General features: G+C 45.3%; 2 protein-coding genes, 2 long non-coding RNA genes and 1 other non-coding gene across 10 annotated transcripts in view; 2 read left to right on the top strand and 3 right to left on the bottom strand.

Annotated features, from left to right (window-relative positions):
- LOC128104318 (NUT family member 2-like) overlaps positions 1 to 4,192 on the bottom strand; it is a 7,316-nt gene extending 3,124 nt beyond the window's left edge. The window contains exons 1-3 of the mRNA XM_052729195.1: positions 4,135 to 4,192; positions 1,551 to 2,259; positions 501 to 629 (exon numbers count right to left, since the gene is read on the bottom strand). Coding sequence (XP_052585155.1) covers positions 501 to 629; positions 1,551 to 2,259; positions 4,135 to 4,192 — 896 coding nt within the window. The remainder of the gene's footprint in view (positions 1 to 500; positions 630 to 1,550; positions 2,260 to 4,134) is intronic.
- A 6,831-nt stretch (positions 4,193 to 11,023) lies between these two features.
- Positions 11,024 to 17,284, top strand: LOC128103844 (uncharacterized). The gene is made up of 3 exons (XR_008215785.1): positions 11,024 to 15,022; positions 16,183 to 16,280; positions 16,812 to 17,284. It is a non-coding gene; the product is annotated as an uncharacterized LOC128103844 (long non-coding RNA).
- Positions 17,285 to 28,760: 11,476 nt separating this feature from the next.
- Positions 28,761 to 28,848, bottom strand: LOC128104850 (small nucleolar RNA SNORA51). Its single transcript, XR_008216145.1, has one exon. It is a non-coding gene; the product is annotated as a small nucleolar RNA SNORA51 (small nucleolar RNA).
- Positions 28,849 to 39,925: 11,077 nt separating this feature from the next.
- Positions 39,926 to 56,056, bottom strand: LOC128104165 (F-box/WD repeat-containing protein 12-like). Of its 6 annotated transcripts, none has more exons than XM_052728951.1 (11): positions 55,665 to 56,054; positions 52,600 to 52,637; positions 50,115 to 50,275; positions 49,602 to 49,720; positions 47,524 to 47,661; positions 45,897 to 46,055; positions 44,346 to 44,556; positions 43,760 to 43,935; positions 43,551 to 43,678; positions 42,658 to 42,735; positions 39,926 to 41,812 (listed from the first exon to the last, which is right to left on the bottom strand). In XM_052728951.1, the coding sequence occupies exons 1-11, from the start codon at positions 55,752 to 55,754 to the stop codon at positions 41,740 to 41,742; spliced, it is 1,371 nt and encodes a 456-aa protein (XP_052584911.1). In that variant the 5' UTR covers positions 55,755 to 56,054; the 3' UTR covers positions 39,926 to 41,739. The 6 variants fall into 6 exon arrangements, with proteins under 6 accessions (XP_052584911.1, XP_052584909.1, XP_052584912.1 ...); XM_052728949.1 differs by having other exon boundaries at positions 39,927 to 41,812; positions 47,524 to 47,733; positions 55,665 to 56,051; XM_052728952.1 differs by lacking the exon at positions 39,926 to 41,812 and having other exon boundaries at positions 42,294 to 42,767; positions 47,524 to 47,733; positions 55,665 to 56,052.
- Positions 56,057 to 59,602: 3,546 nt separating this feature from the next.
- LOC128104049 (uncharacterized) lies at positions 59,603 to 63,444 on the top strand. The gene is made up of 3 exons (XR_008215849.1): positions 59,603 to 60,041; positions 60,528 to 60,961; positions 63,017 to 63,444. It is a non-coding gene; the product is annotated as an uncharacterized LOC128104049 (long non-coding RNA).
- Positions 63,445 to 70,902: the final 7,458 nt, after the last annotated feature.

Genomic DNA, 70,902 nt, shown 5'->3' with positions numbered 1-70,902 from the left:
AAGAGGCTTCTCTCCTCATGCTTCCGTTCATATCCACTCTAGGTACATAAGGATACAACTGAGGCCACTCTCTTGAGATGCAGTGGGTTCTACTGTCGAAAAGCAGGGGCTCCATGCCAGGTAGTTGGCCTAAGACTTGTGGAGCATGTTTGCTTTGCACAACCCCCAGTGTTGGAGGAGACCCCATGGGGCTGGGATGGGCCACTTCTCCCACTCTGACCCTGCTAGACTCATGACTAATGAGGTCAGAGCTTCTGGGACCATAGGACAGATAGCCCAGCACTCCAGGAAGTGAAAACAGCATCCTAGACACCAAGATTGCCACCAGGGGCCCAAGTGTTAGGTAATCCTCTCAGCAGAGTGTGGGTAACAACTCACTAGACCTAGCTCCAACTGAGCAGTACCCACAACACATACCCTCCTTAAAACTCCTGCCTCAATAGACCCATCCATGTTTAACAGCTCCCCACACACCCTACTTCAAGACTCCCTTGACTCACTTTTCCGCCATCTCAAAGAAGATCATCCGGTCATAATTGCTTGTGCACTGCCATTCCTGCAGACCTCTCCACAGGCCCTCCTCCACATTCATGGTGGGCTTCCTCCGGGCCAGGGACCGAAGCACTGGACTGTAATTCATTAGAACCACTCAATTCCAGACCCAGCAGACCCAACCCAAGATGCATCTGTATCCTGTGCCAGTGTAAAGTCAGCCTCTAGGAGGAATGCCTAACCATGCAGCAAACATCAATACAAAGATCTATGTCTGTTTCCCTGGCTGCCACGTGAATTCTCCTCCTACCACTCTGTGTGGAAGAATGAGTGAGGTTTAGGCTCCCAACATGGAAGTGTGGGTGACAAAGTCAAAGTGAAAGTCACTGGAAATGGGACCTAGTGTGGTAACCAGGCTTAGGTCATGATGTGAGGCTCCCAGGATGGGGTAGTTCTCTTCTTGGAAGGAAGACGAGACCCCCCAAATTTTCTTTAAGTCCCATGAGACAGCCAAGGACACTTCATCAAAACTGACCCTTCAAAGTCCTGTTGGAGTCTCCAGTGTCCAGAACTGTGAAAATACAGTGTCTGTGGTTTGAGTCTTCTTAGTCTACCTGGTCAGGAGGCTGAGCTGACTGACAAAATGCACAGAATGATCTGGAACCCGGGGTTAATGACTGGGGCAACAGTGCAAAGAGACCAAAGCTTTCCCCAGTGCAGGTCTGGAGCCTGCTGGCCTAAGGGACATTCCCCAGAACAATGGGGTGGGGACAAATGTGCAGGTCTTTCTGGAGTCTGGCCCTCTTCCCCATCCCCAACACCAAACACTAATGTCAATGCTAGAAGGTAAAACGTTAAGGAGAAGAAACACCAAATGGAGTGAAAGGCCTAAATCCAAATCCTAGCTCCCGGGACTCCAGAACCCCTAGTGTGACATTGCTGTTCCTCAGCGTGTGACCCTCTGGAGTGGCCCCATCACCTTCAGCTCCTTCCTTGTCTACCTCACACTCATCATGTTGAAGCCCCAGACGGACCTTCCAGGCACGGGTGACACTCACATGAGGAAGCAGGAGAAAGCTGGCACGTCAGGAGTCTGGGACAGGTGCCGCTGGACCAGAGTCGTGATGTGCTGCCAGCGCCGGAAGTTCCCGTAGACGCTGTCTGGTTTGGACAAGTAGTTTTCTGGGGAGTTGCTTTGGACACTGGCTGGACCACTCTCCCCATATGCTCCTTTTGTGGGTGGTGCTGAGTTCACTGGGGACCTGACAGGAATCAGCGGGATGACTGGCTGTGTGGTCGGGGGATGAGGGCCCAGGACCCACGTTCCTTCTTGAGGCTGGACGGCTGAAGCAATCCGAGCATTTATGAAGGTGTTTGCGGCAGGTGTTGTCATGATGAGTGAAGCAGGGTGCCCCATACCACCACCCTGGGTCCCGGGGACATTACAGTTGAGGGGCACCTGAGTGAGGACAATGTTGGCATTGTGCACAGGCTGGACAGGCCTGCCTGGTGTCCCAACCTGTACAATGTTCAGAGGTACAGCTGTCCCCAGGGCAGTGCTTCCATTTTCTGCCACCAAAGACATCCCAGGCAAGGCAGACAGCACTAGAGGATTCCTGGGAGAGATGCCTGAAGTCATGAGGGGTGCTGGAGGCTCCCAGAATAACTGGGGTGCTGGTTGGGGGGCAGGTGGGAGAACAGGCAGGGCAGCAAATGTAGGTATGGATGCACCGGGGTTCACAGCCATGTTCTGTCCCAATGAAGAAGCTGTGAAGATAAAGGAGAGAGTGGATGGAAGAGGGAAAGGGCACAGGAAGGTGACTCTGTGGTCCTGGTGGTGGAAATTGGGAGGGGGCCATGGGGAAGAGGAGACTGTACTGTTTGCAGATTTCCCTGAGGGAATTCCGTGCTGGGTTCATCTGGCTGAGCACTGTTCCGGCAGGGATCTTCCTCTCCATCCACCAGGATTCCCTGATCCCTGTCTGTGCAGAGGAGCCCTCAGCTTTCCCACCCCTGAGAAGCTCTTTCTGGAATCCCTACCAGAAAACTCATCAGTGTTCTAGCTCTCTTTCCAGAGATGGATCACTTCGACTTGGTCTGGACCACCATCCCAGTGATTATGCTCATAGGAGGCAAGGCACCATCAATGAGGGCCAGTTTCTAGAAGGGCCTCTGTGAAGATGGCAGATTTCAGATATTGACCTCATCCCCTTCTGAGTGTTCCTCCCACACTCAAACCTCCCTCCCTTTCTAGTCCAGCACAACAAACCAAAACACCTCTATGCAATCCTCCAAGTCAGCACCCCGGAATCCTGGAGGTGACCCTGTAGCATGCTCCTGCTCCCTCTCCGAATGCCTCCCACAGGAAACAGCAATGGGATAGATTCTGGCATCCCCACACTGCCCTAGTGCCATGGTCACTGGTCCCCACCATGGTTGGGAGCTGTTCCCACAGCACTAATGTGTGTAAGACAGCCATGCAGTTCCCTGACACCCTGTCCTTGCAAGCCTGGTAGTGGCTGTGGAAGGCTGTGAAGGGCCAGGGAATGGTGAGTGGAGGGACTGTCTAGAGGTTTCTGGGGATTACCACAGCTACTGGCATTGTCACAATTAGCCATGAAATGAAAACCACATGTGGTCCTTTTCTTGCGAGCTCCCACCAATATAAGGGAATGATTAGGTGCCAAGTGAGACATAATTCCCTGGAGCTCATTGCTGTTCAAGCAGGAACTCATGAGGGCCCCCTCAAAGAGAGCCAAGTCCAAAAACCCAGAACAACCATTCTAGCTCTGCTTAACAGTAACACAGAACCTGTTCCAAGACACACGCTTCTCTCTAAAGCCCCTGGAAAAGGACCCAGCCACCTCAGAACCCACCCAAACCAACAGCACTCCACGTCAGGGAAGAGAGGCTTCCCATTACAGCTACATGATGGGCTAAGGGAAGTAAGGCACAGATAGTCCCAAGACAATACCTCTAAACTCATATTTTAAAAAGTAGGTCTAAAAATTAAGAACAGGCACCCATTCCTTTGTTAGTTGATATTTCCTAACTGCTCTGCTTCAGAAGAATCAAAAACATCAACTACCTGGGGAAGGAGAAGCCTTCCCTCAGTCGTAAGGCGTGAGGGACTCTGGGCTGCCAGTTGATGAAATAACCTCCATCCTCGCAGAGAAGACCCCGCTGAGCTGTTTCCTGCCTAGTCTGCACTGTCTTCCCAAGATCTAAGGTGGTCCAGTTAAATTCCTGGGATCCATAATTTCATAGCACAAGTTCCAGCAGCCTAGAGAAATGACCCAGAGCTCAGCTGTTGCCCATGAGCCTTTCCTGGGCCACCACAATGAACCATCCCACCACACCTATGACCTATGCTCAGGAGACCTGCCTGCCACACAGGAGGAGCCAGTCTGGGGCCTCTCATTGTATCTCCTGATCCAGTGTGTTTCCTTGTGGCAACTCAGGTCCACCATGGACTCTGTTCACCCTGCCGTAAGCTTTGTCCGTCTCCGAGGTGAGATGTCCTTGCCGAAGTCCAGAGCTGTCTCCTATCCCTTCCCTTGGTCCAGTCAGTTATTGATAGCATCAGATTTAAATTGCCCGTGGCAGGGAGTCAGGTCCCATACCCTGATACTCCAGGCTTACCTTCTGAAGCTATCCCTACAGGCTTGGACAGTAACCATGCCTGTCTGCTAGGATCCATGGTGAGAAAACTCAGATAAATCACACCGAGAGTCGCCAATATGTGACAGATGCTCAAGAGAGCCAGCCACAGCTGAGAAAAGTTTGAAAGTAAACAGCTCCAGAATGTGGCATTTAACATTCTGAAGCGGGGGAGGGGCAGGAGTAAAGCAGGGCTGGGGAACATTCCGTAAGGGCTGTGGCAGGTGCGTAAGAACCTCAAAGGATGCATCCTTGTCGGAGGTTCTTGCACATGCTTGGTGTTTGCCTCTAGGAAAATTTTAGATGGCTTCTTATAGACACAGCACACTGGGGTTGCTGGTGCCTCTTCCTTATTTCTTCAGTAGACCTTGTTTTATTCCCTTTGTCCTGCATTCTGCATCCCTCCTACAGAGGGCAGGCTCTTGAACATTTTTACATTGTTTACACTTATTCAACAAATTAGAACATATATGCAGACAAATATAGACGGTCTAAGTAACAGAGTCGGATGTATTTGAAAATATGATCTCAGGAGATCCATGGATCTTCTTGCCATGTGCATGCCATTCTTTACGAAGCAGTTCTTGTGTGTCCAACTGGGACACGCAGTGCTGGGATGTCTGCATCCTGTAGCATGATAGTCCATTCACCAACCCTTTTTGCTAGAGGTGCCAGCCCATCAAGGCTTCACTCAGGATATGTAGTCCACAGGACTCAAAACTGAAATCACTTCTCTGGATCAGTAGTACTGAGTCCTTTTATTTCAAACAGACATTTGATGATTAAAAATCTGTTCTCTACCACAAAAAATAATGTGTGGGCTTATTTGACAAATTGGCCCTCCTGAGCTTCTCAATGGAAACAAGGTTAAATGAGAGGGACAAGAAAAGAGAAAACATTCTTTTACTCCAAGACAAAGAGGCTTAACATTCTTAGGGCCCTGATTTTCTAGGCATAGAAACCCATTACCTGTGTACATTTTGAAAAAGCCAGGATTCCATTTACCATCGCCCAGTACTGATTTCTGTGTGTGCATGTGCCCATTTTATGCTCCAATATGATCCTGGATTCACTAGCTGTAGACTTCCATCTTGTTTTTTTATATGCTGGTGTTGTTAGAATCATGTTCTCTGGTTGCAGGAAAAGGCTATCTCTGACTTAACTGCCTTAGAAATTGTTAATGTTCGGATGCTAAAGCAAAAGGCATTCACAACAAACAATATTTGAATCTGTAGTCTGATCGTTGCACAGACTGGAGAGAGCATCACAATGCATGTTGGGTAAAAGATCCAAATGTTCTACACTGTGGTGAGTTGTTTGCATTTTGCATATTGAAGAGTTTTTGACGCCACTTGCAAAGACACCAGATGCAAGTTTTTAGTAGCATGAAATATTTGATAGTCCATTATAAAAAGAATTTGCAGTAGATGATTTTGCTCCATTATAGGATAGTGTCTATTCTGAGCATGAATAAGGTGGATCATGCTAGGTACAATGCTTGGATGTTTGGTAAATTAAATATGTATTTGACTTGTGATATTTTCTGATGATGATACAGCATCATAACTGAAGGAGCAGGTGCCTTTCTGTGTGAGGGGATAGTTGTAGCCCCTTAAAGAAAGCTTGTCTGATTCCTAATTTGATATGTGTGTCTCATTTTATCAGTGTCATAAGGTTGTGAGACAGTAGTCTCATTTTGCCTTGTGACAAGAAGAGTTGCTAGGAACTGCTTGAGGGGGGGTGTGGACTGAGACTCCAGAGAGCTGCCGCAGAAGCTGCTGGGTACAAGCCCCACTTCCCTGGCAGGAGTCAGTAGTGTTCCTGCTGTGGCAGAGGTTTGGGACAGGAAGGGAGGTTTAGAGGGACCCAGACTATCAAGTCTCAATTAAAGGTAGAATGACACCAATTTCACAGGAAACGTTTGCGAACTGACACTTACTGGCAGAAGCTCCCCCTGTGAAGTAGATTTTAACACACTGGATGTCATAGGAAGGATCCTAGAGGCAGGTAAGTCATGTCTCAGAGTGTTTCCTGGGTCTGATTTTTTTTTTTTTTTTTTTAATTTTGGCTAAAAGTGTTCCTTAATGGAGTTTCAGCAAGTATGGGAGAGAACATACTGTTCTTTGAAAGGTGCAAAGGAGACAAATGCCATCCAAATCGTTGGGTGCAGAAGGAGCCAGACTTCTTCAACAGTTTTCGGTGAGGATGCTAAGTGCATGAGTGGAAGGTCTGTAATCCGTGGTTTTAAGGAGGGATGAGCGCCCAGGTTCTGTGAGGAGGCGGGGCGCAGGGGCGTGGGGCGATGCTCCACACGCATTCTTTCCTCTCCCGCAAAGCTCCATGCTTCACCTGAGCGCTCCTGTTTGTGCATGCTATTGGAGTTCCAGCGCGAGCTGCTTGCCTCCGTGGGCTCCCTGCATCCGTCTGTCCGTTGTGCACCCGCTCAAACAGAAGCGTGGAAGAGGGCACGAGCACGCCAGCGCGAGCATGCAGGATGCTGGAGCGAGCCTGCCTCCTAACGTTCGGTGAATATGGCGGTGTCCAGAGTCCGTTACAGAGAAAAAGGTAACTGAAACTCAAGTCTAACTTCCTGAGCATGCAGTCACCACTGTCACTATCCTTGGCTTTAGTTTCTTGTATCTTGTAGGCACTGTGGCCTTGAAAGACTGAGTGCCCTCCCTAGGCCAGCCTGAAGCCTGGGAGTTTTTACACTGGCAAGTTTTTACATTGGCAAGTGCCCAGACCAGGGCTTCTTTCCATCATTCTGTAGGCTGTCTGGCTTTTGATGTGTGTGCTGGGGTGGATGGGCGGAGTTAATAAAGGAGGTGTGAACTTTGAAAGCGTGCCTCCCGTGTCCCCTATACTCTCAGGAAGCTTTCTAAGTGTTGGAAAGCCTTGTTTAGTTGAGCAAACAAATTTCTCATGTTGTTGAAAAATGGGTGAACTTTTGACATGCAAGCATAAATATCAGCAAGAAATACAGCCTTCATGTTGTAGCTCCATCAATTGTCATTGATGTTAGTGACTTTTCACAATTGAATAACTGGCCTTTTAAATTCAGCCTTGCATCTCCTTTTGGACCTTAAGGGTGGCAATAATCAAGAAAAGCATTATGTGAAAATCAGATGAGTAAAAGGAATTTACAACAAAGACTATTTTATTATTAAATTGTGTGTGACTATTATGTAATCACGTGTGTGTGTGTGTGTGTGTGTGTGTGTGTGTGTATGTGTGTATGTGTGTGTGTGTAGGATTTTGAGACCAAGAAGGTGAAAAGTGTTTTAATTTCGGAAATGAGAATTGTGGGGTGAGTATTCTCATGTATAATGTGGTGCTGTGCTTGCTGACCTTATGGGGAGTAACTCAGTATGTATAATTTGCTGTATAATTTTTAGGACATAAATTGGGCACTATGTATGAATTTGTAGTTTTGGATTATGAGTGGTGAGAATCTGATGTGTGTATTCTCATGTAGGTGATGGTGTTTGTTTAGATATTTGGAATTAAGGGATTTTGATAGTGTGTAGAGCTTATTGTATTTAGACAATGTGTAACCTTGGACTTGGGGTTAGGTATTGTAATATGGGTTTGGAAATATTTTATCTCTTTTTTCCCTTGAAAATTGGGATCTTTTTGTTTGTCATGGAGTTTGGAAGAAATATATTTGCCTTGGGCAAGAAATAAGTGCATGTGGACAATGTTAAAGAAATCATGCATATTTCTGTGGCAATACAAAAGGGAGAATATTGTTGAGAAAATGCAGGATTATTTGTATGTTTGGAATGCCGTGGATAGTTACAGGATTTGTCTACTGTGTTTATAGCATGTGAAGACAGGTGTGTGACAAGTTTTTTTTGGGGGGGTGGCTTGTAGAGTGGATATGTACTCCTGTAGTGTCAAGTTCATATGATTCTACATTTGAAAGATGAAGGAGTTATTTCATTGTGGATATTCAAAGTGTGTCATCTCATTTATGCAAGTGGTGAGATTGTACATATGGCGGCAGATATATTTGCACATTTGAAGTGTTATATAAATGTTTGATGTTGGTGGAGAAATACATGGGTATGGAATTTGTATTTTCTTGTATGGCTTGTGAATGTTTATATTTTCTATATATGACCAGAATTTTGTGTGGAGAATATTTAGGTGACAGAATGTTTATTAAAGTGTCATGGCAGTTTGAATGAATGTTCTCTATTGCTCTATATATGGTAAATAGGGAGTAGTGAGTATACATATAGCAAATAAGCAAGGATGTGTGTATTTGATGGATAGATGAGATTATGCATTTGCACAGGCAAGTGTAGCAACTATTTGCTGCATTGAGGTTTATAATATAGTCACGTGTTAGTATTGATGATGTAGGAAGTGTTTTCTAGCAGCTAGAGATAATTCTGGATCAATGAGTGGTTTGTATTTGTAATTTAAATGTTATAGGTAATACTTCTCTATGTCTTGGGCATTTACACTGGTGGTATATATCTATCTCTGAGTACATAAAATATGTATATTTGTTCATTGAAAAAGAGGTCATTTGTTCAATATATTATTACTTTTACATTGCTGTTATAAAACATCATGATCAAGGCAATTTATACAAGAAAGGGTTTATTTGGGCTTTCAGTTCCAGAGGGTAAGAGTTCATCATGGAGGGGAAGCATGCAGGTATGGCAGCAGGACCAAGAAGCTGAGCAGTCAAATCTTGAACCATAAGCACAATTCATAAGAGACTGAACTGGGAATGGCATAGAGTATCTAAACTCTTAAAGTCCACCTCCAGTGACATGCTTCCTGCATCAGAGCTGTACCTCCCAAGCCTCCCAAAATAGCGCCACCAACTGGGGGCTAAGTGTTCAAACATCTGAGCTGGAATATTCTCATTCAAACCACAGTGTATAAATGTGCATTAGGTTTGTTAATGATGCTGTGTTTCTAGTGCTCATGGGAATGTTTGGAGGATGAGCTCAAAAGTTTGTGTTTTATAGATATAGAATATTGAATAGTATGTTATAGTAATATTCATTCAGGTACTGAAAATGTTTTTGTCTGTGTGGTCTATGTGTGTGAGAGTTGTATGTATATAAGTTATTGTACAGAAATTAGTCAAAATACAAATTGTGTGTGTGTGTGTGTGTGTGTGTGTGTGTGTGTGTGTGTGTGTGTGTGTGTGTGTTTATGTCTGCTTTTGGTGCATGGCATAAGTTTCCACATAAGTGAGATTAATATATTAATATATTGCATTCAATCCATGTGTTTGGGGAATGTGTATATGTACAGTGTCTGAGTATATTGATGGCTCAGAGATCCTCTTTGTGCTTTTTTAGGACTGAGTTCTTGAAGACTTTGCTTGAATGTGTGACCCAATGTTTGCATTTGGTCTTTTGTTTTAGAGAAGTATATGTTGTTTGTAGTTGTTGTATGTATTTGAGTTCTTGGGGTTTATGAAGGTGTTTTCTGGTGGATACGGGCAGTTTGTCAATGGAAGTGGAGAAGCTGTGTAGATTGTATGTGCATTCAGGAATTGTGGAATATTTCTTTTGGGACCGTGAAATTTTTACATTGGTCTATTTGGGGGTGAAACATAAGAAAATTATTGTTTACATGGTAATTTTCTAGACGGTGTGCCTCCTGGATGTCTATTGTATAGGCAATGTTGAGTGTCCTTCTGACTAGGAATTAGAGACATAGCCTGAAGCAGTCTTAGCCCTTGATGGAGGAAGTAAAGGGGTCAGATCATGAGCTATGACTCTTATGCTAAGTGTCTCCCAAACTCTTGTGTTGTGGGATTTTTTTTTTAAATTCATCAATGTATGATATATGTATGTGTTTGGTGGCACACAGGTGTGTGTGTGTGTGCGTGTGTGTGCGCACGCACACATGCGTTATAAAATCTTTCTGATATTTTTCTGCTGACTGGATCACAAGCTTCTTCACATTTCCCCATCTCTGCCTCCCACCTCCACATAGGAGAGCTGGGATTACAGGCATGTACCCTACTGCATACAGGGTTATGTGGTGTCCTTGGGCCCAGACTAAGTTCATCAGGCTTGCATAGCAAGAGCTATACTCATGGAGCCATCTCTTCAGCCCATGGTCAAGGTTTTCTTCATACCCAGAGGACTACTAGGAAGGATTTCTTCTGGAAGTAGGCATAGTCAAAGAAATTAGGTCATCCTGAGTGTGCTGTCAAGGTGGTGTGAGAACCAGAAAGTGTCGTATTTAAAGTTGCAATCAAGGGAGTTATGCTTGCTAAAGAGATTGGTGCAATGAAAAATGTCCTTTGCTTTGCCCTGGGTAGAAAATACCTTGAGGGACTCTTAGAGATCAGCAACAGCCTCCCATTTGAGGCTCAGAAGCTCGTGTTTGAGAAGAGAGCCCATACCTCTCCCACCCTAGTGAACTCTGCTTTCCCAGAGCCACCCCAGGAATTGTCCCCAGAATCTGTCCAGCTCCTGAGGCATTCGGAGGCTTCTTTAGTTATGGACCATGTTTTTCTGGCTCCAGCTCACACTGGTATCAGAGCTTATGGTCCTGGTTCTATATGAATTATAGAAGAAATCCTGTAAGGCCAAGCAGTGTCAGAATCCAGGGGAGCAATTCCCATGAGAAAGTGAAGCTGCAATAAAACCCCCAGGAATACAGGGGACCCCAGGGGCTTAGAATGCCTGTTGAAAGAATCAGTAAGCAGAGCCAGCCCCAAGCACAGGTGTATGGGTTGAAGTGGACACGTTTATCACAGAAGTGCTGTTCACGGCCTTGGTTATCTATATGATGTCCCAGGTGCTTGATATGAAGGTACAGACTCTAATGTTTGCCCCACTGCATTTTTATCTTGTTCTGATCCGATTCCTTCTTTTTTTTTTTTTAATCTCATTCTTCCCCTTTGAAATCAGAGCTTTTACCAAATGCCTTTGCATCTTTTAGCATGCATACCTTTCTTTTTTAAGGGGCTCACAGATAGTGCAACGGGGGAAGCTTAGATTCTGCAGCCATCTAAAAGTTTGAGAGAGGGCATGGTGGGAAGAAAAATTATTTCATTTAAGTAAAACTTGCTGTCACAAGATGAAAGACTAGTCAGTGTTATCACAAGGACATCTATGTAGCATCTTTTGTGGGAATATTCTCACAGTCTCAATTGGTTGGTGTCTTAGTTAGGAGTTTGCCTTGAATCTCAAAGGAGACTTTGGACTTGGACTTAAGCAATGCAGGAACCATTGAGAATTTGAGAGACTCTGGAGATAGATCAAACACATTTTGTATTTTGGAATGAATGTGAGCCTTCGGGGCTTTTGGTGGGGTCTTGTGTATTGGATCTTAAGTATCTCTCAGGGCTCATGATTGTTAACAGACTTGGTCCCTGGCTAGTGGCTCTATTGGGAGGTGGTGGGAGCTTTTTAGGTGGAGCCCAGTGGAAGGAAATTAGGTCATTAGAGGCATGGCCTTGAAGGGCATATTGGGACCCATCCTTTTCTCTCTTTCCTGGCTGCCTCTGCTATACACTCTTCCTCAGGATACCCTGCCACGCCACTGTCACAGATGCCACAGGGACAAGTGGCCATGGACCCTGACCTTCAAAACTGTGAGCCAAAAGCAATGTTTTCTGCTATTAGGTTGTTTATCTTAGGCCAGAGATAGAAGGCTGACTGACAGTTTCCAACCATCACACAGGAAGTTCCTCCCCTTCTCTCCCTCCAAAATCTCCTCTTGTGAATTCATTTGATCTTAGTTTAAAAGACAAGAAGTGATCCCACTCTCAGGTGACAGAGGACACTGAGAGATCTCAGTTTAGGGTCTGGTGGTCCACATCCTTCCCACAAACCAAGACTTCATTCAACCATCTTTTCAGATACAAATACCTCCATGGTACCCCAAGACTAGAACTGAGGAATGCAAGGATGCTCTAATTCGAGAACATCCCAGAAGCCACTCAGCTGTAGATATAGGTTTAGGTAAAGGGAACCCAGACAATCCCTGGCTCAGCTCAGAAACAGGAAGTGGACAGTGGAGCATCTTCTCAGCAAGAAGATAGTTGCCTGTGTAGGCAGTTACATAGTAAATGTCCTATGTGGGGTCCTCCTGTCTTTGGGGTATCCTTCAGTGTCCCACAGTAACTTCGTCCCCAGAGCACATATATCTAAAGTGTTTGTTTTCAGCATTGGCTGGCAAATGCCTTAAAGTGCATCCTGGGACAGAAGACAGACTGAGGGGCTTGTCCACATCCCAGAGACCTGTGTCCTTGAGTAAGCATTTTAACCTCTCAGCCCAGCTTCGTTTTCTGCAAAACAGAGTACTAGTGATATCAACTGTCCGGGCTTGTGAAGATTAAAGTCAGTGCGTGTAAAGTGCCTGGAGCAGTGAATGGCATCCCATATGTACTTGTTATAAATTCTGTAGCTAACTGCTCATCCACTCAGAACATGCTGTCCATTTTCCTGATTTGGTCCTCTTTCCCATCCGCACCCAGTCAGCTGGCCTCATCTCATGCCTCCTTGCTTCTGCTCCTCAGTTCCCAGCCTCATCGTCTTACGGCAACAAAGGCTTGAAACCCGTGTCCTCCTCAGGATTGAGACCACAGGGATGGGAGCAGACCAGTTCACTTTCAAATCCTGCAGAGCGCCCATCATGGTGTCTCCATATGGGGAGCAGAGATGAAGAATGTTTACAGGGGTATGAGTTTCTGACTGTTCCACAAATGCAGTCACCTGCTCCCCAGAGTCTACACCCCATTGGAGGTGTGACAGAAGTGACTTCAGTTCCTCACTTGCCACATCCCTGCCTAGCCTGTGTGATTCAGTGTAGGCTCCGTCCACTATGGCTGTCGCCCTATGACCTACTTTGCCTAAGGCCTTCCTCCTTTACCTCTGTCTTTGAGGCTGGCTGCTGAAGGCTGTAGTACAGGACAGTGGTGTCCCCGTCAATGTTAGTAAGCTCAGAGCTGGGCCGAAGCACTTTTCAGAGAGGCCCCTGTAGTCACTGATGGAAGTAAATGCCTATTGCATGTTTGTCCACAGCATTGCTGCAGTAGAGAGTTGGTATACCCCAAAATGAGTACACACTTCATGCCAAGACTTTAGAACCCTCTTTGGGAGAAATCTAAAGCAATGGAAACAGTTTTACTCAAGACAGTTTACTCTGTTCTCTGGAGTTTCTCCCAAATTTCTGTTTGTAGCCATTCTTGTGCCTAGGCCATATGTCTTAGTTGCTGATAAACATCTTAAAAATTATGTGTGCATGCTATATAGACATAGTACACATGCTCTTCATTTATTGACTCCTGTAAGATGTAAAATGTGTATGAAAAGCCAGTGATGTGGGCAGTAAGTGAAATCACCAAGGGATGGACAGACATACAGACAGGATTTATTGAAATATAGTACAAGAAAGCTGTAGGTAAGCCTCAAAGAGGGGATCATGCAGCTGAGAAAGGAGTGGGAGTCTTGTCTAGTTCTGACTGAGAAGGAAGTCACTTGGTGTTACCTTTTGGGCTGTTTGTTTGAGTCCACAGCTGGATAGATAGGGTGCCATCTCACTTTCTTATTAAGCAGCAGATTCTACAGTGTGAGTTGTTTATATTGGATAGTTGACTGTCTATCCCTGTAAGGTGCCATTAGTCATATGAGATAGTGCTGTGGGATGTTCTGTATGGCAAATGTGTTGATAATTAGTCAATAAATAAAACACTGATTGGCCATTGGCTAGGCAGGAAGTGTAGGCGGGACAAGGAGGAGAATAAAGCTGGGAAGTGGAAGGCTGAGTCAGAGAGAAACTGCCAGCCGCCATGATGACAAACAGCATGTGAAGATGTCAGTAAGCCACGAGCCATGTGGCAAGGTATAGATTAATGGAAATGGATTAATTTAAGCTGTAAGAACAGTTAGCAAGAAGCCTGCCATGGCCATACAGTTTGTAACCAATATAAGTCTCTGTGTTTACTTGGTCGGGTCTAAGCAGCTGTGGGACTGGCAGGTGAGAGAGATTTGTCCCGACTGTGGGCCAGGCAGGAAAACTCTAGCTACAAATGGCGTCCAACGTGGTGGCAAGAGTTTCCACCTAAAAACTGAGAAAAAAGATTCTAAAACGGAGCTAAAAACAGCTTCCTAATTGTCTCTCTCAAATGAGCGGCAGCTGCCGGTTTGAGCTACTTGTGGGTTCCTAGCGAGGTGCTCGACCTGCAGTATGGCCGGAATGAGTCCTCTGCAAGTGGCACATTAAGCTGCGTGGTGGATTTAGCCTTTGCAGGTACAAAACAAAAAAAGAGGTTTCTGGACTACACGCTGCTTGGATAAAAGCATAGACCCACGATAGCTCCCAGAGCTGGTGGTAAACGTAGCCATGTTGGGAAGCTGAGGTGGGCGGAGCCAGCAGCCACAGCTGCTGCAGCTTAAAGCAATAGATTCACAATAAGACAGATTCAGATGTAATAGTTTACAAAGTGTGTAAAATATACGCAGGCTTGAAAGAGACAAAAAAGGTGATATATACAGTTATAGAAACAAATACATAGTTTTAAAAAATAAAGTCTTTAAAGAGACAGTAAAATTAATATAAAAGAGTAAGCCACGTAAAGATGAATATTACACAGAGAATCTGGATTGTGTTGTCTTTGGGATTCTTAACTGCAGAGAGATATTTGATTGTAAAGGAAGCTGAGTTAAACCAAAATGTATATTTTAAAGGTACCTTGACTTCAAAATTTGGATATAAGGATATGTTGCTTTGGAAAAGAGTCTCTTTTGTTCCCACAGAAATCCAGAGGCTATGGATTTGTTCCAGATTAAGATACATCAGGTTTGACCAGCCAAGACCCCCTGAAAGGTCTCCGATGACACCATGGCCCAGATGATCCAACATCCAGAATGGTTTCAAGGTAACTGGCTCAGACGATACAGCCTCACGGACTATTCCATAATCCTAAAATTTTCTTTGTGTCCCCATAAGATACAGCGCCCCCCTCCAGCAGGAAGTAGTAAGAGAAGCTACGCCCAAATTCCCAAATTATATGTAATTTTACTTTGTTAAGGTTAAAGCCTTCCTTTTTGAAAAAAAAAAAAAAGGAGAAGTGCTGTGGGATGTTCTGTATGGCAAATGTGTTGCTAATTAGTCAATAAATAAAACACTGATTGGCCATTGGCTAGGCAGGAAGTGTAGGTGGGACAAGGAGGAGAATAAAGCTGGGAAGTGGAAGGCTGAGTCAGAGAGACACTGCCAGCTGCCATGATGACAAACAGCATGTGAAGATGCCAGTAAGCCACGAGCCATGTGGCAAGGTATAGATTAATGGAAATGGATTAATTTAAGCTGTAAGAACAGTTAGCAAGAAGCCTGCCACGGCCATACAGTTTGTAACCAATATAAGTCTCTGTGTTTACTTGGTCGGGTCTGAGCGTCTGTGGGACTGGCAGGTGAGAGAGATTTGTCCTGACTGTGGGCCAGGCAGGAAAACTCTAGCTACAAGATAGACTTTAGTTATTTGTGTGATATATCTTAGGTCACCAGGGAGCCGTGCTCCAAGTGGTCATGACCTCGTGGTTAAAATAAAGAGAATTTCCTTTTCTTTTTCTTTCTTTTAACCTCCTTTGTCTGTATAATACCCAGAAGAGGCTGGTCTTTGCAGAATATGAATAACCCAAGAGGCTAAAATTCATTGTTTGAGACGGATTAAATATCATTAAATGAAGAAATCAAAGACTGTGATCTTATATTGAATTCCTTATAGTTAAGTCTCTGGAACAGTTTTGCATGAATGATTTTAAAGGTAAAATGAGGAGCATAATTTATCTGGGAAGAAGTCATAATATGGGAGGATGTCTCAGTCAGCAAAGTGTTTGATGTGCAAACACAATGTGGTGGTTTGAAAAAGGATGGCCCCCAGAGGCTCACTGTTTGAATGCATAGTCATCAGGGAATGGCACTATTGGAAAGGATTAGGAGGTGTGGCATTGTTGGAGGAAGTGTGTCACTGGGAGTGGGTTTTGAGGTTTCAAAAGTCCCAAGCCCAGAGTCTCTCTGTCTCTGCCTATCTATCAGGATGTAGCTCTCAACTACTGCTCCAGCTTCTACCTGTGTGCCACCATGCTCCCGCCATCCTCCCTTCCATGATGATAATGGACTAAACCTCCGAAACTGTAAGCAAGCCCAATTAAATGTTTTATTTTATAAGAGTTGCCTTGGCCATGGTGCCTCACACAGCAAAAGAATAGTGACTGGGACACATGGGGACCTGAGCTGGATGCTAACTACTCATATAAAATGTTGTGCATGGCAGCATGCACCTGTAATTGCAGCACTGAGGACCCTGTGGAGACAGGAAGCTCTCTGGAGCTTATGGCTAGCTGGCCCAGCCAGCTCAGTCAACTCCAGGGTCAGTAAGACCCTGCCTTAGAACTAAGAGCAATGCAGGAAGACATGTGACACCAGCCATTGGCCTCCACACGCGCATGTGCATACACACACACACACACACACACACACACACACACACACACACACATGCCCCCACAATCCTCCCTACACACATGAAAAGACTAGGCCCCCAAACACCCTCACCTGATGCTGTGTGTCACCTGAAGTGTCTCATTAGGGCTGTCTTGACACAGGTCGCTTGTCACCTTACCTGTTACTGCTCTTGTGCTCTGTCCTCTGCCCTTCATATCCAGATGCTGTCTGTCACTGACACCGAGTGCTAAAATGGCTGGTGGATGAGAGTGTCTTCTTGTAGTGTCCTCCTCAAAAATTCTTAAAGCACTCACTTCCTTTGGGATGAAATCTAAGTGGCCGATCCACTCCTGCTGCTCCTGCTCACCTTAATTCCATTTCTTCACGTGCACCCTGAAGGTAGAAGGAAGACATTTTTACATTTGGGGCTGTGGCAGCGGTGTGTGTTCAGGGTAGTGTGTCTTTCGTGTAAAACGTTAGGATTGCTATGTATGAACTGGATTGAGGAACTGTATGAGGGAGCTTAAAAGCCATCCTATGTGATTGTGGTGGGGCGTGGTTTATATGTGTGACTGCTCTTTTGTAGTTTATGTGAATATTCAGTGTTTCTGGGGAGTTGTATGTGTGTATCTGGGCTATGTGATGCATATGTTGAACTCTAGATGTGTGTGAATTCATAGCTTGTGTGGATTTTATGCACATGTCTGAGGAGACTGGAGTGTCTTGTATGTCTTGCCAGGAATGACAAGCCAAAGGCACAGGGTAAAAGTATTTACTAGACTAAAATTGATATAAAAATTTTAATGAAGAATCTGTTCCACGGACAGACACACATGGGCAAACCACACCCATGAGAGAGTAGGCTCTTTTTTTTTTTTGTTTTTTTTTGTTTTGTTTTTCGAGACAGGGCTTTTCTGTGTAGCTTTGGCACCTTTCCTGGAACTCACTCTGTAGCCCAGGCTGGCCTTGAACTCACTGAAGAGATTAGGCTCTTTTATAACAGCTGGGAGAAGTTGCTTTGTCTAGTTAGGGCAATTTGGTTTTGTTTTTTGAGTTGATGTGAAATTAGAGAGTTCAGATTCTGTGACCTCTGAGGCTCAGTACTGAATACCCTGAATGCGTCCTGCATCATGGCACTGCTCTGTTTGTGAGCCAGGCGCCTCCAGGCTGGGAAAGTGGGGAATCTTGTAATGTGCTCTAGTCCTGCAGGGAAGGCCAAGTGTTTGCACAGGTGTGAAATCTAAAGTTTGGGAAGAGAGGAGCAGGGAGACAGTCCAGTCAGTAAAGTGCTTGCTTCACAAGGGCGACAACCCGAGTTTCATTCCTGGCACCCACTGAAAAGCCAGGTGTGGTGCTGCATGCCTATAATCCCAGCAGGGGGATCGCTGGACTGGATGGCCAGGCATCCCAGCCTAATCAGCATGCCCCAGTGAGAGATCCCTGTCTGAAAAGCCAGGAAGGTAGTTCCTAAAGAATGGCACCCAAGGTTGATTTATGGCCTACACACACATACACACACACACACACACACACACACACACACACACACACACACACACACACACACTGGAATTAACTTCGTTTTGTAAGGACTGGCTGAGGTGCCTTAAACGTTGTTTTTAGGGACTCTGGAGAAGCCCCTAGGCTCTAGCAATTGCATCATACGCCCGTATGGATCAAGCTGTTGTGACCACATGGCTTCACCTGGACGTATTAAGGACGCCCTGTAATGGTGCTCCTCTTTGTAGAATGTACAACCTCTGAAGTTTCTGATTTTCTGATCAGGAAGACGAGTGACTAGAGCTTTAGAACCCTATTAGGGGTGTCCCATCGTCTCCTGTTCCCTGGGACCTAGCTGACTTAGAGGGACAGGGCTGAAACCTTGGCTGTCCTCTTTACCCCATATCCTGTTGGATTTGCCGTAAACATGACTGTTCATGCTTAAGGAAGGTCAGTGAACGAATAGTGGCAAGATTGAATTGTATGCACATTTAGATAAACCTAACAGACTAAAGTCCTGATTTTGTTATAACTTGGTCTTTCTAAGACACCCAAGCCTGACAACTCAGTAGAAACCGAAAGGAACTATCCTGATAAAATATAAAGTCCTGTTCTGTTAAAATGTTATATCTGTCACCTTTTAGCTCTGTCTCAGCTTCTGGCTCCTCTTTGTCCACTTTACAAACTTCATGAAGTAGTTTGCATGTTTGTAAAGGCGTAAAAGCAGGGACACAGGACATTCTGGGCACTTTTGTCTTTTGCAATACAGCTGTAGCAGGAGGGTGATATTAAACTGTCAGTTACTGGTCATATCACCAGCATTTTAAATGGATTTAAAAACGATTTTTGTGTGTGTGTGTTCATTTGTGTGTCCATGTGTGTGCATGTATGAGCACCTGCATATAAAGGCCAGAGGTTGCTGTTAGATGCCTTCCTCTGTTGCTCTTGATCTCTTTTCTGAACTAGGTTCTCTCATTGTGCTTGGAACTTGCCAGTTTGCTGGATTTGCTGTCCAGCAATTCCGTGGGATCCTCCTGTTTCTGGAGGCCTCCGGGGTGCTGGGATTATTGCACATGCTGCTGCATCATGCTTTTCACATTGGGTACTGGTGGCCAAACTTAGGTCCTCGTGTTTGCTCAGGAAGTACCTTACTCATTTAACTATGTCCCTACCCCCCCAACATCTAACTCTGCCTAGTGACATTGCCTGCATAGGCAGAGTTAACCTCTGTGTTACCATTTTAACTTCCTTGGGCTCTCACTGTGTAGGCCAGGTTAGCCTCCAAATCATGATCCTCCTGCCTCAAAGCTGGCTATGAAAAAATAGAGACCACTTTTCTGTGTCAGATCTCCATCTCTGAGGGCTCCAGGGCACAAGGGGCCTTTCCAGGACACCAGTGCTTACCGGGAGAAGGTGACTGTGAATTCCCAGGCTGAGCAGGGACTGTCTCTTCACAGTGCTGTCTTATTTTCTTGTTGAAAGCGAGTCAACCACCTGGGACCAGTGTCTCCACTTTCTTATTTAAAAATTAGTTCAGGGAGTTGGAGAGATGGCCCAGAGCTTAAGAGGACTGGCTGCTCTTCCAGAGGTCTTGAGTTCAATTCCCAGCACCCACATGGTGGCTCACAACCATCTATAATGGAATCTGGTGCCCTCTTCTGGCCTGCAGGGACACATGCAGACAGAACACTGTATACATAATAAATAAATAAATCTTTAAAAAAATAATTAGTCCGTAAGGTGAGGAGCCATTGCAGAGAATGTCCCGTGACAATGATAACTCTTAGGTAAAGAACCAGGGGAAAAGCAAAGCAAACGACTCATTCTGCTTCCCAGTCTTTCCCCTAATGTCCCTAGTTATTCCCCTCACATTCCAGAAAACAATCAACAAGAGTTTTCTGTTCCGGACATCTTTCTGACTTGCGGTATGGACATGGTTTCCACCTACACAGCTACATCCCTACTGTCAATCCTTCAGTTCTGTGTGGTGTGGATTACTCACTGGCTTGTGTTGAGTGGGCACAAATCCTAGGGATTTGGGAATGGAAGGTCTTAACATGCCAGGATATGTGCGGGAACAGTCAGGATTAGCACAGCAGAATTTCACTCCTGCAGCTAGTTAACTGAAACCCGAGGAACTGCTTTTCTTCACTAAAAATGATCCTGAAAAGACAGAAAGCAAAACAGAGGAAGAGGCACAGAGGAGTTAGTTCCAAATGGACATTGCTGTGCTTGTTCTTTGCATGTGTGTGCAGGTGTGTGCGCACAAGTGGTGACCAGAAGATGACTTTGGGTGTTGCCCTTGGAAAGGCTCTCTCCCTTCTTTGCAGTACAGTCTCTCACTGGCCTGAGCTCACCCGTTAGGGTGGACTGGCTGGCCTGCAAGCCCCCCCCCCCCCCCCCCCCCCCCCCCCCCCCCCCCCCCGTCCCTGTCTCTTAATTCTACCTTCCTAGTGTTGGGGTCCCAAGTACTTATCGCTAGGCCCAGAATTCTCACGTGGTTGCTAGGGATGGAATGCAGGTCCTCACATATGCAAGACAAGTGCTTACCGACTAGGCCGCCCTACCAAGACCAGTTTTAACATTTCTTTTTTCTTTTTTTTTTTTTTCGAGACAGGGTTTCTCTGTGTAGCTTTGCGCCTTTCCTGGAACTCGCTTTGGAGACCAGGCTGGCCTCGAACTCACAGAGATCCGCCTGGCTCTGCCTCCCGAGTGCTGGGATTAAAGGCGTGCGCCACCACCGCCCGGCCAGTTTTAACATTTCTTACAAGCCTAGTCGAGTGGTAATGAATGCCTTTGGCTTTTGTTTATCTGGAATGCCTATCACTTCTGGATGACAGTTTGGTTAGATACAGATTTTGGTTGACTTTTAAAGCATTTTAATTCTGTCATTCTACCTTCTAGATTATAAGACTTTTGTTAAGTAATATGTGGGACACTTGTATGTTATTTTTTATCATCTGTATTGGATATGCATAGACCTTTTGGTGTGTGCATGTGTGTGTGTGTGTGCGTGTGTGCGCGCTCGCTTGAGTGTGTGCAAGACAGCTCCCAGCATGGGCTAACATCATTACACACATCCTCTCCATCACTCATTGCTGCTCGTTTTCTTCTTTATTTACTTATTTGATATTTTCATTTGGATGTATAATGCATTTAGCCACTTCCAGCCTCCTTATTCTCCCTCCCTCCTTCCGCTCTCCCTGAATCCCTTTTCCTCAGCAGGTCCCCTCCTACTTTCTGTGACTTTTTATTGTTGTTTTGCTTTTTTTTGCGGCTCACTAAGTTTAATTAGGGTTGCGTGCATGAACATGGATGGGTTTATTTCCTGGAACGTGAGCAGGTTACCAGTGGCTACATCACTGAAGAAAATTACTTCCACTCCCCTAGCAACCATTAATTGCTAGTACCTGGGCGGGGGCGGGGTGGAGCCTCATAAGCCCGTCTCCCATCCATGAAGAAATGTTAATGAGCCCATCTTGTTCAAGTCTGTACAGGTAACACAGCTGCTGTAATCATGAATCTTGTTTTCTTGATAATAGATAGTCTGACTCGAATGAAATGGAATCTTAAAGCATATTTAATCCACATTTCCTTGATTGCTAAGATGATGTTGTTGTTTTAATAAGCTTTTGGCCATATGTATTCATTTATTATTGTTTTTATTTATTCTTTGAGAATTTCATATATTTTGATCATATTCTTTCTCCTCCTTCAACTCTTCCTAGATCCTCCTCCACTTCCCTACCCATCCAACTTTGTGTTTTTTTCTCTTAAAAAATAAAAACAAAGCCGGGTGGTGGTGGCACACGCCTTTAATCCCAGCACTCGGGAGGCAGAGGCAGGCAGATCTTTGTGAGTTCGAGGCCAGCCTGGTCTACAGAGCGAGATCCAGGAAAGGCGCAAAGCTACACAGAGAAACCCTGTCTCGAAAAACCAAAATAAATAAATAAATAAATAAATAAATAAAAATAAAAATAAAAATAAAAACAAAACCTACAAAAAAATGTGGAGTCCATTTTGTGTTGGTCAACTAATCCTGATGAACTACACCAGGGGTCTGTCCTTGAGTGTGGTTAATATACCCAGTGTCACTCCGTTGGAAAAGAAAACTGATTTTCCCTGCTCCCAGCAGCTACCAATTTTGGTTAGGGGTGGAACTTTGTACCACTACTTCCCCACCTCTGTGCCAGCTTGAGCCTGTGTAGATGTTTGCATTCCGTCAGAGTCTCTGGGAATTCATGTGTGCACCTGCCCTGTTGTGTGTGGGAAACAGTTTCCCTGAAATCATCCACCACCTCTGGCTCTTACAATCTTTCCACCCCCTTCTTTCACATAGATCCTGAGGCCTGAGGGGAAGGGAGTGATAAAGACACCCCATTAGGGACAGAGTGTTCCATGAGCTCTCCCTTTGCACATTGTCTAGTCATAGGTCTCTGTGTTAATGGCCATCTGCTGCAAGAAGAGGCCTCTTTGGTGGGTATAGTACTATGGCATTAGGAACCATTTTATTGCTATGTTCATTTAGCAGATTAATATTAGTAGGTTTCACCCTAGGTCTATGACCTATCTAGTCTCAGGTTCTTGGCCTCATTAACAGTGTCAAGGTCCATCTCATGGATCAGGCTTTAGTCTAATAGAAAAGTGGTTGGTTACTCTCCCAACATCCACGCCACTGTTAAATCAAGGAGCATATTTTGCAGATAAGTCATTGTTGTAACTTGCAGGATCTTTGGATTCAACTTTCTTTTTTAATTTAACTGCTTGTTCAATTAATTTATTTATATATTGATTGGATTACTTGATTATTTTTAGTATTTAGTTTTGAAATTTCTTATAAATTCTAGATCAAAATCTTAGAGGGGAAATTAAAGATGGATAGAAAGACAGGGAGGCTGGGAAGGTGTGGATCAGTTAGCAAAGGGCTTTCCTTAAAATCATGACGACATGAGTATGATGCTCAGAACTCATGTAAAAAAGCTGAATGCGGCAGTACAGGCTTGTAATTCTAGCACTTGGAAGGCAGAGACAAGAGACCCCTGAGACTTGCTACCCAGCCTCCTTGGCAAAGTCCAGGTGATCGAGGGACTCTGCCTCAAAACTGAAGTGCTCCTTTGGCTTCCATCCATGTGTGTCTTCATAAGCATGTACACACAGACACATACACACGCATGCACACACACACACACACACACACACACACACACACACACACACACACACGAAGGGACAAATTATGGGGACACAGAAGGGGAAGGAATCTGTCACTCAGGGCCTGGTTGAAGCTGACCCTTGTCAGCTGAGAATCAGGAATCCCAGAACAACTAACATTTAGTTAAGCCCTTTCTATGTTCCCATTTACAGACTGTAATCCTCTGGGAATCTCAACCAGAAAGCCTCCTTTACATTAAAGGAACATATCCTGCCCACCCTCAGCCCCACCCTCATCCCCACCCTCACCCCTACCTTCATCCCCACCCTCATCCCCACTCCACAACCCTAATGACTTCCAGTTTTATCTCCCGTCCAGAGCACCCTCCCTGGTGACTTGCAGAGGGGACTTGCCCATCTTTTCTTTATTACAGCTTCCTGTTTCTCCAGTCCTCCAGTGCCTGTTCTCTATCCTCTCCAGAAACTCTATTCCTCTGCCACTGTATGCAAAACTGACCTCTGCACCCTGATCAAATCAAGTTTCCTCGAAGAGCCAACCTCATGACTATCCGCTGCCAGGCAGCCAATGTATTAAAATAGCCTCTCGTTCTTTTAAGCCATTTTTAAAGTGTGTGGAGACTTCCTAGCAACCCTTTCAGATGTCAGTTGAGGCCCACCAAAACAGCATGTGTGTTCACTGTCAAGACATTTCAATGTGTTTCTTCTTTGAAAAGCACATTCATGGTCTCTAGTGTGGCTTACTTTCTTTTACTCATTGATAAAAATCTGTGTTTCAAATGTCTTTTAATAAACTGCAGTTGCTCACACTGGTTGATTCTGAGATTGGTCACACTGAGATTAGTCACACTCGGTTGGTCACACTGAGATTCTGCTCGGTAGTGAAGGACTTGGCTCTGCCGAAATTGAAGTCTCTAAGAGGTTAGAAAGCCCCTTGGGCTGCCGTGAGTGACCGTGGGTGACAGTCTTAGAGTGGTGATCCGTCCCTGCGGCTGCTGACAGTAGAACTATGGTTTTGTACTGACTGACAGATACAACCATGAATTCATACTGATTCAGAAAAATCACAGGTTCGTATCATCTCTCCAATCCCAGTCCCGTGTATCAACGTACATATACTTTTACTACTGTCTTCATTTTAGTTCTTTCTGTAACAGAAATATATATTGTAATAAAGATATATTTCCGTTTTGGAGTATATATATATTGTACATATAAATATCATAATATAATATGTAAAATAATATATTAAACATAAATATATAGTATGATTATAGATATTATATATATGTATTAAATATAAATGTGTATGTATAAATACACACACATATGAGAATGAATCACTTTTGAAACTAACCCAGTTATTGAATCAGTCTTCTAATTTTTCTCCCCATGAACTTAAACATTCTGGTCCTGATTATGACCGCCTAAGGCACTTACCATGTGGCATCAAGTCCAAACACAAGTGGCAGTAGGCATTTGACTGCCAGTCTGGCACTCAGATATACTCATCTATGTTCCTAGAGTAAGAATGGTGACTCTCTTAGCTCAAAACCGTCTCCTGAGCACTGAACCTTAGAGTCTGGGGCTAGGGGTGTCCCTGATGTCACTCAGCTCCAGGATTCCGTGAGGCTCTGTTTCCATGCCACTCTGGTTCTTTATTCCAAACCCCAGAAGAATCACTTTACAGAGACATTTACAGGCAGCTGCCCTGCCCTGCCTCGAGCCTCCTCGAGCCTCCTTGGCCACAGTCACAAACTGGGTGGAATGGGTGGCATAGTGAGAAAAACGAACATCAAAACTGGAGGCGACCCCTCGAACCTGCGGAAGGCCCTTGTGAACAACCTCGGAGAGGAAAAGAGAACCAAGCTTCACATTCAGAAACTCCAGAAAGCTCTAACAGTTCGCTTCAGGGAGATTGACAAAGAGAAAGCGGCGCTGAAGAAGTTTCTGGTGAAGCTCCAGAAGACGACTGGTTATTTTCCTCAGAGGCAATTGTGGTGACGGTTGCCGCTGCAGGTGAAGGATTCATCTGAAAGCTTCAAATCCAGAACCATCGAGTCTCCATTGTCTCCATATAACCAAAGAAAGCAGTAAAAAAGAAACAAGAAGCCAAAAATAAGACTTGAACTGAGGATGTGAATGGGACGTCTTCAAAAGAACCCCTGATCTCTCCCACAAAAGAGAACACGCGTTGACTTTTCCAGGTGATTCCGTGTCTTTACAGCTCAGAGTGATGACATACAATGCGCACCTTATTTTTTTTTTACAAGCTTTCCTTGAGACAAAAATAAAGCTGAGCTGTTTTTAGTTCTTTCTGATGCTTATCATAAAATACATGTTACATTTGCCGGGTTCTTGTTCTCTTCTCATTTGACATCATTTTAATGACGTGTCTATAGCTTCAGTAATGTGCATAAGTATCAGTTGATGCCGAAATTAAGATGGAAATAATGCAATAGTGGGAAAAGATGTAACTACGGGTCTGTAAGAGGAATCAATTCAAATACAGATGTGGCGTATGTTGCCCGTGTGACACCGCTCGGAAACTGCTTTATTCAGGACGGCGACGACAGCAGCTGTCGCAATGATCAAGAGTCCATGTGTAAGTCACACTGCAGACATTCCTCTCCTATGGCCACAGCCCTTACTGGGGTCCTTGCTCTCTTCACAGTTACTCCTGTCAGTGTAGCGGAGCCGGGTCCCTTCCTACCTCTCTTGCTAATCTCATTATTTCAGCATGTTCTTATCCAGTTTGTTTTTCCAAGGCTGTGATGTGAGACTGGACCAAATAACTTCCAAGCTCTAAGTTCTCTGGCACTAAGGCTCCATGGCTCTGTTTTGAAATGTTTTTGTAGAGTACCAGAGAAAAGACACAACAGTCTGTAACATGAATTGCTAAATGATCTTACTAATAAAAAACCTGGAGCCAGATATTGGGGTGAAAGCTGAAAGATCAGAGGAATGGAACAAGCCACAGCCACAAATTCTTACCCCAGCCCAAGAGAGCTATTTCCTGTATACTCACACCTTATATACCTTTCTGTGCCCTGCCATCTTACTTTCTCTCTCTGCCCAGCTACATCACTTCCTGTCTGTACAGACCTCCGGACCTCTATGGTTAACTAGTGCTGGGGTTAAAGGCATGTGCCACCACACCTGGCTCTGTTTTCAGTGTGGCCTTGAACTCACGAGATCTGAATGAATCTGTGCCTCCCGAATGCTAGGATTAAAGGCATGCTACCACTGCCTGGCCTCTATGTTTAATATAGTGGCTGGCTTTTTCCTTTGATCCTCAGGCAAGCTTTATTTGTTAGAGCACAAATGAAATATCACAATAGTCAGAATCCATACAAGGTAAATGTTCAGGGCTTGGACATATGTTTGCATGTAGCATGGCTATCTCCCACCTTCTTGTTTAGAGAGACTCTGAAAACGTGTCAGCTTCTCATTACGTGGTTTGCCAAGCAAACATAATCCAGCTTTCAAAAGCCCAAACTGAACTACATGTCTTACTTGTTTAGCTTCTGCTGTCAAATAGATCTGGAGTCCCAATCAAATTGTGCTAAACATTTCCATTTGATAAGAGGCAAGTTGCCTAATGTTTATTTAACAAATATTTATAGATAGTAACTTAGATTTTCCAACTATGAACTGGGAGTAACTGTGTGTGTGTGTGTGTGTGTGTGTGTGTGTGTGTGTGTGTGAGAGAGAGAGAGAGAGAGAGAGAGAGAGAGAGAGAGAGAGAGAGAGAGAGAGAGAGAAAGAGAAGGAATGAAAATGTGTGTGTGTGCGTGTGGGCATGTTTTTGGGTGTGTGTGTGTGAGAGTGTGTGCCTGTGAGTAGAGGCAGAGGTCCACCTTGAGTGTCTTCCTGATTGTTCCTCCTTTTATTTTTCAGAATTTCATATATGAGTACTATATTTTCATCATTTCCCCTTCCCTCTCCTTCCTCCAGTACCTCGAGGTCCCACCCACTCCTTCTCACTGTCCCACTTGATAAACCTACAACACTGTCTCTTCACTGAAGCCTCGGGGAACATGGCAGAAAAAATATATATTGAGGCAGGGTCTCTCTATGTAACACTGGCTCTGTCCTGGAACTCACTATGCAGACCAGGCTGGCTTCGAGTTCACAAAGACCCAGAAGCCTCTGAATTCTCCTGAGTGCTGAGACTTAAGGTTTGTGCCATCACACTCAGTGGCATGGCTTCTTTTTCTTTAATTATACATATGCACATATATTTTATGTTTACATATGTATGTATAAAGTTTATAATGACAGTCTGCTGAGATATTTAATATTACTCATATGTGTTTAGGGCTGACCTCTTGGGACTGGCTAACCTCTCAGTGGGCTGGCCCATGGAGAAGACTGATTCTCCCTCTCAAAGCAACCATCAGTTTCCTGTAGCTCTTCTAGGGGTGAAGAGCCATGAGAAGTCACCCATGCCATGAATGTTGGCATGTATATTGGTATTGTCATTGTTAAGGCCTTATTTCAGCAACCATTTTATTAGACTTCTTGGGTGCAGCTTCCTTGTCATATGTAGAAAGCATTGTCCAGCCACAGAGACCCCATCCTGGCTCTCTGGCTCTTCACATCACTGCATCCACCCCCACTTTGCATGTTCCTTGAGGCTTAGGTGTAGCGATTGGGTTGTAGATGTATCAGTGGTCAACCCATTCAGTCGGTCTGGCATTCTGGCCATTTGTAGCTTTCTGTAATGGTCTCCATCTGCTGCAGAAACACACTTATTTGGTGAGGAGTAAGTGCCACACGTACCTGTGGGTATAGGGTAAATATTTGGAATGCAGTTAGAAATTATACTGGCTTAGTGAGGTGGCAGCAGTTGGTTCTCTTTCGGGCCTATGGCCTCACCAGCATGGGTAATGGACATGAATTCCCTCCATTGACTGGGCCTTCAGTCCAATTGGATGGCTGTTGATTACCTCAGGGTGTAAGTACAACTGTTTCATCTTTGGAGATGTCTTGCCGTTCTGGTCACTGGTTCAGTAACAGGTGTTACAGACAGCAGGATACTGTTGCTTCTCTCCCGTTGGCTGCTTACATAGCTCCTTCTGGTACTGTAAGAGCTGGTCCTTGGGAAGAAGAGGCTTTCAGGTTGGTTCCAGCTTGGTTCCTCCAAGTCCTGTGTCTAACATGTGTGGTGTCTTCAGCAATAGAGACTTACCTTTAATTTCTAGGGGGCAACCAACGGCAATGGAAATAGCTTCTATTGTTTGGGGATTCTCTTGGACTCCAGTAACTCCACAGGAGGTTTCTCATGCCTGGTTGTAGTCTGTGGCTCTTAGAAAACATTGTCATCCCAACTGGTGTAACTTCATTTAAATTACAAGCACACACACACACACACACACACACACACACACAGTCACTTACAAACACTAATGTGCACATACACGCCCACCCATACATACTCATACATACACACTCATACACTTACACACACACTCACACAGACATACACTCACACGCATACTTGTATATACTCTCACACACCTCCTCTTTCTACCTCCTCTTTCTATACAGTGTAAGAACATAGCCTGTGGTAAGCACAAGGAGGCCTATGTGTGTGTAATTTTTATTTTATTTTTTTATTTTTTCAAGACAGGGTTCTCAGTGTACTTTTGGTGCCTGTCTTGAATCTCGCTCTGTAAACCAGGCTGGCCTTGAACTCACAGAGCTCCTCCTGGCTCTGCCTCCCAAGTGCTGGGATTAAAGGTGTGTGCCACCACTGCCCTGGCATGTGTGTGTGTAATTTTAAGTAGACATGAAACAATATGATTCCTTACCGCTTTTCAGACATCCTTGGTATTATTTATCCCACCTTCCTCCCTCTCCCTCTGTGTCTCTCTCCCCTCCCAGGTAAGTCCCTCCTGTGGTCTCCCCTTCATTGTGCCATGCCCCACTCTTCCCCTTGCTAGAGCCCCACCAAGGTCCCTTTGCTTTTCTGATGTTCACTGTTACTCCAGGTGATAGACTCCAAAGGTTTGAAGCTAGGATCCACATTGAGAACACACGGAGATTGTCTTTTTGGGTCAGGGTCACCTCAGAATTGTATGTTCTGGTTCCATTCATTTACCTGAAAATATCTAGAGGTGTTCAGTATACTTAGCAATTAGGAAAATGTAAATTAAGATCCCTTTGACATTTCATTTCACCCCAGTCAGCAGGGCTAATGTCAAGAAAACGGCTGACAACCAACGCTGGCGAGGATGTGGGAAAAGGGGGAGCCTCACTCACTGTTGGGGACTGCAAACTGGGCAGCCACTAGGGAAGTTAGCGTTGGAAATGAACAGAAAGCTAAAAATAAATCTACCATATGACCCAACTCTACCACTCCTTCCCAGGTGCCTGAAGACTCAACATCCTACTCCACAGATACCTGCTCAGCCATGTTCATTGATACTGTTTACAATAGCTAGAAAATACAACCTTTATGTCCTTAAAATGATGAATGGACAATGAAAATGTTGTGCATATACATGATGGAATTCTCTTCAGGTGTAAAGCAAAATTAATTCATCTTAATTTTTGTGGGCCTCTCGCTGAACCTGGAGTTCACTCTTTCGACTAGACTGCCTGGCTAGCAAGCCTCAGTGATACCCCACCTGCACCTCCCCAACTCTGGATTACAGGTGTGTGCTCCCACACACAACCAAAGCTGTCTGCTGGGGATAAAACTCAATTCCACATGCTCGCATGGCAAGCAGTTTACTGGTCAAGCTCCTTCCCAGCTCCTTGAAATAGTAGTTTATTAATTCAGAAGGTTGTTGTAATATCTTCCTGTGATATCTATGTAAATCTATCAGTACAGCCTATAACCCTGCAGGCTTTCATGTGTAATGACATGCTTGTCACAAACTTAGATGCTCACAACTTGTCTGTTCTTGAATCTGTGGCTTTGTGAAGAGCCTCAGCATACAGCCATCATTACTTTTAGTTTTCAGCTATGATGCCTGCTGCCATATGTCTCAATCGCCGGCAATGACAATGTGTCAGTCATCCAAAACATGGTTGAATATGATATAGGTGTATGTAACTATAAACATAAATGTAATGTGAGTGTGAGGGTTTTGAGGTAGATCGAGGAAAAGATAGGAACAGATGTGATAGAATACAACATGTAAGTGTCACTTTGATAGGTTGCCAAGGAGAGAATTCCCTCAAAGTGGGGGTCTGTAGCTAAAGTTTTCCTGCCTGGCCCACAGTCGGGACAAATCTCTGACACCCGCCACTCCCACAGCCACTCAGACCCAACCAAATAAACACAGAGACTTATATTGATTACAAACTGTATGGCTGTGGCAGGCTTCTTGCTAGCTGTTCTTATAGCTTAAATTAATCCATTTCCATTAATCTATACCTTGCCACATGGCTCGTGGCTTACCGGCATCTTCACATGCTGTTTGTCATCATGGCAGCTGACAGTGTCTCTCTGACTTAGCCTTCTACTTCCCAGCTTTATTCTCCTCCTTGTCCCGCCTACACTTCCTGCCTAGCCAATGGCCAATCAGTGTTTTATTTATTGACCAATCAGCAACACATTTGCCATACAGAACATCCCACAGCAGGGGTCCACATCCCAGATGAGAACTAGGCCAGAAACTGGAGGAAAGTGGCAGCAGGGATACTGTGGGATGGTCTGTATGTCAAATGTGTTGCTGATTGGTCAATAAATAAATCATTGATTGGCCATTGGCTAGGCAGGAAGTATAGGCGGGACAAGGAGGAGAATAGAGCTGGGAAGTGGAAGGCTGAGTCAGAGAGACACTGCCAGCCGCCATCAGGATAAGGAAGATGTAAAGTACCGGTAAGCCACAAGCCACGTGGCAAGGTATAGATTAATAGAAATGGATTAATTTAAGCTGTAAGAACAGTTAGCAAGAAGCCTGCCACGGCCATACAGTTGGAAACCAATATAAGTGTCTGTGTTTATTTGATCGGGTTTGAGCGGCTTGGGACTGGCGGGTGAGAGAGATTTGTCCTGACTCTGGGCCAGGTAGGAAAACTCTAGCTACAAATGGCGCCCAACGTGGGGCAAGAGTTTCCACCTAAAACCTGAGAAAAAAGATTCTAAAACGGAGCTAAAAACAGCTTCCTAATTGTCTCTCTCAAATGAGCGGCAGCTGCCGGTTTGAGCTACTGGCGGGTTGCTGGCGTGCACGCTCGACCTGCCGTATGGCGGGAATGAGGCCTCTGCAAATGGCACATTAAGCTACATTATGGATTTAGCCTTTGCTAGTACAAAACAAAAAAAGAGGTTTCTGGGCTACACGCTGCTTGGATAAAAGCATAGACCCACAATAGCTCCCAGAGCTGGTGGTAAGCATACTGCCGCCATGTGGGAAAGCTGAGGTGGGCGGAGCCAGCAGCCACAGCTGCTACAGCTTAAAGCAATAGATTCACAATAAGACAGATTCAGATGTAATAGTTTAAAATATGTGTAAAATATACGTAGGCTTGAAAGAGACAAAAAAAGGTGATATATACAGTATAGAAACAAATACATGGTTTTAAAAAATAAAGTCTTTAAAGAGACAGTAAAATTAATATAAAAAATAAGCCACGTAGAGATGACTATTACACAGAGAGTCTGGATTGTGTTGTCTTTGGGATTCTTAACTACAGAGAGATATTTGATTATAAAGGAAGCTGAGTTAAACCAGTATGTATATTTTAAAGATACTTTGACTTCAAAATTTGGATGTAAGGATATGTTGCTTTGGAAAAGAGTCTCTTTTGTTTCCACAGAAAGCAAGAGGCTATGGATTTGTTCCAGAGTAAGATACATCAGGTTTGACCAGCCAAGACCCCCTGAAAGGTCTCCGATGACACCATGGCCCAGATGATCCAACATCCAGAACCGTTTCAAGACAACTGGCTCAGATGATACAGCCTCACGGACTACTCCATGATCCTAAAATTTTCTTTGTTTCCCCAGAAGATACAGCGCCCCCCTCCAGCAGAAAGTAGTAAGAGAAGCTACGCCCAAATTCCCAAATATACCAAGCTGACTTTAGAGATATGTAAAGGTTAAAACCTTCCTTTTTAAGAAAAGAAAAGGGGAAGTACTGTGGGATGGTCTGTATGTCAAATGTGTTGCTGATTGGTCAATAAATAAATCACTGATTGGCCATTGGCTAGGCAGGAAGTATAGGCGGGACAAGGAGGAGAATAGAGCTGGGAAGTGGAAGGCTGAGTCAGAGAGACACTGCCAGCCGCCATCAGGATAAGGAAGATGTAAAGTACCGGTAAGCCACAAGCCACGTGGCAAGGTATAGATTAATAGAAATGGATTAATTTAAGCTGTAAGAACAGTTAGCAAGAAGCCTGCCACGGCCATACAGTTGGAAACCAATATAAGTGTCTGTGTTTATTTGATCGGGTTTGAGCGGCTTGGGACTGGCGGGTGAGAGAGATTTGTCCTGACTCTGGGCCAGGCAGGAAAACTCTAGCTACACAGGGAGAGTCATGTTCTTATGGAATGCTTTTCTGCAGCAGGACTGGAGCACACATTAACTCAGGGTACTATAACAAAGTCACAGGCCAAGGAGCTTAATAACTGTATCCCTTCACTGTAGTGGGGGACGGAGGCTTAAGGTCAAGGTGTGGGTGTGGTGGGTTTCTCCTAAGGCCTCTCTCCTCCCAGTGTCCTTATAGCTTCACGTGTGTGTGTGTGTGTGTGTGTGTGTGTGTGTGTGTGTGTGTGTGTGTGTGTGTGTGTATCTCAATTTCCTCTTAAAGGGACCCAGGCCATACTGAATTAGAGTCCACACTTAAAACTTTATTTCAGCCAGGCGGCAGTGGAGCATGCCTTTAATCCCAGCACTCGGGAAGCAGAGCCAGGTGGATCTCTGTGAGTTCAAAGCCAGCTTGGTCTACAGCGCAAGATCCAGGACAGGCACCAAAACTATGCAGAGAAACCCTGTCTCAAAAAACCAAAAAACCAAAAACCAACCAAACAAAAAACCTTATTTCAATTTAATTACTTTCTTAATGACTCTTTTTGAAAACATATTCTGAGATCCTGACGTTTGGGATGGTCACATAGGAAACCACAGTTCAGCCAGGCACATGAGTCCCCAGATCAGAGAGTTTGGAAGAGCAGCAGCAGCTTGGCTTGTTATAGCCCAAGGTTTATCTGTTGTATGGTGATATTTTATTTGTGCTGAAATGTGATTTTATTTGTATGTTAATAAATAAAGTTGCCTGGGGGTCAGAGGTCAAAGCGAGCCATAGGCAGAGTCAAGTGGTGGTAGTACACACTTAATCCAATCACATGGCAGGCAGAGTCTCTGTGTGGTCAAGGACACAGCCAAACGTGGTAACAGGAGCCTTTAATCCCAGTACCAACCATAGAGACCTGGAGGTCTGTATAGACAGGCAGTGACAAGGAAGTCATGTGGCTGGGTTTAGAGCCAATGAGAAGGCAGATCAGGAAAGCAATAAAAGTGCAGGTTAGGCAGGAAGAGGTCTCTCTCTGGGGAAGCTACTGCTGGTGGTAAGCTAAGGCTAGTCATGGCTATCGCTCTGATCTCTTTGGCTATTAACCCTGTATTTGGATCTGTGTTTCTTATTTAATAAGACTGTTTAGAAATTCATCTACACTGTTGCTAGCAGATTAGCATACACTAAATAAATAGAAAATATGTTTGTTTGGGCTGTAGTTAATTTAAAAGGTTGTGTGAACATTTTGGTTTGTAGCAACTGATTTTAAGCTAAGAGCCTCAGCATTTTAAGAAATACATAACATCAGGGCCAATATTCAGGGGCCATTATAGACTTATTTATGTATTAACCTACTTCCATGTTACATTACAATATACATTGTAGGTTATTCTGATGTCCGAGTTTAAAGCCAGTGCTAAAACATTTTGGAGACTTCTAATTGTATAGGTCACAAGCCGGGATCTGTGTTCAGTGGTGATGGTGGTGGTGAATTTTTTTGTTGGGGTGGGGGTTGAGATAGGGTCTCACCTTGTAACCAGGCTGGCTTGCAACTCATTATATAGCCCAGGCTGGTCCCTAATTTATGACATTCCTTCTGACTCTATCTCCTGGTTTTATAGATGTAAGCCACCATCTGCAACAGAAGGCAGAATTTCAAAGACTGTTCTTAACTATTTTGCTTACTCAGTAGGGAAGAGCCAGAAGAACATGATAAAAGGTTCTTATTTGAGTCTGAGGCCCTTCAAAACACATTCCTAGCTATTGGTAAAACTTAGAGTTGAGACTGGATGGTTCAGTGGTTAAGAGCATCTGTTGCTCTTCTGGAGAACCCAAGTTCCCACCCATGTCAGGCAGCTCACAACTATCTGTAACTTTAGCTCCACAATATGATGCCTCCCATCTACAAAAGCACCTACACTTGTGTATATATACTTATATGTAGATACACACACACACACACACACACACACACACACACACACACACACCTACATATAATTAAAATAGCAATATCAACAATAAATCTTTTTTTAAAATCTTAGGGCAAAATATAGTAAGCTGTGTCAACTGGTATGCAGCTAATTAGCAAATGGCAGCACTCATCCTTGGAAACCATGCTCCCTGAAGTGCACAAAGGTTCTGTGCAAAGTCCCAGCCCTTGCATGTGGCTATTTACATGGACATGGTATCTGTTCACCATTGTGTGGTGAACCTCATACACACTGTGCTGCTGCTCTACAAATGAATGACCCCGGGGGGCACGAAAGCAAGGTTTTGTTGTAGAAACTGTATACTGTGGTGGGTTGACTCTAATGGAGTTTATGAGGGTGAATTGTTAGAGTGGCGTTCTTCTGCTCAATAAAATCCCACTGGAATTTCCAACCAAAATTGAATACAGCAAATACTGTCTGGGGTTAGATGGATGAAACCTTGAGCTAAGTGAGGCTGTTGGATTCTCTCTCAGGACCCTGGGGCTGCCCTTGCCCCCTGTATTCTCTGTGTTCCCGTCAAGGTAAAGTCATGGGGCTGTGCATTTCTAAGTGGTAGTAATCAGAGCCTGTGATAGTACAGTGAAACAAGCCTATGGTTTATCTACCATCATGGCATCTGGGGCAACTCAGTTGGTTATGGGCTCAGCCTCCTGCTGCCCACATATTTGTGTGAGGTGTGTCTTACATTTGATGGATATTAGTATCACTGTTGAATGTCTAGGCTTCTCTTGGTAAGGGAAGGATGGCCAGTGGAAAGCTATGCTGTAGGCTAAGACTGGCTTGTCATGATATGCTGAACATTGGTATGGTCCTTGTTTATACTGGGATGCATTGGTGATTGAGTCTCTATTGCCTGCCAGTGGCTGGAAGCATTGGTGTGTTTTTATGGGTATGGGATAGGATTTTGTGGATGTCGTCTGCATTTGCAAAAAAAGTTAATTTAGTTGTATACCAAATTGGATCCTTGACTATAAGGCATTCACACATGGGCACCCCATATGGAGGACAAGTCATTTCAAAAAAATGGAAATTGCCAAATATGTATCATAATAATGGCTGGCTGTGCTGGGCAGCGGTGGTGCATGCCTTTAATCCCAGCACTCAGGAGGCAGAGGCAGGCAGATATCTGTGACTTTGAGGCCAGCCTGGTCTACACAGCGAGATCCAGGACAGGCACCAAAACTACACAGAGAAACCCTGTCTCAAACCCCCTCCCCTAATAATAATAATAATAATAATAATAATGGATGTTAGAGTATAACACAGCTGTTGTCTTATGAGGCCATCTATTCTCACAGTCACACATACAGCTGTAGTGCTCCAGGGATAGCTCCTCAGAGGGTGCTGTTAGCAGTATACCAATACATTCCTCTCTAGGTCAGCTTTGCTGCTGGCCTTTTGATTACTGTCTATCTTCTGTGAGATGTGTGGGTTTTTTTTTTTGTTTGTTTGTTTGTTTGTTTTTTTTTTCAGCTGTAGTGCTCCAGGGATAGCTCCTCAGAGGGTGCTGTTAGCAGTATACCAATACATTCCTCTCTAGGTCAGCTTTGCTGCTGGCCTTTTGATTACTGTCTATCTTCTGTGAGATGTGTGGGGTTTTTTTGTTTGTTTGTTTGTTTTTTTTTTTTTTTTTTTTGATTTTTCAAGACAGGGTTTCTCTGTGTAGCTTTGCGCCTTTCCTGGAACTCACTCTGTAGACCAGGCTGGCTTCGAACTCACAGAGATCCGCCTGGCTCTGCCTCCCAAGTGCTGGGATTAAAGGCATGTGCCACCACCGCCCGAGATGTGTGGTTTTTAAAAGAAGATGCTATAAGGGGCAATTTCCCACGGGTAAGAAAGGGCAGAGTAACTAGAGTTGTAGGAGTAGACTAAAGTTGCAGGTCCTGTGTGACCAGCAGAGGGCAACTGGCTACTCCCTGATAGGGTCGGGGTACCGTCCAGCTGGACTTTGGTTTTTTGTACATCTGTAATGGAGCCAGCATGAGGGTAGCAGCTGAGGATACCACTCCACATAGCATTGGTCTGAGAGCTGCTGGTCCTACATGATGAGCTGACACAGGGCGTCCAAAGAGCCGGGAACTATTCTGTGAGGAAGGAGGGAAAGGTGGAAATGCCAGGGAGGCATTTGGGAGGCAACATCAGAGCTTTCTGTCCCTGAAAATTGTATGTTGTTTCCAGCATGAATATTAGAAATTACAACATCGATGGTGGAGGTCCCCTTATTTATTGTGAATTTAAATATGCTGCAGCCAAACTGTGGTTGCACCATATATTTGCATTATCTAGACAGTAGCCAGACTCAATACTTTTTAAAATCCCATTCCATTTGCCTTTGATATTCTTCCATTATTTTGTAGTAGTGTCTGGTAGTACTTGCTATATCTGCTTGTGGCTAACCATGAGCCTTGCGCGGGCTCTGAACGTTGCGAGGGCTATGCCATGCTTTTGGTGTGGTTCCAGGACACCTCCCCAAGGCACATGTGCTAGAATCTTGACCTCCTGTGTAGCCTGTTGAGGTGGTGATGACTTGGTGGGGCCTAGAAGAAGCGGGGGAGGGTGTAGTTAGAGGCCTGACCCTCCTGAATGAGTTAATGGTCTCAAGGGAGTGGAGCAGATCTTAGGAGACTAGATTACATCCCAAGAGAGCAGACGGTTCTAAACTGAATTCAGTGCTCTTGCGCACTCTTATTTCTTCCCCCCAACACATCTGCCATTCTTCACAAGTTCACCTCCCGCCACCAGAATCATCAAGCCAAATAAACTATTAGGTTTTGTCCTGTTGCTGTGACAAAACACTCCGGCAAAAGCAACCTAAAGGAGAAAAGATGGTTTTTTTTTGGGGGGGGGGGCTCACAATGTCAGTATACAGTTCATCACTGCAGGGCAGTCAGGGTGGCAGGAACTGATTGTATTATGTTCTGAGTCAGGAAGAATGAGGAAGCTGGTTGTATTATGTCCAGCGAGCAATGGATTAATGCATGCATGCTTGCTGTATTCAGCTTGCCTTCTTTCCTCTTCTACATTGAGGGGATGAGTTTGCTATCCCTGTCCATGAGTTTTCTCGTACCACCACCCAAAGCCCGGCCAAATGCCTTCTCCATCAGCTTGATATTACACACAGTCCTTTAGAACACAAGACACCGAGATCAGGACAATGGAATCCACTGATGTTTAGAATAAATGGTGGTGATGGGGTGGTGCACTGAGGTGGTGGCTCCAGAACATTGAGGTGTAGATTCCATCTTCTCGGCTAGAATGTTCTGTATACTAACAACTCATACTGCCGTGCCTCACCAGCCCATGAGGCTGAGATCCAGCAAGTACAGGAGTGACCCTTTCCACTGCATCCAGTGAGTGGCCCTCCGTATACCTTCTGTTTACATTTGTGCAGCTTTGCACTCTTGGTGGTTAAAGGTCCTAATTACTGGATGTGGGAATGGTGACAATTCTTTTAAAGCTCATAGCAAATGTCCTCATTTGAATGGAACCTGTAATTACCGAGAGAGAGAGAGAGAGAGAGAGAGAGAGAGAGAGAGAGAGAGAGAGAGAGTTTCTTGAACGCAGTGGCTCAACAGGAAAGGTGGGGGTTACAACTATAAACAGAAGGATGAGGACTGCTTGTTCATGGTGGGAATAGGCTGGAGGGTGCTTGGAAACAGGTACTTCAACAGGGTGTCTCTAAAGTTTTATACCCAGCAGTGGCTTTTAAGGAACAAGGAACATAACCTCAATTCAGAGATCAGACTGAGGAAGGTCTGAGTTACCCCACCAAGCAACCACCCCAGATGGCTAGATTCTAATTGTCCACACTAATACTTGGAGCAAAGGGCCTCCTCATTGTACCCCTAATTCATGTCTGTTAACTTCTTTGGTGATTGAGTTGACAGCATGCTTTTTAACTTTCTGGTGCCTTTTGGTATATAAAAGATTGACATTTTGGTCAGGCTGTGTAAGCTGCCCACATCTGTGACCCCACACCCAGGCAGTGGAAGTGAGAAGGTCCGGGAGGATGGATAGTTCTAGGTAAACCTGCGTAGTGAGAGTCCCATCTCAGATATAAAAAATGGGGACCTAGGGAGAACTTTAATGCTCTGCATGGCATCTAACAAAATAAAGACAGAGCCCAGACACTTGGGAACTCAAGTTCTTCTTTGTTTAACCAGTTGTTTGTGTTGACTGGTCTCTGGAGATTTAAAGGGGGAACATTTCTAGCTTGCAGCATATGTGGTGGAGAAACAGGAGCTCTGCGTGGGGTGATGTCACACTATGCTCCATACTACTTTACTCTATGTCACTTTTTATTGAAAATCAGGAATTTAATTTGGCTCTGTTTTCCAGTTTGTTGTTCATGTGAGCACTCAGAAATTCCTGTCCTCACAAGTTTTTTGTTCATTCCATAATAGTTCTAAAAGCATGCATTCTTAAACAAAACATGAAACCCAGTAAATTAAAGTACGCTTTCTTTATAAGATAAAAAGAATGGGGGGGGCACAAACTAGGAATTCTGTCATGGTTTATCTGTAGCCCCGCTTTGAGGCCCCTGTTGTAATTTGTCTGTAATTTCCTTTTGGCTTTTTCCATTTGAGGAATGATAATGTGCATAGCATAGTAGCCTGTGCGGGGGGGGGGGGGGGGGGGGGGGGGGGGGGGATGGGGATGGGGTAGTGGCGGGTGGGGCAGGGCGGTCTGACTTCACTCACTGGGAAAGCATCTCTTCAGCTTTGTTCCCCCACATACCACTTGAAACCTCACCTACAGTGTTTAAGACCCCTTTTATTCTGCTATAGGCAATGATATGAATCTTTAGTTAATTATCCAAGTTTACTTTTCCTTTATAACTCACAGGGCAGGTCTATTCCATTCTCTAACTCTTGTTTCTATAAGAGTGCCTTGACTAGTCTTAGCTCAGTATTCTACCTGGGAACCTGAAATGATGACTCTGTTCTTACAGAAAGCCTTTGCTTTTCTTCTGCAGCCTCGACTGTTCTGTGACTAGGAGACCGACTTCCATATGTGGGTTGCTTCTGCCAGTGCTGCTGAGTTTGACTTAGTAATTCTAATAATTCGCTTAGGTTTCTAAAACACAGAAGAGTTCAACATTTTTATAACATATATATTTTTGAAAAATGCTGTATATATTATCACCTCCAGGTAATACTTAGGCTTATATAGTTCTTTATTTATATAGTACCAGGGCCTGAAACCAGGGCCTCACACATTAGTCAAGTGCAGTACCCAGTGACATCCGTCTCCAGCCCTCATTTTACTTTGTATTTTGAGACAGTCTGAGTGTTGCTCGGGCTGACCTTCAACTCACTCAGTAGAATAGGCTGAACTTTCAAAGTGGCAGAGGTCATGAGCCTGCCCTACCAGGCTTGGCTCCTTGGTTTGTGTCTAACTTGGTTTGCAGAAGGAAGGCTCACACGGCTGTCCATGCTTGTCTGTCTGGGGGCCTATTGCCCCATCAGATGCACCTGTGCCCACTGCTGGCCATGGAAGGAAAGCATCAGAACTTGGACCTGGAGGACTTGAGAGTGCCATATATTTTCCAGGGCTCCTCCTCCTGGGGAGCACCACACCCAAGACAAGTGTTCACATACCTTCAGCAAGATTTAACTCTTAACCTTGGAACCTGAGCTTCCTGTCTCCACGAAGACTTCCCTTACCATGCTGGCTCACTACTCCAGAGCAGGACTCCTAGAGCCACCAGGCCCACCCTTGCATCATCCCAATGTCAGAGCTGACACTTCCCCAAGGAGGGAACTTAACAGGACTTCTGTGTCCCGAGGATGATGCCCTTAAGAGGACCTGTAAGTGGAGCATGCCTGAGAGGTCTCCAGCAGAAATGCCAGCATCTTGGCTGACCTGAACTTACCCATCTTCTTCGGGACATGACAGTTATCTTTCTTGCTGGGCTGTGGTATTTGTATCTGCTGGTTTCTGTTTCTCTCTGGTCTCCATCCCGTTCCCCACTGCCATCTAGGGATGGCTCAGTCCTGCTTATCCTCCTCATCAGGCCATGAGCCTTAGAACATCATGTAGTCCATAGTGGAGCTCGGTGAGGACTCTTCCACTGACGGCTTCCAGGACAGGCACTTTTCTTTAACATCATTTTTTAATTGAATCTTTGGGAATTTCACATCTTGTACCCCAATACCACTCACTTCCAGTTCCTCCATATCCTCCCCTCCCCCTGCAGCGGTCCACCAAACAAAAATTAAAAAATCAAACCAAACCAGAACAAAGAGAAACACAACAAACAAAAATAAAACAGTAGCAGCAACAACAACAAAATCTCTCTGTTCCTCCATCTTTCCCCCGTCTCTTCATTTGTCCTGGTGGCGTCGGGAGCTGCAGTGTGTCCCACAGTGTATCCCTTTGTCCAATCAGCTTTACTTGCAAATGTTCATTGCAATGAGTCCTGGTCTGATTCAAGGCCTCTGGTTTCTGGTACACCATCATCATTGGATCCTCACCAAAACTCCTCATGGATCTCCTGCAGTCACCCCGAGTCATGGAGATCCCGTGGTTATTATTCCACAGGACCAGTCCCTTCACGGGCTCCAGCAGGTCCTAGATAGGGTAGATGTTAGTCAGCTGTGGGCCTGGGTGGTAGTTGAGCTGGTCAGTCCAGGCCACTGGGGCTGCCCCCTCAGGCAAGGGGAGAGCCAGCTCCCCATGCCCATGCCAACAGGGTCAGCTCTCCCCTGCCCATGGTGAGGGATGGGGCCATCTCTCCCAAGTGCAGGGGAAGGGAGGCAGCTCTCAAGGGTCAGGGCCAGCTATCTTAGGGCCATCAAAAGGCAGGGCCGGCTCAGCATGGAAAAGCAGGCACTCTTATGGCATTATCATCATCTATGTCCTACATGGACCATGGTCATCTCTGGTGTCTAGACATTGTTGCTAAAGGTTTAATGTAATAAACAGGGTGCATTCCGATATTAGGCAAAGCAGTCTGAAATTCCTGTCTTTACTCTTCAAACATAAGAAAAAATTCAAGATAGAAAAATCCTCATTGTGTGAGTCTTAGTTGGAGGTACTTCCTGCAGCTGAAGGAATCAGGCTCTTCCTTTCTACGTGTGGACCTGTGACCCAAAGACAGCATATTACAAAAGCATGGACATACATATGTGCACACACACAACACTCTGAATCTCCCTCAGGAGCAGCTGGGAAGTGATTTCCATGGAGGCGGCTGGTACCTGTTCAGTGGTAGCAGAGGACAGAGCCTGAGGGAACAGAGAGCCAGAACTGAGCAGGCCTGGCTGTCTCCTGCTGCCTTTCTACTTTGCTCCATCATAGTTTTCCAGCCTTCTCTTTGAAAGTGAGATGCTCTATTGACTTCCACCAAGTTCCATTTTTGATTTTGGTAGGTGGCTGTCAGCACATACTACTTGTAATTCACTAACTAACCCAGCCAGGGCCCCCATGCTGACCAACTCTAAAGCTCTCATCTTCATTCTGCCTTGTTGGTACCCTTGAGTTTTTGAGATGGTCTCACAGAATTCATTCAATGACAGCAAAGTCTATGTATGAATGTGTGTCTATAGTCCGTAACACAGCACAGGCAGATAAAAATATTTTAATGGCATTCTGGATAACAAGAACAACTCTGTTGCAATCCTGACACTGTAGGTAAGCAGGTTCTCTAGCTCTGTCACAGTCTACGCCGTCTGTGACCAGCAATCTGAGAAGCCTCAGGCACGTTGCTTAGCATCTGGAAGACTGGTTGAAGATGGCTACTTATCCTCCTTTGTTTTTCTGAGCAAGACAAACAAGACAATAGAATATACTCCACTGGCTCACTGTGATCAGGCAGTAGTCATCCTACCAGTTCGTTTCCCCAAGTTGACAACATCTTTGGTAAGGTGTTTGCATGCACACACACAAAGCAAGAGTCTAGCTAAGCTGGACTTTGTAGCAATATGACCTCAGAATACTTGTTCCATTGCTTCTGGCTTCAACCCCAGCGATGCTCATGCTGTCACTTTTCACGTGGGTAAATCCACTGCAGAGAAGAAGGACATGCCAGGCGTTAACCTTGGGATAAAGGCAAATGTTTAAGTAGAAAAGCTTTTACCTGAGGATGGAACCCAGCCTCATCTTTACATCCATCCCTATCCAGCCCACTGCCACCCGTTTCCTCTGGGCATGGAAGGGAAATGCTATCACATCCTTTAGTGGGAAGACTGTGTCAGGTCCCTCCTGGTGGTGCTGCCTGCATCACAATGATTCTAGCGTGGTGAGAAACATGAGGGGAAATGGCCTACACCAGAATTTACAATGAACCCATTGGTGGTCAAAGGCAGTGTGCCCATAAGAGCTCCCAGGACCGACTTTTTTTCACAAGGCCTTTTCAAGGTCTAACCCTGGTTTGGACACATGTTCTCTGTGGACTATGCACAAAACCTCTAAATCTTTCAGCGATTTCATTTATAAAGTAATAGGCAGTTGGGTAATACCAACGGTTTCATACAATATAGGAGACAATGTACAGTGCACAGTGAGAACTGAAAATCTGGTTTCAGGCTTTTTGTTTGCTACCAGAAAAAGAAACAGGATGTTCACAGTGGCTCATCCCGAGACCCAGCTAACGAGGCTGGACTTTCTCATACTCTCTCCAACATTTCCTTTAGAATCGTTCCTTTGAGCAGATGTGATATGCACATCTGTTTTCAGCTATTCAAGATAATGAGGTGGGAGGACCACTTGATGCTGGAAGTTCAAGGCCAGCCTGGGCACCATGACAAGACTTGGTCCAGAAGAAAGAAAACCAATTGGTTTACCACTTTCCAGACACAGGGCAGGGGAACAGCCAGTTACCTGGCCCATCTGTGAGATCCCCCAAGCAACTGACAGCAGCTCTTGAGGACAGGACATGTCTTCTTCTTATTCCACACATAGACACGCAGGGACAGGTCCAAGGAAGAGGTGATGACACAGGTTGGATCCTTGAAATGAAGTCAAATGAGGTAGGGCTGTGGATTCTCAAGAGTGGAAAGCATGCCTCGGGCAGGAGATGCTCCACTCACCACCCACATTGACGTGATGGGCCTCTGGTGGTCCTGGAAGGCCATCAGCTGCAGGCCGTGGATGGTGAATAGCACCAGCTCTGACCTGGAGGCCAGCAGGATCACTTGGGAGCCGTGGCCCTGCATGAGGTGAGGAGTCATAGTGTCCGGCAGGGGGAAGCTAGCCAGCTGTTGTTCTTGGGAGAATAAAAATACACTGGTTGCTTTTCAGGCATGGATATGTGCCCCACCCAATGATGTAATGCAGGGAAAAGTGCATGGCTTTGCAGTTAGGAGAGCTCTGCTCCTGCTCCTGAGTGAGCTATTCAGACCTCAAATCCTAGTTCAGCAGCAGCAAAATGCTGGGATGCTGCCACCCACACAGGAGGGGACCATGGACATGGGATTTACATCTGAAGCCCAGGACCACACTGGGACCAACATGTCATAAGCACTCCACCACTCAGTATGTGAAATCACACAGTAAAACTTCTAGGACACTCTGCTTCTATTTCCCTGACAGGGAAGGGAAAATGTCCTAGAGGAACTGTGAGAAGCCTGTCCTGAAGCACCAAACTGCAGGCTGTGGCCAGCACAGGGACCTTACCCAGGATGCTCACTCTGTCCCTGGACTTGCTGGCCTTTAAATCGAAGGTAGTGATGACCAGATGCATGCCTCTGACATCTCTGTGCATCACCATCAGCCTGGCTGCCTCCTCAGGAGCCCAGCAGGCTCTGGAACTCAGCCTGACAGGGAGGCTGGTGGAGACAGGAAGCCCGTCTTCGGATGGGTAGAGCAAGGACTGAGTATAGAACACCTGGGGAAACACCCCTGTATGATCACAGAGTGGTGAGGGACCCAAGAGCTCCCAAAGCCCTCCGGCCCCAAGCTGACTCCAGCCTCTGGCAGGACTGTCTTCGACAGCTGGCTGCCCACAGACCCACATCCTCTATATTGGGCCTCACAGGGTGGTCCAGTCATTATTATGGCCCCTTTCTAGGCATCCCATGTCCTCTATACCCAACTGCGATTCTCTAATGACTTGCTTCCCTGGCTACCAGATCTCTTGCGGTGCCCCGCTAGCTCTTATTTCTGTGGTCTGACTTCCCGTTTAGGTCCTGGCATTCAGCAAGGGTTGCATCTCTGACAAATGACTGGGCATCTCTGTGCCTATGACCCAGGTCATGGTCAGGACTCTCTGACTTGCAGGGCATTCCTCCTGGCCACAGTGCAGGAGGCAGAGCAAACCGCCCCTCCCACTCCCCTCCACACACACACACGTCGTATGCTCTCTTCTCCTGTACTGGGCCTCACTGCTCACCATTGTCTTCACACCATCCTCAGCAACACCAGACAGCTCTTTAGGAGCATACTGGTGGAGATGTCCAAACTTGTTCAGAACTGACTTTGCCCTCCCCAGCAGAGAACTGGCCCTTCCAGATCATAGCACAGCAGATAGGAAAGAGCAGAGACTGAGAGGGCTGAGCTTCCAGTAAGAGAGAGGTATACTCCTGTTTGCAGGGCTTATCCCTGTAGTGACGGCCTGAGAACCTATGTCTTGCAGTCTCAGGATCCAGGCTCTCTACCCACCACTTGTTGTTGTTGTTGTTTTTACTCTTTTGGGGGCCCACCAGCCAGCTCTCAAAATAAATCACATGAGGCTTATTCTTACTTATGAATGCCCGGCCTTAGCTTGGCTTGTTTCTTGCCAGCTTTTCTTAACTTAAACTATCCCATTTACCTTTTGCCTCTAGGCTTTTGCCTTTCTCTATTTCTGTATATATTTTCTTTCCTTCTTATTCCATGTCTGGCTGTGTGGCTGGGTGACTGACCCCTTCCTTTCTCACTCCTCAATTTCCTTTCTTCCCAGATGTCTCCTCCTATTTATTCTCTCTGCCTGCTAGCTCTGCCAATCCTTTCTCCTGCCTTGCTATTGGCCATTCAGCTCTTTATTAAACCAACCAGGTGTTTTAGACCGGTAAAGTAACACAGTTTCACAGAGTTAAACACATTCAACATAAAAGAATGCAACACATCTTTGCATCATAAAACAAATGTTCTACAGCATAAACAAATGTAACACATCTTAAAATAATATTCCACAACAACCTCCCACTGCAGTAGGTTTACCAGGGACAGGGTTCCCCAGGCACTGACCTTTGGACCTAAGTCTGATCCTTGTGCAAACACAAACACCCACTGTTGGTCAGGTGAGCACGTGAGGCTCACAGAGGTATGAGAAAATGTGGCCACTTTGGAGACCACTTGCAGCTGAGGTACTGTCAGAGTGTAGAGGGTCCCTTCAGCACAGGCTACCTGGAACAGAGAGCAACTAACAATGGGGGGAGGTACCCCCATCTTCTGAAGGAGCTGCGCCCCTCCCCCCACTGAAGGGTGGGCACAGGCCACAGCAATGTCTTCAGAGCAGAGCCGTGTCTCCTGCATGAGCTTGGCATGTGACCCTCCACTGCTCTTCCAGGCAAGGACAGAGGCAGCTTGCCTATGTGTTTTTACATTTAAAATGTTTCCTCTCACACTGATGGCAATTTTAAAAGTCAAAAGAAAATGTTCACTAATTTGGGAAGATCTACCAGGGGTGCAAATGTCACTACAACCACTGCTGCGCGGAGTGCTCCTGCCTAGACCCCCATACACACATGCGGGCATACATCTGGGGGATGCCTAGAATTAGAATTATTAGGTCAAAGGGTAAGCATATTTAAAATGTTTCACAAAATTAAAATGACCAGCAAACTCTGGAAACTAGTTCTGAGCACATTCCCACCCTCACATGTAGAAAAATAAATATTTTAAGCCTTCTGGGTAAGGTACCTACCTGTCCAGACTGGGCCACCTGCATGTGCCCTGGTGAAGGATGAGAGTCAGGAAGACACAATTCCAAACTCACAAAGGTACTGACATAAGCTGAGAATATGGAGGAAGAAGAAGAGCTGACACCAGAAGGACAAACAGCTCCAACCATGGGTGTGTGTGTGTGTGTGTGTGTGTGTGTGTGTGTGTGGCCAAAGCTTCATCAAAAAGTAAGCCAGTCCTCATCTCAAGACAAGTCCACAACCCTCAGACCCAGCCGCAGGTTTGGGTGACTTCGTGATTTCCCCAGTGGATAAGTCAATACTGGCAAAGACTCCCATCAAGTCACGGTGTGATGTAGCGGGCATTATCCAGGAACTGTGGTTTGAGGAAGCCTATTTAAAATGGTGCTGCCCTGGGGTCCTGGGAGCAGAGAGGAAACCCAAGGGATTTAGCCCGCTGCAACCCCAGGGTGAGAGCCCTCGAAAGCACTGTAGAGGCAACAGGAAAGGCAGACACTGCCAAGCTGAGAACTAGGAGTGTGAGGAAGCTCAGTGTAGGCACTAAAGTACACAGTGAAAGGCAGCCCCACCCTTGACGAGCAGGAGCCAAGTTCCTCATAAACATCTGGAAAGGATGAAGGAATGAAGAACATAAACATCTGGAAAGGATGAAGGAATGAAGAAAAAGCACAGGTAGAAGAAAGACCTCAGCACACAGGAAAGTAAGGCCACGTGCTGCAAACCACAAGAACTCCACACAGCAGGTTCCATCACCACAGGGGAGGCTACAGAGAGAGGCTGATGCCACACACAAGTCTGAAGGACAGAGGGCCTGTATTCCACATGGTGAACAAGGTGGAACCAGAGAGGCAGGATCTGCTCTGAAGAGGGATCCAGACTCCTCCCACCATAGTGGCTTAGACCAAGAGGTGGTTAGGCCCTGTAGGGCTCCTGAGAGCAAGGTCACTCACCATCAGGAAGGGGCCCTCTGAGTGGCCGCAGGCCTCCATGGAAGAACAGAAGGTTGGAAGGCAGAATGAGGCCCACAGAGACCCAGTCTCCGCTTTCCACCCGATGATCAGGCCCTGTGTGTCCACTGTGACCACCAGCTGCAGCAGAGGATAGGCCACCAAACTCATCAGAGGAGCAGGCTGCACAGGGCTGGACCAGACCTCTGTGCCCTGGCAACAACAAAATTCACATAACTGACCGACACAGGGGCACCGTCTCTTTCATAGATACATATGATTTTCATCAGTCAGCATAGGTTCACCAGGGCCTACTCTACCAAGCTCCAGAGCGCACATGGAGCACAGGTGAAAAGGGTGTGATGTACCGGTGAATGGCCTAGGATCACCTAGGAAACAAACCTCGGTGGTGTGTGAGAGCGAGTTTCTAGATTAGGTTGACTGAGCTGATGCCATTTGCTGAGCTGGGGTCCTGGGCTGCTTTTGGGGATCTGACACCCTCTTCTGACCTCCATGACCTCACAGACACAGAGCAGACCTTCGAAAAATGCGTAAGGACTCCTGTATCTGGAGGTGGAAGGATGTGAATGATGAAAGCAAGCAAAATAAACCAGGCATGGTATCTCGGGCCTGCAATCCCAGTGACAGGGAGGAAGGGGCATGGGGATTGCCCTAAGTTCGAGACCAGCAAGAGCTACAGGGCAAAATTCAACCTGGTATCAAAAAGCCAAAGAAAAAGGCCAAATTGTTAACACTTGATTTGAAGGATCAGAGACAGGGATAGGGACTGCTAATTTGAATCAACTAGGTTTTTGTTGTTGTTGTTGTTTATTTAAAGGAAAATGACTTTAACCCCCGCTCTAATACTAGGAATTGAACCCCAGCCTCATATATGCCGGGCAAGTGCTGTCCACTGAGCTCAAGTCCCAGCTTTCAAGGCACAAAAACACACAAAAAAGCCAGCTGTGGGTCACACACCCTCAATCGTCTCCAAAAAGCACCCACAAATACTGTGCTCCTGGGAAGCAAGTTTCAATGCGACACTGTTAACAGCTGATCTTTAAGGAAGAAACTACAGCTGAAGATCTGCTCATGAACAGTATTAAGGTTGGGAAGCCTGGCCAGTTGGCTGGAAGGGCTGCTGGCAGTCTGAGGTGTCCCATACTGGAAACAATGGAGTGCTAATTCAAGGTCTGGTACACCATGGCCACCTGCAGCCACACGGGCCATTGAGTACTTTTGTATTTGGTTTAAGAGAAGAATATTTAATGAAATAATGTATTACTGGAGTATGCTACTCTTACTTGTTTACACACTGTCTATGGCTCCTTTTGTGTCTCAGCAGCAGAGTTAAGTAGTTAGTTATGACAGACATTCTGGTCTAAGAAGGGTAAAATATTTACGGTCTAGTTGTTTAAAGAAAACACTGCTGGCCCATACAGCAAGGCACTCTGTTTTCTTTTGGAAAGCCCAAACTATGGAAAGCCCAACCTCAACTTCTTTTTAAATTATTTACTTATCCATTAGTGTGTGTGTGTGTGTGTGTGTGTGTGTGTGTGTGTGTGTGTGTGTGTATGAGGCAGAAGGAGCAGCCTGTAAGCCTGGGCTATATAGAGTGAGATCCTGTCTCAAAAAAAATAAAAGCCTTCAGTTTTTACATCTGCATAAGCACTAATAAAGTTTCCAATTCTAGGCAAGCTGTCCAGCTGGTGTGCACACAAGGGGATGACCAAAAGCTGTCATCTTGCAAAACCGCCTGGTTGGGCAGCATGAGCTGCAGCATGGAGCCTCCTGACTAAGTGGCTGGCAGTAAATGTGAGGAATGGCAAAACAGCTGTCATCCCAGGCACAACCCCCACCATCACAGGCAAAGTCTGGTTCCAAGAGGAAGCCAAGCACGTGCCACGTGAGATAGGTCACGCTCAAGTTTCAAAGGTTATCAGTGTGTCCTACTGGGGACAGCTGATGGCAGAGCTCAGATTTCTCATCTGCAAAATGGGGCTCCTACTCTGCACTAAGATAATCAAACCAAGGGCACAGTAGGGATGCTTCCCCCCCCCCCCCCCCAGGGAGCAGCTCACCTCGTGCAGGTCCCAGGCACGCACGGTACAGTCTGAAGACACGGTGCAAACCACGGACTTTGCCCTTTCGTCAAAGCGGTACTCGTGGGGTGTGACGTAGGCCAGCTGATCTATCTTTCCTGGAAGAGAGCACACACATAGACAGACTCCAATCTGACACACAACTGTCCCTCTTCTCCAGGATCAGGAACACAATGAGTGCTTGCTTAGGGTACACAAAAGGGATGGGGAGTAGCTCATGCCCATGCAGCTGGTGGGTGAACATTCCCGAGAGCAGAACCCAGTTATAACTGGAGGCCTGGCTTGTCCTATTTCAGTCTACTCTGAAAAGATGGTAACAACTCATTCCTTCCTCCCAGGCCACAGCACAGATGACAGAGCACCCGGGAAGACCCGCATTCATCCAGGGGCACTTGCCAAGCCATTGGCTGAGATGCCAAGATCCCTGAGATTTGACCAGCAAGAGGGTGGGCAGTGGGAGTGGACACAGCTACAACACTCTCCAGCTCATACCTGTGTGCCCAGAAATAGATTTGCAGACGAAGTCCTGCGGCCGCCCAGATTCCACACGGAACTCCAGCTCCGACCGGCAGAAATAGTACTGCCTCCATGTCTGTGTGCCCACGACCATGGGGAAGGCTTTGCAGGAGGCCCAGCGTCTCAGACACAGCTGCCTGAAACACAGATGCGAGCATTGGCTGGTACAGCAGGCTGGTTTCTGAAGCCAGGAGATGGAGCTTTGAATTCTGGCCTTACCTCTTTCTGGCTTCGAAACCCTGGATAACTCACGGTCCCTATCTAGCCCTCAATTTTCTCCTCTGTCGAATGGGGTCAGGGCTAATGGTAAGTGAGTGGTGACATGTCAATCATGCTACACTTTTTATGTGACAAGCTGCCCTTTGTGGCAGCCCTCTGGGGAAGGCACTCACCACCATCCTACACGTGAGGACACAGAGGGTAAACAACTGGGATCCAGGAGCCCACTTCTTAAGTCTCCAACTGTTTGTGTCAACTGTCCATTTGCCCTTTCAGTTCTGTCTGTCCTTCCTGTGTTTTGTGCTTGTTGCCAGGGGCACACCCGGGGGCACACCCGGGGGCACACCCAGGGCCACACCTTCTCCCAGGACTCCCCTATGTCATTCTATAACATACTTCCTTACATGTCTGATCTCAGTCTGCTCTGGCTGACGTCACTAGCCACTGAGCTTTTTCATGCTGTCTGCATGTGTACCTTCTTCTTACTGTCAACCTATCCCTGTCTGTTAACCCAGAGTGTGTCTCAGAGATGTAGTTGTCAGTTGTAGAGTGCCTGCCAAGCATGCCCATGGGTACTGGATTTGATCTCCAAATCTTGGAACAAAAACAAAGAAAACTAAGTGAACCTCATGTGCACAGCATTGAGCTGGGCTCTACTTTTCTCTGACAGCTCTGTTGATCTTTGTCCTTTCGTTAGGTCGGGCAATCATATTTTTGTCATTTTAATACTTTCTTGTCCTATGCCTTTCTCCCCACACTATTGCATTTCTGTCATGTTTTCTGTTAAGTGTGGTCAAATACACTGTTTCAATTCCTTTGTCATTTCTTCCACCATATTTTTAGTTACTTTTTAAGTGGCCGCCTTAAATTTATAACTTGGATTTTGATACATCAACAGCTGCACCAGACAGTTCATCATTCAGACAATTTCTTTGAGTCACAGACTTCGCAAATTCTCCCTTTCCCCAAATTACCTACAATTACTAAAAACTCAGTTCTTCAAAGAGTAGATAAAAGGATGGATTCTAATGAAAGTCCACTTCAAAACTGACTGAGATTATTTTTCTAGTCAATATTAGTTATAATGCTAATGAAAAGCAACAGAACAGTGTTCTATAATGCTGAAAATGGAATATGCTAAGATAGCCCTTGATGAGGGAATGTCTTTCTGTATGCTGCGAATATGTGTTGCTATGATTGGTTGACAAATAAAGCCATTTGGCCTATGGCAAGGCAGCTTAGAAGCAGGCGGGAAATACAAAGAGAGAGACAGGAAGAAGGCAGAGAGAGACACCATCGAGCCACCCAAGGAGCAACATGTAATGATGGGACGCAGGTAAAGCCGTGGAACATGTGGCGATACATAGATGAATAGTTGTGTGCCAATTTAAGATATAAGAGCTAGCTAGCGAAAAGCTTGAGCCATGGCCATACAGTTATAATTAATATAAGCCTCTGTGTGTTTACTTGGGAGATGCAAGTGGGAGAGATTTGTCCCGACTGCCAGCAGGCCAGGACACCGGAAATCTTCTGACTACAAGCCCTGACATAACCAAGAATCCCAGGGTGTCACAGTTATCCTAAATAAAAGCAAAGCCTCCCTCCCAATTCTGAGGAAGCTTCACATTTGAACAGTTGTTCTCATTAGGGTGAAAAATGTAACTCCTACCTGCCCATCAAGGTGTGGGCCTTACATTCAGTGGCCAGTCTCCTCCCCCTCTCCCCTCCTGCTGCTGTTAGTTTTATCTTAGTATAAAATAAAAGATAACAGGTTCTAAAGGAGGAATAAATTAGAGGGACTTAGCAAATTCAATGTTGTAAATACTTCTGTTTTATACACTCTTACATTCTTCTGCTGTTGTACCCTTAAAATAATCTGAATTGGGCACGGTGGCACATGCTTGCAAATCCAGCACTCAGGAGAGCTAGGCAGGAAGATTACAAGCTCAAGGCTAGCCTAGGCTACAAAGTAAGCAAAGGGCCATCCTGGCTATAAAATGGATCATTTATTTATTTAAAGTAATTTGATTCTACTGACAGAAACTGCAGGGAATGAGTCCAGCTGGTTGAGTCTGGCAGTCCTGCCAATCATGGTCTTAGTGGGGTCTCCTCACGTAAAAGGACTAGGGATATAATCCTTTCTCTGTCCTCAATAGAGACAGAAGTGATTATAGCACTTGGAAACCATTTCCAGTGAATGTCTCTCCTTTACAGGGCCACACTTGGCTCTTCCTTCACTCACCTCCACAGTTCCTTGGTCATTGAAACCTCATTCCAGACCTAGAATAAGGGCAGGAAAAGACAGCATCTGGTCAGTCAATGCTATTAAGCACCTAGCTTGCCAAACCACAAAAAACAAAACCAGCCCTGTTTCTGTTTTCAACACAGCTCAACCTGGTGCATTAAAAACAACAGATAATTAAAAACCACCAAATGATGAAAAAGAAGAGACTCAATGGGATTGATGAGTCAGGGCCCAGAGGCTCAGAGACACAATGACTAATCAAAGAGTGGATAGTTGTTCTAAAGCAATGTAGGGAAACACTGGATATGCACATGATTCATAAATATGAAAAGGATAGTTTAGTAATTTGCCTCAGTTAGAGCACAAGGTTTTGGTTGGAGAAGAACCAGGAAAAGGAGCTGGCTGGGTGTCTTCTACCACTCCCAAAAGTCTCTGTGCAAAAATACTGAATATTTTGAATAGGGGAGTAGCGAGGTCCAGCTGTGTATAATTAAGCCCTTTCTGCTTGCTGTGAAGACTGGTAATGATTTCAGACAGCTTCTGTGGGGTGCAGCGATGAGGCTATCTCAAGAGTTGCCGAGATGGTCCAATGGCAACAGTCTTCCAGGGCAGGTACTACACAAGCCCCGCTCTTACTTCTCTCTGCAGAGCTATTTGCAGAATGCCTAGGATGCCTGAGTGTGCTGTTGAATGACTGTAATCATAGCAACCTGGGAGGTTTAAGGTCATCCTCCCCTGCATAGCTAGTTCAAGGTCAGCCTGAACTACAAGACTCTAACTCAAAAAAAAAAAAAAAATTAAAGAAAAAGAAGTCTTTTTATCCAGTAATGATGTTGTAATTTTGCAAAATCAAACCAAGCAAAGATCTAAGCATCTTTCCATTCAAAGCCAACTGGGTTCTCAGTTCTCAAATAGAAGATGTAATGTGTGGTATGCTCTATAGAATAAATACTAGCCATCTTTAAGGATCCTTCTGTTAGAGTCATAGAGATTACTGACCTCACTTTACTTATGGGTAGATCGTAACCAAGAAAAATTGACAATACCAAAGGGAAGAAGGAACTTCTCTTTCAAACTCTGTCTCTAACTGTGCCAGCCTACTATGTAAAACAGCTGGAGACTCAACTCAAGCCCTGCAATGACTCCATCATCACCTTAGAGAAGTCACTGTGTGATATTCAGTTTCTTGATGTGTAAACATGGGAGTGAAACTCAGTATTTACTAGATATACTTAAAATTATCCTCAGAGACTTGGAACTATGAGGTGCTCTCTGGGCTGAGAAGTGCCTGGGAGAGGTGAGGATCCCTGTTCTTCCTTCCCCACCAGAGACCTTGTACCTTGTACTGGCAGTTGGGCACCTTTTCCCTGGGCCACATCAGCTCCATATAGGAAACCAAAGCTACCCAGGTATTTCACAGACTGCCAGGTCCTCAGCAGGCCTTGGCGTCTACAGTACACCCTGCCTGCATCGTTTTCGGTGGCACCTGAGACTGCAAGTTAGATGAGGCGTGGGCTAAAAATGGGAGACAAGACTTTTTAAAAATGCCTTTAAAAAAAAATAAAAAGGTGAAAGTAGCCTCGTGTGTAATGTGTTCAATTAACTAACCCATGTTCAGAGGAAGAGATCATTTACTTATTCATTATATGACTGTTAATCCCACCGGGCAAGAATAAGATCACTACCACAATTTTTGAGTCAAATCTGAAGCAAGCTTTATCAAATACTGGCCAGAATGATGGACACTGGCCAGGCCATACCTGGAATTCCCAGAGAATGGCACCAGATTACATTAGGCAGGGGATTAAAAAGGCAAAACCCACAAGGCTACACACTTCCTGCCTTTATCTAAATAGGGGCAAGCATACATCCTGATGTACTTCCTGCCTATGTACCTCTGACTTACATGTGATCAAGTACATCATGTACAATTGGGGCAACCAGCCTTGTTTACTGAAATGAAGACATGTGGCTTGTTATCTTGTGTGAACAACAGCCCCCATCATTCTAGGAAGTTATCTGTCCTTGGGCAAGTGGGGCTTACAGGCTAGAGGCATTTTTGTCTATAGATCTCCTACGCACAGTAATTTAAACTTTAGCCAACACAATTGATAAGCCAAGATGTTAACAGCTGCTGAAGGTGGACTGTCATGGCCTCTGCTTTCTCTCCAGGGTGTGGCAAGGACAAAGTGTAGAAGACAACACATTTACAAACTGTGGCATGTGAGGTAAGTTCTCAGGCTCACAGAGTTTTGGCAACAGATAAGAGAGGGAAAAGATGCAGGCCCTAAGCAGTATTACAGTGTAGCAAAGAGAGGAAGTGGCTGGGGATACCGTCAAACTACAGCAGCTTTAAAAGCCAACAGTGGCAGACAGGGAGGTTCCTCAGCTGTTAGACAAGTGCACGGCTAGCTCAGGGCCCTAGGTGCATTCCCCAGAACTATAAAATCAAAATCAAAATTAGGTGATGCCTATCTACACATTTGAGGTCTGACACTGCCAGATGTCATCTCTGGGTCCTTTGATGAAGTCTGAGGAGTGGGGCACACTTGCAGTTTGAAGGTTTGGGCAAAATTGACAAGATTGGAATGAATAGTATTGGTTATCTTTCTGTGGGTAAAAGTTTTAAAACTGAACAGGTTTGAAACTGCAAGTCTAAGAGCTTTGTTCAAGCAAGGATGTGTCTAACCTTCTCAACACTGATTTACTTAATGAAGAGACTAAAATTCAAGACATGCACTGGGCACTTGGGATAGACACTGAAGAAAGATTTTAGCATCTTTTCTGCCACAGTTCAGTAATGAATCTGGCAGGGAAAAACAAGTACCTTACACTAATAGTGATTTAGTCGCTTTGTACTCAGTCCATGAGAAGCAACACACGGCCAGATGACAAGCAGGGCAGGGCGCGGCCAAGAAGGCACATGGTAAGTGCTAAGGCAACGCCACCACCCGAGGCCACAGGACACGGGAGCCCATGGCAAAGCCAATCCCTGGAGGGGATGCCCCGGCAGCCCCGGGCCCGCGGAGCGCGGTGATGGGGTGACTCCATCCGGACCTCACCTTGTTCACCTGCCCCGCGCGCAGCAGGTCGCGGGCCTCCAGGAAGGAGAAGACATGCACCAGCTCGTGGGGGCCAAGCTGTGGCGCCATCCTGCTCGCCGCGCCCTAGACCCCGCTGGCTCGCTTCCGCCGGCCGCCGTTGGATAAGCCCGCCCACATGCGGAATCTGTGCCGGTTACTTCCTCTCCAGGCTCGCCTTTCCCCGGAGCCTGCTCTGGACCAGGGAACACTTGACATTCTGATACCTCTGATCTTGACCTTGTTTTCTCTGCCTTCCCCACTACAATCAGCTTTTGTCCTTGCTGGGTCCTGGCTTCAGTCTCCCCCGTGTGTGTAATTCTGCATTGTATCTATTACCAACCATGCCAGCACATAGACATTTAGTCTTTTCCAGTAACAGGCTGTTTGGTAGGACAAAGAGTAGGAAGCATGCATCTTCTATTGTAATCAGTTGCTTCCTCTACTATTCACCGCAATTTAACGCAGCTGTTAAAACCCGCACAAGCCGGGTGGTATTGGCACATGCCTTTAATCCCAGCACTTGGGAGGCAGAACCTGACTGATCTCTGTAAGTTCAAAGCCAGCCTGGTCTACAGAGCTGGTTCAAGGACAGCCAAGAAACCCTGTCTCAAAAATCTTTGAATGTGGGGCCTAGCTGGGAATACTGGGTTTCTGGGAGGCCTGGGAGACTACCGATACAATGTAACCAGCTGAGCCCACCACCATACTGTCCCTGCCCTCTGAAAGCCTGAGCCAAGTAAACTCTTCCTTTTCTGTGTCATTTTTTGTCAGGGTGTGAACAGCCACAAGAAAATGACTGGTACCTGGGGACAGAAAGAAGAAAGGCGTGTGGGTTATCCCTTGCCATGTTTAGTCTATCCTTCTGTGACCTCACAAGGAGCCATCATGAGTACTTATAGATGCCTGCTCAGGCGAGGCTCTGGCTCCAGCTGAGTTTTGTGCTTATACCTCAGAGAAGCTGTTGTCTGGTTGGAGAGAAGTTGGACTTGGATGTTGGTTCTGGTAAACTTGGCCTTTCCTGATCAGTTGGACCTCAACTTAGTAAGTTTGCCAGTTAATTGATTTTGACATGGTCTTTTTGATTTGTCTTGTTGTTTTTGAGACTCTAGTTCCTGGCTAGCCTGAAACTCGATATGTAGACCAGGCTGGCCTGGAACTCCCAGCAATCCATTTGTCCTGCTTCTAGAGTGCTGGGATAAAAGACATGCACCACCTTGCCTGGCCAGTTTTGGTTTTTTAAATTTTTATCTACTTATTGGTTTTGCCTTTGGGCTTGAATTATGCTTATATATTCACTTTTCTTTATTAATTATTGCACTTTTATTTTAAACTGTCTTAGTTACTTTTCTGTTGCTGTAACAAAACACCATGACATATGCAGCTTATAGAAGAGCTTACAGTTTCAGAGGGTCAGAGTCCATGACTGTCATGGCAGGGAGCATGGCAGCAGGCAGGCAGGCATGGCACTGGAGTAGTAGCTGAGAGCTCACATCTTGAAACACAACCACAAAGTAGAGAGAAAGACTGGATTTTGAAACCTCAGAGCCTGAGTGAGACATCTCTTACTTAGTCCTTCCCAAATAGTTCTACCAACTAGAGATTAAATGCTGAAGTATGAGCCTATGGGCATCATACTCATTCGAACCACCACTAAACTATTTAGGCTTGTCATCTTTTTACTTTGCTTTCTTTTTTATCCTAAAACTTGCATAAGTATATATTAACTGTACAAGAAAAGGAATTTTATTGTGACATTTCCATACATGCATGTAATGAACTTTGATCATCTTTATTAATTCTAGCTCTGACCTCTGTTCTTTTTTGTTGACTATGCTCTGGGGTTTGGTTTGTTCTTACTTTTCCATAACCTTGAAATGCATCATTTGGTTGTTCAAGATAACTTTGGTTTTTATGATATAGAAATTTATAGCCATGAACTCCTCTCCTGGATCTGCTTTATTTGTTTGTTTGTTTGATCTAGCATTGGACAGTGATGTCATTCTCCACAAGTTAGCATGTTGGCAGTGAAGGAGGAGCTCAAGGCCAGCCCCTCTGATAAGGAAACCCTCCAAGATAATGACAAGATCTCAATGATCTTTGCCTATGGCACGTTTGCAGAAAGCATGTCTGCTGCATCCACACAGACATGCAGGTAGCTGTGAAGATCTTGCACAGGGGCATCAACAAGGCCTCCAGCATCACCACTGAGGTGGACCTCATGGAATCTCCATAACATCCAACTATCATCAAACTCTTCTTAATTGACACACCAGCAAAGCCTTATTTGATCATGGAATTTGCGTCAGGGAGGATCCTGAGAGTGTCACAGAGGCATTGGCTATACGTAGGAGGAGGAGGAGGCATGCTTCATTTTCCACCAGATGGTGCCAGCATTAATTATGTTCATGAAAGACACATTGCCCACCCAGAAATAAAACTGGAGAATATCCTAGTGGGTGGGACAGGAAATGCCAAACAGTGACTTTGGGTTGGTTACAGAAGTCGCCACTGACTTTAGCAAAAGCTAAAGGAGGCCCATGACCACCTTTCCTTTTTAGCCCACAAGACACTGACTGGAGGGTGAAGGCTACCAGGGACTTCCCATTGACATGTGGTGCTTGGCATAATGATTTATAATATGGTCATTGGTTGCATACCACATAAAGCATCAACCCCTTCAGATCTGCATGGGCTGATCGCAGCCATACACTCCCAGATTCCACCAAACCTATCTAAAAGTGTGCAACATCTCCTTGCATACTTGCTCAAGTACAGGATGACTATAGGCCAGCTCAAGGGGCATCTGTGGCTATATTATTGTGAAGAAGGTTTACCACTAGCCTCCATAGAAACAGCTCCTAGAATCCCAATCACTAGCATTGTGGAAGCCTTGTGCACCATGGGATACAACCTCCAGGAAACTGTGACATCGGCAAGGAACAGCAAGTTTAGTGAGGCGAAGCAACATACAGTATATTGCAACATTGTCTGAGCTATTGAGACACTTGTCACCAGCATTGAAGTCAGTGCAGCCCTGTTTGGAAGTGACCCCTGCAGGCCCTCTCCACCTCTTTCCCTGGGGAAAAGGGGACTCGAACCTTCTTTTCTGACTTTCCTCTCATCTGGAAAGAGCTCATTGTAGGAGGAGGATGAGAAAGGAAGGGGGTAACACTGAAGAAGCTGCCTGGAGAAGAGAACTTTGTGATCCAGGCCTGCAGGATAATACCATGGTACCAACATCACAAACAACAGTCTGGGGGAGATTAATACTGGCACGACAACCTACTGGATGATCCATCCTCCCGTGGCATCACCCTAGGATATGAAGAACCACAGGGGCTGATGAAAGTGACATTGATTTGTCTTTCCAAGAAGCATCCTGTACCAAGTCTCACCAGGGACCAGCCCCAGGTTGTGCCACAGCCTCTGAGTTCAGCTGCCACAGTTGGGGAGGGTTTGAGGAGACAGGTTCATGTGCTTAGAACATCATACGGTTGCCTCCCGACCCAAAGAGAAGAACTACATCCGCAAGATAAGAGGCTACAATGAAAGGCGAGGACAGTGGAGTCCACAGGAAGCCAAGTAGGCGGGGCCACCATGATACCTCTTCATGTGATTTTATATTTGCTTTTTATGTGCTCTTTGCAGATTGTACCCATCATAGGATATGAATGATGATGTCTTTCACCTTAGAAGGTGCCTCCCTCTGTTGTTTCTGATGTAGAATCTGGGAAAGTTGAGCCAGAGGTGGACAGCAGAGGGTGTGACTAGGAGTGGAAGGGAGGGAGGAAGGAGGGTTTGGCAAAGGGAGGAGTCAGGTGGAGCACTGTGGCACAGCAGAACAGCCCTGTGTTAAATCCTGTCTGTGTCAAAGTCACCAACAGAGTCCTTTCCATGTATTTTCTTCCAAGGGAACATGTCCAGTCCTATGGTTCTTGAACTGTGGGTCTATGATCGACCTGGTGTGGATTGAGAGCACAGGAAGGATCCAGGACAGAACTCCAGGAAGCTGTCTGCCTACACACCCATTAGATACCAACAGGAATTATGGACAATCCCCTGTATCACTCCTCCAGCTGCTGGGCCTGAACGGACAGTTCCGGCTGTTTCAGCTCACAGTGGCCCCAGTACGATGTGCTGGAGCCATCGAGAGATGGTTCATATGGTGTCCACCTGATGAAGCATCACCCACCCCTGGGTCCTGAAGTGCCTCTGGGACTGGGCACCCACAGAGCCCAACAGTCACCTCTGGAAACAGAACTGAGACATTACAAGGCTCAGGTTTTCACCAGCTTGATCCCTTCAGGCTCAACAGCCTTCTCACTGACCAGCATCTGACAGAAATACAAACATCATGTAAGTCCAAACAGGGAGGGCATAAGAAGAGGAGGGGTAGAGGAAGGGATGGGGAGAGGAGAGGGAAAGGGAAGTAGTGGGGGAGGGGGGAGAGGAAAGAGAGAGGATGAATTGGTTGGGGAGGTTGGACAGTCTGTCCTGAGGAAATTCTAGTTTCTGAGGAGAGGGAAAGGGATGAGTGTGTTGGGTGGTGCAGAGGCCATGGACAAGCAAGAGCAGGGCAAAAGCCCCCCGAAGAGGAGAGTTGGAAGGGGCGGGGCATAGGCCGCCATGAGGAGAGCAGTGCCTGGCGTCAGGGTGCACTCAGAGGAGGCAGCCTTGGAAATCTGCTCCTGTCATGGGCAGAAGAGGGAGAGGCAGGATGTGGATGGAAAGGAGAAGGGAAGCCCCGTGACCAGGTGGAGACCATGCCTCTTTCTCTGTCTGGGCCAGCCTCGGATAGCTGCTACCATCTGTGTCTTTGTCTTCTCGGCTTCCTTTGTCCAGGCCCCTGTGGTAGTCTCCTCCTGCCCCATGCTTCCACAAGCTCTTCTGATTTTTCCTACCAACCCAAGGGATTCCTGGACTCTCACTCTGACTGGACCACTGAGATGCTGCTTTGAAAAGATAAGTAGGCCCTGCCAGGCCTTGGACACAGCAGCCCTCACGAGGCCAGCAGTCGCTGGTTTACTTTGTGTCCAATGCCATCTTTGGGATCAGGCCTACAGGGAAACTGACAAACGTGGGACTGGGACTGTGGCCAGTGGTGCTGTGTGGAGCCCTGAGGAACGAGGTGTCTGCAGTGTGGACTGGGCACCCTCAGGTAGAGAGTGGCTCCTTGAGTTAGCAGGCCACCCATGCTAAATGCAGGGGTCTACTCTATGGGACTCTCACTGCTGAAGATGACATTGAGTCCACTAAGTGCCGGCCTGTGGTAGAAGGTGAGTTTGTGAAGCCTGGTCTTGACCTAATACTGGCCCAAGTGTAAAGAAGGGAAACAGGAGGTAGTTGAGGCCAGCCTCTCACAACCCCCAGGGGAAAGTATAATGGCCAGCCTTGCTGCAGAGTGAAAGAGGACCTGTTGAGCCAGGCAGCATGTCCACACTCTGACCCTCTGTCCCCAGACGTTTGTGGGGAACCAGACAATATTACAATGAGTGGCCATATGCTCTTCCATCAGTATGGAATGGAAGCCATGCTCTCTTGGGACATATACATCACACTGTAAAATTATAACTGCCAGGTAAGTTGCACAGGGGAAACAGAGGCAGAGACGCTGAGCAGCTTGCTCAGGGGGTCAGAGTGGGCTTGAGTCAGGTCTTTGACCCTGTTCCCTTCAATGAAACCAGAACCTGAGAAAAGAGAAAGTTGGGTGCTATTGCCCTACAAGGAACAGGCCAGATGGCCTAGAGCTTCAGCATGGATGGTAGTCTCTGAGAGAGGGCTAGTCTCTGGTATGCACAGAGATACTTCCCATTAGGCTTGGGAACTTTTGTTGTACCACAGTGACGTCTGCACTGCCTGGGACACTGGGTTGGTGACTTTGAACTCCTACCTAAGAAAAGAGAGGAAAGCAGCCAGCCCACAAACCTAGCACACTCTCCCATGGCCACCTGCACATCCTTACCCTGAGAGTGGGAGGGCGGACCATCACTAGACCTCTGACATATATCCTCCTCATGTAGCCCACAAATGTCTGTCTCTCACAGAAACACACTCTGGACCAACCAAGGAGCGGTGAGCAGTTTGCTCCTGGGGAAAGCACAGGCTTTCTAGGGAGGCCTTTTGGCCCTCGCCATAATTCTGACCATCTGCTCCCAGAGCCTGATGCCCAGGACAGCAGCAGAGCTACCCAGGCCAAGTTCATCACTGCACATAGTGGCCCCTGAGAAGCCCTTGCTAATATTGCCTAGGGTATCAGAATGGAAGGAGACAGGTTTTATACCTGCCTCTCTTCAGTCCCTGGAAAAAAGCTGAAATGAACTTGCTGTTCTCTGCAGAGGAAACAGACCTTGGTCTTGGATAATACTAAGCACTGTGTTCATTTATCCATTTGCTAGAGTGTTTTTCTTTCCTTGTCCATGTGGATCCTCTTCATTATTCAACCTGAAGGGTTTTCTATGTCCTGAAGGGTCCACAGCCAGGTTAGCCCCCACATCAAATGCGCAGAACAGAATTGCTGATACCTGCTGTGTCTGGCTACTTTGATGGTTTAGAAGACACTGTAGTTGAACACCAAGAGCTCTAATGTCGATGAGTGCAAAGCCAAAGTAAACAGACAAGGCATAAAAAGAGATGCATGATCTGTCTGAGGAGAGGAGAGCATGGGCATCATTTGGAAGGCAGTGGCTTCCTCCAAAGAAAGCATGGGAATTTTACTCAGACAGCTTCATAGTGGGCGAACCATTTCTGAGCATGTTCAGTGAAGGTGTGTACACCCTACATTCTGAGGATGCTCAGTGAAGGAGAACATGGCATTCCTGAGCATAGTCCATTTAAGGCACTGGAGCTCATGCTTGAAATATTTAAATGATGGACAGAAATGCTTGTGGGCATGTTGGCTTGCATTGGAATACTGAAACTGAAAATAGTGGAAGGGACTCCTTAAAGGTTCATTGATACAGGAACCTGCCCCAGAAGGTGCACGCCTCACTTTGTGGCTGTCAGACTGGGAGTTGAGATGTCAACTCCAGAGCATCCCGTGGCCAGCCTTTCTGTCATGAGTTCTGTTGGCTGAGTTGGACCAAATGTTGCGGCACCAAGGCTGGTGCTGCCACCTCCGGAGCACGAGGCTCACAGCTGTTTGAGGCACAGGCAGCCACTTCTGTTAGACATCACATCCCAAACTCCTGGGGATCTGTGCCTTCGTTATCCACTGAAACTAGATGCGAAATGTAGCTAAGACATGGCAACAAGCACTTAATGAAAAAGAATATAAAACATCTCATTTCCCCCCTGCTAGCCTTCATACCTGGTCTCCTTTTGTCTCTGAGCAGGTGTTGCAGGGATATGGGCATGGCCCCAGAAACCTCTTAAGCCTTTGTTCCCACCGTGTAAGAAGCAGCACTGGCTAATGTCAAGGAGTGATACCCTGCCCAAGGCCTTAGGCTCCTGGTGGAGCCCTCATCTTCAGCGATGGGCCACCTGCACTTCTGAAGAGTGGTGGTGCATGCTTATTCCTGTTGGTTTCCATGCCTGCAGAGGGCAGAGGTGACCAGGTGGCACCAACTGTCCTCTTTTTCTCCAGTGTCCTACTGTTGCAGGACTGTTTTTGTTCACTGTGTCTGGCAGGCTTAAGCTTCTGTCTGGCCCCTGGGAGTTTGTGAACTAAAGGGAAAAAAATCACGTCAATGGCTCCTTGCACATGAAGCTCACAGTGCATCTGCCTATATAAAAAAAGCTTTCATGTATTAGCCCAGGGTGAAAATGCAATTTACCTTAGAATAAAGACATTAAAGTACAAATGTAGAGTGTTCAGGTCTTCTTTGGGTCTTTTCCAGTCATTCTGTGAGACATGGTGTCCCCTCTCTACTCACAGTAGGTGACACTTGTTGTCACAGTTAACCCATCCTACAGTGTCCTTCTCTGCTTCCAACATCCTCAGGAGGAATGTGACAGGTTGGCCATAGAGCATATTAATCTTTCTAGAGACATTCCACGATGCAGACAAGAGGGGCCAGTTTGTTCAACGGACCTATGTGGGTAGGTATGTGTCAGGCACAGTGGGATCCTAGACACACTGCAGTAACAAGGGCCCTGTCTTGTCCACAGGCTGAAATCTAGTGGATGAGGGTACAGAAAAGGGTGAGGCTACTGCTCGGTGACAGAGCTCACACATGCCGAGCATGCACGAGGCCCTGGTCAGTCCCAGTGCCAATGAACACATATGTACACACATTCTTGCACATACATGCATGCATGGGGAGAGACAAGAAAGCATGTGTGGGTAAAGTCTGTGACTTTGAAGGTGAGAGCAAGGGAGCTCATTCGGAGAAGGGAGCTGCTGTGTTTCTGGAGGAGTTCTTGGATGACCTGACATGTCACCTGAATTTGGACTCAGCATAGAAAACAAAGATTGGGCTTTGGGGACCGTGTTTATGGTTCACGGTGTCTTCAGAGGCAAGAAAGTGCAAGGTGTGTGTTGAGGTGATATGTTTTGTGTGTGTGTGTGTGTGTGTGTGTGTGTGTGTGTGTGTGTGTGTGTGTGTACCAAGGGCCTCAGATCAGGGTTCGAGTCACCTCTGGTGTAGCATGAATCTTAAAAGTTCTTATTAATAAAATCTAATCCGGAGCCAAGTATTGGGGTGAACGCTGGAAGATCAGAGAGACACAACAAGCCACAGCTAACCTCACCTGGCCAACTTCTCAGCTGATCTTGTTTCCTCAGACTGGAAGCCTCTGTGTCCTGATACCAAATGGCTCTCAGCTGAACTGTGCTTCTTGAAAGCCTGAAAGCTTAACCAGCCAAATGCTTAACCAGCCAAATGCTTAACCAGCCAAATGCTTCTAGTTTCTGGTCCTCACGCCTTATATACCTTTCTGCTTTCTACCATTACTCCCTGGGATTAAAGGCTGGCTTTCTGAGATTAAAGGCGTGAGTCACCATGCTTGACTGTATCCTTGAACTGATGGATTTCTGCCTCTAGAATGCTAGGATTAAAGGCGTGTGCTGCCACTGCCTATCCTAAGTATCTAATGGCTTTTCTGTTCTCTGACCCCAGATAAGTTTATTAGGGTACACAATATTTTGGGGAACACAATACCACCACACTCTGATCTGAGGAAGCAGATCTTACATGATAGCCCAGAGGCAGCAGCAGAGCTCAGCCTTGGGTGGGATCCTGTCTGAGGAACACTGACTGAGGACACCCATGTATGTGTGACATAGACTGAAGGATTAATGACCTAAGAGCCTCAGGCAGCTGAGACTCCCTGAAGGAATACTTGACACAATGATAATTGCAGCTAAGGGCAGGAGGCCTCGGGACAAGGGGTCAGCAAGTCCGCAAATTCCTGATGAGGCCATGAAAATGGTAAGAGCTTCTGCCAAAATTATGAGCTTGGGAAGGAAGAAAACAGAGCTGCAGGCAAAAAGCTTCCTACCCAAAAGGTCCCTTTGCTACCCGGAACAACTCCAAGTCCCCTGGACTCCAGAGCACAAGAACTACCGAGGAGAGACTGCACCTCTCCATTTGTTTCTCTCTTATTTTGACGCTGTCCCATCAAGCCAGGTCTATCAGACACAGACACACACCTGTTTCACCAGATCTCATCTCTACTATTTCTTCATGTATTTGTTTTTAGTGTAAAATAAGGAAAATATATATGCGATGTCAGTTCATTATATAACACAAACAACTGCACAAACACTGCCAGGGTAAAAATACACAATGCTGTCAACACCTCGAAGCCCCATGTCCCCCTTTATCGTCACACCTACCCACTGCACCAGGGAAGCCACCTTGGCTTAGGAGTCTCTTCCTCATATTTAAGTAGAATCTTGATACACCAAGCTTAGATCCCTCAACTCGGCAGCCTTGTTTGCTCATAGTGTGTCTCCTTTCTGCCTGGCATCTTCCACTCAACAGGGGATCATAGGATAATGCACTTTAGTTATAGATAGCCACATCGTCTTCATTTGTATTAAGTAGTTTTACATTATTTTAATGCACACCAAGGTCTCTATTCACTCCACAGCTGGTAGTCATTTGCATTCCTCCCTGTTTAATTTTGTGAATGCCCTCGAACCCGCTTCCTCCTTGGATGTTGCTATTAATCGCTTGTGTGCGGCTCGGGCTCCAGTTCCGGTATACAGAGGCTCCCACTGGCATGTGGGCTTGTTTTGTGGTCCTTTGCTTTGCAGTCTCTCTTCCCAGGCTTTTCCATTTCACTCACGTAACTGCAGGATTAGCTGATGGAGTTAAGAACTTTTAGTATGTTTGATGCCTGCTTATTTCTGTTTCATTACATGCAGCTGAGCTTTGGGCCACTCTCCTACTTTCTCTTAATTGATTTATAGGAACCTACAGTTTGGATGTAAGTATTGGTTGTATATCTTGGCAGGATATTATTCTATGAAAAGCACACACACACACACACACACACACACACACACACACACACACACACACACACACACACCGTTCCTCTAGTAATTTCCCCCTACAGTTCTGTTGAACTAATTTGGTGAGGAACACGTTAGTGTAAATGAGCTTTTTCTGCATAGTCTGTTTCCCACCACTGGTCTCTGTTCTCAGCAGTTGTCCACGGAAAGCTAATTATTATGATTTTATTATAGGTCCTAGTATATTTTAAAAATATGCATATGGGTGTTTGCCTGCCTGTATGTCTGTATACCATGTGCATGCAGTGCCCTCAGAGGCCAGAAGAGGGCATCAGATCCCCAGGAAACTGAGTTATAGATGGCTGTAACATACCATGTGGATGTTGGGAATTGAACTCCCATGCTCTGCAAGGCAACCAGTGCTCTTAACAACTGAGCCATCTCTCCAATCCCGTAAGTCCAAATAGTATATAGAGGAACTTTAACCAGTTCATCCTTCAAAATAATTTTATTTTCTTCTCCTTTATTTCTTTATAGCTGTCAAATTCCAAGGAGAAAAACACTTTAATTTTATGATTATACTGAATCTTAAAATATTATATGGAATTCTCATTTTCATTAAATTAGAATATGTATCAATTACAATAATTAATACCATTATAAAATTGTTTCTTTTAAACTATGAAGATAATGCTACCATTTTAAGTTTGGGATGATTTAATATATCTTTTAATAATTTTGTAAAATTTTACCTTGAAGGCTTTCCATCTTTCATTAGATATTTTTCTAAATACTAGTCATGTTTTAAAATTGTGCTTTTAATTTGTTTTAATTTTGTTTTGTTTTCCTTAAGATAAAAAATAAGAAGTTGGATGGATAGTTAGGAAGAATTTTGAAAAGAATTGGAGGCAGGGAAAGAATATGACCAAAATATATTGTATGAAAAACCTAAAAACAACAACAACAAAAAAGAATACTAAGGAAAATATAAACAGATGTGGTAGCACATCCCAGTCAAATAAAGGTAACTAACATTTCTTTTTGATATATGGAAACACAATTTATTGCTGTATATTGAACTGATAACCGACTACTTTGCTCACTTCCCTAAGCATTTCTATCTTTGTTTACTCCCTTATGAAGTCTGCTCTAGGAATTGTTTGTCATTGCCCCTCCCCTTTCACACTGGAACTTGAGTCCCTCGTGTGATATGGCCTTTGGGATATAATCAGGTTGTGAGCATGAAACCTCCTAGTTACATTGATACCCTTGCAAGTTAAATTCCCTTGATTTAACTTTGGCGGTATAGATGAATATTAAATGCATTCATCTCTTAGATTTTATAATTTAGTGGAGTTTAAGTCTCTATGTGAACCCTCATAGTGTTCTGAATTCCTTTGGTGTCTGCTGTAATCTTTTCCTGTTGTCTCTGTGTCTTGGATTCTTTCTTTTCTTTTGGGGAATTGGGCTGAGGGTCTGTCAATATTGTTTGTCTTTTCAAAGAACTACCCCTTAGATTTGTTCGTTTTGTTTCTATTCCATTAATTTCTATTTTGCTGTTTATTATTTCTTCCTATCTACTGAATTTGGGTTTGGTTTGTTCTTGGTTTTCCAAATTCCTGAACTGCAATATTAAGTCACTTATTTTGGGGGATCTTTCTAAATTTTTAATAGGCAATTAGAGATATACATTTTCCTCTAAGGACTGCCTTCAGTGTGCCCTAGAGATTTTGCTGTGTTATGTTTCCATTTTTATTTAATTTCAGGAATTTCAAGTGTTTTTCTTGATTTCTTATTTGAACCACTGATCATTTAATAAACTGTCATTTAATTTGTGTGAGTACATTTAATTACTAGACATTCCTTAGCTGTTGATTTTAAGCTTTATTCCATTGCAGTCATATAGAATACACAGAGTCGTTTCAATTTTGCTGTATTTGTTTTGTGTCCTAGTATGTAGTTTATTTTAGAGACACTTCTATAGGCTGCTGAGTAGAATATATATTCTTTGGTGTTCAGGTGGAATATTCTGTAGAAACTTATTAAGTCTATTTGATGTATGATGCCATTTAATTCTGATGTTTCTTTGGTTGTTTTTTTGTCCAGATGACCTGTCTATTGGAGATATTGAAATAATCTAAAATCTAATAAATAATCTGTTGATCTGGGGATAATTTGTGTCTAAGGTCCAGTAGTATGCTTTGTATGAAACTAGGTGCTGCAGAGAACCATGGAGTTGGCCTGGCCTAGCTGCCTTGAGAGGCAAGTGTCATAGGCTTTTCGGGTTAGAGTCCATGACTCCTGGGACACAATGTGCCTTCCAAGAGACTGATCCACTCCCTCAGGCAGTGAAGCATTCAGGCTGCTTTGTGGTTCTCTGTATGTTCCCTTAGTAGTCAAGGAAGCATGAAGGCTTGACAGGACAATTGGTCTTAGACATTAATCTTGTGCACCCTGTATGGCTTACAAACTTCACTGTATTCTGGCAACTACAACTATATTCATCCTGGCAATTGCCATTATATTCTGTTTCTGATAAAGGTATAAAAAGTCTGATTGCTCTCAATAAAATTGTGACAGCCTCATCAGGTGGCAGTGGCACATTCCTTTGATCCCAGCACTCAGGAAGCAGAGGCATGCAGACCTCTGTGAGTTCGAGGCCAGCCTGGTCTACAAAATGAGTTCCAGGACAGCCATAGTGGTTACACAGAGAAACCCTGTCTCAAAAAAAAAAAAAATTTCACAGCCTCAGTTGTGCTGTGGCTCCTCCAACCCAAGCTTGGTTTCATTCCTCTCTCCCATATCAGATGACATACATATTCCTATCTCCCCTTTTTTTGCATTAATAAATGAACTTCTATTACTGTGAGGTCTGGCCTGATTCATGCTGTCTAGTCATTAGTATCCAAGTCCAAGGACCTGGCTTGTACTTTAGCCATAGACCAGGTGATGCTATTCTGGGCAGAGGGTCAAAAATAGCTCATTGCTCCAGTCCAATATCACCTGGCCACTGATGGACTTAAATGGCCAAAAAGCAATGGTTTCATATACATCCCTATGTGGGATGGAACTTGTGAAAAGGTAAAAACCAAAAGTTGTGTTGGAATCTTTAATGACCTGAGAATAAAGTCAGGACTCCAGAATATGAATAAGTCATTCTAAGTCATTTCTCCCTTCTTTATGCTTTGTGTGTGTAATGAGAGCCTCAAGTCTTACTTTGAGCACCAATTGTAGCCAGAAGTTTCTGTCTCACCCAGTCCCACAGCCATTCAGTCCCAAATAAACACACAGAGGCTTATATTAATTATAAACCATTTGACCTATTGCTCAGGCTTATAACCAAGATATCATCCATATAATTATGGTGATATTTTATTTGTGCTGAAATGTGATTTTATTTGTATGTTAATAAATAAAGTTTGCCTGAAGATTAGAAGTCATAGAGAGCCAGGAACAGCAGTCAGGTGGTGGTAGCCCACACCCTTAATCCAATCACATGGCAGGCAGAGTCTCTGTGTGGTCAAGGACACAGCCAAGCGTGGTGAGATGAGCCTTTAATCCCAGTTCCAACCATAGAGACCTGGAGGTCTGTATAGAAGACAGGCAGCGACAAGGAAGTCATGTGGTTGGGTTTAGAGCCAATGAGAGGGCAGAACAAAAAGGCAATAAAAACACAAGTCAGGCAGGAAGAAACTCTCTCTCTGGGGAAGTGATGGCGGCGACATGGTAAGATAAGGTAGTTTTGACTCTCTGATCTCTTTGGCTATTTACCTCTGTATTTGACTCTGTGTTTCTTATTTACTAAGACTGTCTAGAATTTCGTCTATAATATAATGGTAAATTATAGATTGTGGAAACTGCACACAAATTATTTCCAATGGTTTTTGCACAAAATATTGGCACAGGGTGAGGGCTATTTAACATTCCCTGTGGGAGAACCTTCCATTGATATCTCTTAACTGGCTGAGAGTTAATATAAGTAGGTAATGTGAAGCAAATTTTTCCCTGTCCCTTTTTTGTAGAGGTATAGTGAAGAAACTATCTTTTAAGTCAATAACTACAATAGGCCATTCTTTAGGTAACAGAGAAGGCAAAGCATCCCAGACTGTAGATAGCCCATTGACTGAATTACTGTATTTATGTCTCTCAGATCTGTCAGCATTCTGCATTTCCCAGACCTTTTTCTAATAACAAATACAGGAGAATTCCAATTCTTCAATGTTAATCATTAGCTGCTCCTGAACCAGCTGTTCTAAGGCCTATAGTTTCCTAGACAGATTTGTCAGTTAGCCATTGGGGTAGCTCTTTGGTACCTCTGAGAGTTCAACAGCTGTTGTACACTGTTTTTGTACAGCCTGAATGGTTGCTGACTCTTTTTTATAGTGTCATATGATATTCTTCCCAGAAACATGAATTGGTTTATGGTCCATTTCTGAGATTGGAAGAATATAATCTGGGTATTCCATTGCTGTAATAGATCACAACCCCATAGATTCGCTGCTACATTAGCCACATATGGCCTCAAACTTCCTCTCTGTCTTTCTGGCCCTATGCATTCAACCCATTTCATGCTTTGTTTTACCTGAGATAGGATTCCAATCCCTAGGAACTGAACATCTACCTCCTGAAGAGGCCAATTCGGATGCTATGATTCTAGTGTAATTATAGTTACATCCACTCTTGTGTCCAACAAGCCTTCAATTATAATGTTATTTATTTGTACTCTTAGTTTTGGTCTTTGTTCATTTATAGAAGTTTGCCAAAATATTCATTTTATGGTTTTTCTTGGAATTTTTGATTCATCTTTCAAAGTTGTTT

This window comes from Peromyscus californicus, unplaced genomic scaffold (genome assembly GCF_007827085.1).
Source record: "Peromyscus californicus insignis strain IS unplaced genomic scaffold, ASM782708v3 Scaffold_8__1_contigs__length_139910024, whole genome shotgun sequence".
In the NCBI taxonomy this organism is placed as follows: domain Eukaryota; kingdom Metazoa; phylum Chordata; class Mammalia; order Rodentia; family Cricetidae; genus Peromyscus; species Peromyscus californicus.
Note: the sequence above shows the minus strand (reverse complement) of the source record. Positions and strands in the feature narration are given on the sequence as shown.

Excerpts from the sequence above, each read along its gene's own strand:
- LOC128104165 (XM_052728949.1), bottom strand. The coding sequence starts at position 55,754 with ATGGCGCCACAGCTTGGCCCCCACGAGCTGGTGCATGTCTTCTCCTTC. Across the intron at positions 50,276-52,599 it reads ATGACCAAGGAACTGTGGAG|GCAGCTGTGTCTGAGACGCT; the intron begins GTGAGTGAAGGA and ends TCTGTGTTTCAG. Across the intron at positions 49,721-50,114 it reads ATCTATTTCTGGGCACACAG|GAAAGATAGATCAGCTGGCC; the intron begins GTATGAGCTGGA and ends GCTCTCTTCCAG.